The sequence below is a fragment of the Apium graveolens genome, chromosome 1, assembly GCF_009905375.1.
Source record: "Apium graveolens cultivar Ventura chromosome 1, ASM990537v1, whole genome shotgun sequence".
In the NCBI taxonomy this organism is placed as follows: Eukaryota; Viridiplantae; Streptophyta; class Magnoliopsida; order Apiales; family Apiaceae; genus Apium; species Apium graveolens.
The window spans coordinates 60457064-60529152 of record NC_133647.1 but is presented as its reverse complement, the minus strand read 5'-3'; positions in this window follow the sequence as shown (position 1 = coordinate 60529152).

Below are 72089 nucleotides of genomic sequence, written 5' to 3'. Positions count from 1 at the left end.
TATCAAGTTAACTTGAGCACTGTCAGAGGTTACTTGCTTCTTCTGAATATCAGAACTTACAATTTCTTGACTCTGAACAACTTGAGCCATGTCAGAGGTTGTTTTAAGAACTTTTCTTGAAGTCAGAGCAAGATTATCTTTTCCATCAGTAATTTCTTCTTCCTCAGGAGGTACATAAGGCTTGATAGGTTCACCAACCTTTTCTTTACCCTTGGATCTTGGATCTATCTGTGGTTGTGATCTAGCCAAAGTTTCTTCAGTATGTATCCTTTCTTTGATCACAATGCCTTTAGGTTTTGGAAGTAACTTTTTACCAGAAGCTTCAGATTTAGATGTGACTTTCTCTGATTTAAGTCTGGCTTCTTCTTCCTTTAAACTTTCCAAGTCCATCCCTGGATTTTCTTGAAGAAATAACTGTCTTGACATTTCCTCATCAAGATCTAGAAGTTTATCAGAACTTATCCTTTTACCAGCAGCAGAACTTATTCTTTTCCCAGTATCAGAACTTGTTCTGTGACTAGCTTGTCTTGATGTAAACCTTCTACCTTGACTATGACCACCACCCATTCCAGAGTTTCCTTGGTCATCTTTTCCATCATCCTTTCCTTGCAGTGACTTGTTGGTTTTGCATTTGGACTTAATTACCTTCTCCCCCTTTTTGGCATCAGCAGGTAATAAAAGAGAGATAAGTAGTTCCACTGAGGTCTGGATTTCAGTAAGTTGCGATTGGTGAGAAGCTTGATTTGTCAGAATTTGATCAATCTGAGCTTGTTGCTTCTCTTGAGTTTTCTCAATATAAGCAACCCTGTCAATGGTAGGTTGGAAGAACTTTTTCTTATCAAGTTTCCAAACTTGTTCCTGTTTAATAAAGTTCTCCTGAATCTTGTGTAGCTCTGCATGAGTGTTGGAATGAAGACCTTGTAGATGTTTAGTACTCAATGCAGTGACTCTAAGCTGGATTTTAAAATCATCAGAATGTAACATTTCATCAGCTTTAGTCAAGTGCTCAGCAAGATGTAAAGCATTTGGAACACATGAAACTGAGTTCCATTCCTTAGTCCACTCCTGACCTGCAGGAGTTTCACTCCAAGGTACTGGTGCATCCCTGATAACAAACTCCTTTAGCAGTTCGGACTTAGGAGGAGTATGTCCTGAAGGACCTGCTTCATCAGCATCTACAGTTGTAGCAGCTTCACCAGTATCTCCAACATTTGCAGCATCAGAACTTAAAGAATCAGTATCTTCTGATAAGACAACTGTATGAGTAGCAATGGAGGCTTCAACATCCTCTAATTGCTGATCTGATACTAAGTTCTGATCAACAGCCATATCCTGATGCTCACCTAAAATCTGATCATCATCTTGATGCAGAGAAGGTGTTAGTGATAACTCAGGAGTTTGAACAGCATCAGTAACAGGTGTTGTGGAAGGATTATTTGCTGTTGGAGCTTCTAAGAAAAGTATTTCAGGCACAACCAAGTTCTGAATATCAATTTTAGCACTTGTGCCTGGATCAACAAGAGATATAGAAGGTGAATTAGCCTTGTCAGATACAGGTTCCTGAGATGGAGTTGATGGAGAAGAAGTGACTGGAGCAAATTCCTTGTCTTGTGAGATCAGAGATTCCTGATCCCCTTCCTTAGCTGCTTCCTCCTCATCATCTGAAACTGGCCTCTGTGCCCTCTGTTTCTTGTACTTCCTTGTTGATTTGGATTCCTTGGGAGTTGCAGGAACCGTCATACGTCTAAGCCTCTTGAGAAGCCTAGAACCCCCAATTGCAGAATCCTTCTGAGAAGTTGCCTTCTCAGCTTCATCTATCATAGGTTCTGAAGAGGGAATCTGATCCTCAGAATCTGATTCATCTCTCAAAGTAATCCTCCTCTTCTTCTGAGATGTTTGAGGAACAGTCTTTGTTCTCTTTGGCTTAGAGGATGTAGGCTTCACAGTAGGTGCTGAAGAAGAAGGTTGAGCAGTCTGTGAAGTGGAGAGATAGGATTTGAGATAAGTTCTGAGGGTAGGTTGAGTAGAATGAGAGGTAGGGACTGAGGTTGATGGATTTTGGTTATGGTGAGTTGGTTGAACATTTGAGTAAACAGATTTGTAAGTAGCAGGATCAGCATTTACCAGAATCTGTTTCACAGACTGAGGAATCTGTAATTGTCTCACCATTGATTTCTTTGTGTCAGCATTTATCAGGTCGTTAAAGTACCTTTTTGCAACCTTAAAAGGTGGGGTTTGAGTGCTGACTAACTGGGGTTCAGCAGTACAATACGTATAAATAAGTTGACAAAATCTAGCAAAATAAACAACATCTCGATCCTCTGTCATCCTATCCCCAATAAAACCAATTATTCCAGTTGCAAAATCAAAATGAGTTTGATGGATAATAGCATACCCGATGTGCTGACTCAGAATTGGGATGGCATCAAAATTTGAACACTTGTTGCCAAAAGCCTTGGTGATGCAATCGAAGAAGAAACTCCATTCTCTTCTGATATTAGCCCGTTTCAACTGTCCAAGTTTCGTCAGACTCTTTTCATATCCCAAATCAGTCATTAACCCCCGAAGTTCTGATTCCTCTGGTATAGAGAAGGTACAATCTTCTGGAAGATGTAATGCTCTTCGTACTGTACCAGGAGTGACTACATAGGATGAGTTACCCACTTGGAAGATAATACTGGGAGTTCCTCGTTTACCACCATCATCATAAACTCCAGTCCTCCAGAACCGCAGAACTTGTTGACTTGAAAATAATTCAGGCTGAGTTAAGGCGTACCCAACCTTACTATGTGCAAGAAGATCTTGCACAAAATGCAATTCAGATGGAGCTTCAGCATGATCAAGAATTGCAGCATAGTTGTTTGGAACAAACTTTGCTCCATCAATGATTAAATCCTTTGGTGCCATGTGAAAAAATATTGAAATTCAAGTATGCCTGTTAGGTGTGTGAGATAATGTCTGTATGAAAAACCAACGTGAGAAAGAATGAGAAAGAGAGTAAAAGTAAGAAGAGAGATAAAGTATAAAGAAAGTAAAAGATTAAAGAAATCTTCTCTCTGTTGTTCTTATACTCGAAGAAAAATGTTACCGTTGGACACCTGTCAGACATGCAGTAATAACGAATAGTTACTGGGCTCGAGAAAACAGGAATGATTACTTATCCAGTTGCCTTGATTCAAGGAAAAACCATTTCAGTTATCAAGAGACACAGGTTTAATTCAAAATTGAAACCGTTAGCACTGATTGAATTGTTTTTCACTGCAACATTAATATTCTGAAGATGAATCATGTTAAAAATGACCGAGATAATTTCGATGAATAAGTGCTGACAAAGAATCAGAACTTAAATAAAGACAAAATTTAAATGGTCATCAGAATATCAAGCAGGATTTAACACTACAGATAAAATAACTTAGAGACAAAATCTTGAAGTAAAAACAGTTTTCATTAATATATCAAGTCAATACATATATGAAATAGAAATTACATCAATACAAGATTTTCCCTAAGCTTCTAATCCTAACGTCAACAGCTTTAGTCTTAGCTAAGAAGCCTGACAAAGCTGAGGATGAGGAAGAACAGGAAGAAGACGAGATTAAGTCATCCACCTCTTCCTATCTTCGACAAACAAGATAGCGAGTCGAATGATTCGCTCTTGCTGACGGATACGACGAAGGTGAAGGTCTCTTCGAACGGCCACCAGATCACGTTTGATAACCTCTGGAAATTGAATCCAGAGATTGTGAGGGATGTTGGTGATAGGGTAGGGAGTTGAAATTCCATTCAAAAAGACATGCACAGTCTCATCACCGTAATTGTAGAACCAGCCAAATTCAGCCATTTGTGATAGTAAATGAAAAACAAGACTGAATTTGTGATACAAGTGTGATGAGAAGACTAATGTGAAGTGGTTGCATATATAGGCATGAGAATGCCAAGAGACACAAAGATATTGAATGCAGACAGGTAGAATTAAATCTACCTCGTCTCCCTAGACTTTGAAAAAGAATAACAGTCATTGGAAAGAGAATGTGCACATGTAACAAGAGTGAACTGTTCAAGGACGAGTGCCATTATGTTTTAACCATAGACTATTAATCTTCCACTTCAACATTTCGAAATTGAGCTGAGACTGTTACCAAAATTTACTCACAGATAAGTCAAGTAAAGGGTTAGACTGAAAAATCAGAACTTAGACCTATACCAGAACTTAACAGTCATCAGAACATAATGTCTTAACTCGAACAAGGAATATCTATCTTAGTAAATACTCATACAAGTTCTTAGTTATGAACGTCAGAACTTAATCATCAGAACGTGTAACTAGAACTTGTCCTCAGAATTTGTGCAAAAGTGACACAATGACTGTTGATCTAAAATAACATAGACCACCACAGAAATTTCATCATTCATATGGAGTGATGTGTGTGTGCATTAAGCTAAATAACAGACAAAGAGTAAAGTCTGATCTACTTCAGTACATCTTAGAAATAAGTCATAATTAAAATTTTGCTAAAGAGCTGTCATTATCCTGAAACCTACTGATAAATGAGTTCATTCATGAGTTCACCTCTACTGTTTTTGTGCTAATTTTATGCATCTTTTGAAATTCTATTTTACAGAGGCTTCTCAGTGTAAGTGAGTCACGACTGTTTATCAGAATTTATGCTATTATCAGAGTATTTCTCCAGTAATCATAGAGTGTGAAAAGTCACCAAGAAAATATTTTGCTTTTCTAATGCATATTTACTTAATACCAGCAATGCACTTGGGTCGTCCCTTTCACATTTTTACTCTAGATCTCAAAGGAGTACCTGATATTATTCTTTGATTATTGTTCTTCTTCTTTTGATAAGTGAGGTTTATCAGCACTTAGTACATTCAGCAGTTTTACTAGAATCAGAACTTAAACAGATGAGTAGCATTATTCTAATTTGTGACTTAGTAATAAGATATACAAAGTAAACTTAACTAAGCACAGTTATCAGAATTTGCTTGTGTCATAAGATTTCCACAGAAATAATTACTTCTTTCATGGGATCATTTGTTTATTGAAGACTAGTAGGTCAGTATCTAGCACAGTTATCCTCATAGGATTGAATAGTTACTGAAACAGACATATCACTTATCAGAGTTTAGAAACATATATCAGACAACAGTCAGTACTTAAAGACATTTATCAATTAATGCACAGAATATACAAAGAGATTAATTCTGTAAATACTGATCATAAAGTCTGATAACATAGAACAAGTTTAAGCAGATTTAGAGAAAGAACCTGAAATCATTCCAAGTTCATTTACCAATTTTGAAAAGGTAGCTTCACACAGTGGTTTTGTGAAGATATCTGCTACTTGTTGATCTGTGGGAACAAAATGCAATTCCACTGTACCTTCATCCACATGTTCCCTGATGAAATGGTACCTGATGCTGATGTGCTTTGTCATAGAGTGTTGAACTGGATTACCTGTCATAGCAATAGCACTTTGATTATCACAGTAAATAGGGATTTTGAAATACGTTAACCCATAATCTAGTAACTGATTCTTCATCCAGAGAATCTGTGCACAGCAGCTTCCTGCAGCAATATACTCTGCTTCTGCAGTTGATGTGGAAATTGACTTTTGTTTCTTGCTATACCAAGAAACCAACCTGCCTCCAAGAAATTGGCAGCTACCACTTGTGCTTTTCCTGTCAATTTTGCAACCTGCAAAATCTGCATCTGAGTAACCTATTAATTTAAAATCTGATTCTCTAGGATACCATAATCCTAGATCAGCTGTTCCTTTAAGATACTTAAAGATTCTTTTTACAGCTGTTAAGTGAGGTTCTCTTGGATCTGCTTGAAATCTTGCACAAAGACAGGTAGCAAACATGATATCTGGTCTACTAGCAGTTAGATAGAGAAGTGAGCCAATCATACCTCTGTAATCAGTAATATCTACTGAATTACCAGTATCCTTATCCAGTTTTGTTGCAGTGGCCATGGGAGTGGATGCACTTGAACAGTCTTGCATTCCAAATTTTTTCAGCAAGTTTCTGGTGTACTTAGATTGACAAATAAAAGTTCCTTCTTCACTCTGCTTGACTTGAAGGCCCAGAAAATAACTAAGTTCTCCCATCATACTCATCTGATATCTTGACTGCATTAGGTTGGCAAACTTTTTGCAAAGTTTGTCATTTGGAGACCCAAAAATAATATCATCAACATAAATCTGGATCAAAAGTAAGTCCTTGCCATGGTTGAGATAGAACAATGTTTTGTCAATAGTTCCTCTGTTGAATCCACTTTCCAGAAGAAACTGAGCTAAAGTCTCATACCATGCTCTAGGAGCTTGCTTAAGTCCATAAAGTGCTTTATCAAGCCTGTAGACATAATCTGGATGTTTGGAATCTACAAAGCCTGGAGGTTGTTCAACATATACTTCCTCTTCCAATTCTCCATTGAGAAAAGCACTTTTCACATCCATTTGAAAGACAGTAAACTTTTTGTGAGCAGCATAAGCCATGAATATCCTTATGGCTTCTAACCTAGCAACTGGAGCAAATGTTTCATCATAGTCAATTCCCTCCTGTTGAGAATATCCTTTTGCAACCAGTCTTGCCTTGTTCCTTACAATTATGCCATCACTGTCAGTTTTGTTTCTGAATATCCACTTTGTACCAACAACCGATCTATTCTTGGGTCTTGGCACTAAGGTCCAGACTTTGTTTCTTTCAAATTCATTCAACTCTTCCTGCATTGCTTGCACCCAATCAGCATCTTGAAGAGCTTCTTCCACTTTCTTTGGCTCAGACTGAGAGAGAAAAGAATTGTAAAGACATTCATTCGAAGTACCTGTTCTAGTTCTGACACCTGCCTCAGGATTTCAAATTATTAAGTCAGGTGTATGTGATTTTGTCCACTTCCTTGCAGATGGAAGATTTTCTCTAGAACTGGATGCTCCCCCATGATTCATGCTGTCTTCGGTTTCATTTTCTGATGCTCCCCCTGAAATTATGCTCTCTGAGTTGGATCCTTCAGTATTTAGATTTTCAGCACTGTCAGTACTTGGCTTATCAGAACTTGACGAATCAGAATTTGAAGAGCCATATGTATGTTCTGATGCTTCTTGAGATGTGATAATATCTTGAGTATGCTCCCCCTGCATTGGTGCATCTTCCTTTGACGTAGTCACCACAGTTTCAATAACATCAGAGTTTAATCCATCAGAATTTACAGTATCAGGACTTAGACTGTCAGGACTTGAGATATCAGAATATGAATCTTCATTTTCAAATCTCAGCTTATCATGATCAATGCAATCTTCAAGTCCAGTGATCTTCTTGTCATCAAAAGAGACATTGATAGATTCCATGACCACTTTTGTTCTCAAATTATAGACTCTGAAGGCTTTTGTAGAAAGTGGATATCCTACAAAGATTCCCTCATCAGCTTTTAGATCAAACTTGGATAGCTGTTCAGGATGAGTCTTGAGAACAAAACACTTACATCCAAATACATGAAAGTATTTGAGATTTGGCTTTTTGTTCTTCACCATCTCATATGGTGTTTTTCCATGCTTGTTAATGAGTGTTGCATTTTGAGTAAAACAAGCAGTCTGCACAGCTTCAGCCCAGAAATAGGTTGGAAGCTTTGCTTCTTCAAGCATTGTTCGTGCAGCTTCAATTAGAGTTCTATTCTTCCTTTCAACAACTCCATTTTGCTGTGGAGTTCCAGGAGCAGAAAATTCCTGCTTTATTCCATGATTTTTGCAGAACTCTTCCATTATCAAATTCTTGAATTCAGTGCCATTATCACTCCTCAAAATTTTCACAGAATCTTTGATCAATTTATCCAGATGTTTGACATGATCAATCAGGATAGATGCAGTTTCACTTTTTGTGTGCAAGAAATACACCCATGTGTATCTGGTGAACTCATCTACTATGACCAACGCATATTTCTTCTTTGCAATAGACATGACATTCACTGGACCAAATAGATCAACATGAAGTAGATAATAAGGCTCAAGAATTGATGATTCAGTCTTGCTCTTGAACGAAGATTTTCTTTGTTTAGCCTTCTGACATGAGTCACAAAGACCATCAGGAACAAACACTGATTTTGGCAGTCCTCTCACAAGATCTTTCTTGATCAGTTCATTTATCTTGTTGAAGTTTAAATGAGAGAGTTTCTTGTGCCAATTCCAGCTTTCTTCAGTTGAGGCTCTACTCACTAAACAGATTGCAGAACCATCAGAACTTGTTGAAAGCTTAGCTTCATAAATGTTACCACGCCTGAATCCCTTCAGAACAATTTTTCTTTTAGATTTACTAACTATTTCACAATGTTCTGCAAAGAAATCAACATGATAACCTCTGTCACAGATTTGACTTATACTCAGTAAGTTGTGTTTAAGTCCTGAGACCAGAGCTACATCTTTAATAATGACATTCCCAAGATTGATATTGCCATATCCCAAAGTTTTTCCAATGTTGCCATCTCCATAAGAAACACTTGGGCCAGCTTTCTCCACAAAGTCTGATAGCAGGGCCTTATTTCCAGTCATATGTCCTGAACATCCACTGTCCAGAACTAAAATATTTTTCCTGTTGCCCTGCAATCAAAAAGACCACTAATTATTAGTTTTAAGGACCCAAACTTGCTTGGATCCTTTGGCCTTTTTAGGTTTGTTAACATTTGCAGCGGATTTAACATCAGATTTTATGTTAACAGTTTTCTTATCAGAACTTATACTAGAAGGAACAACAGAAACTTTCTTTAAAGAAGGTTTTATTTGATAATAATCATAGTACAAACTATGATATTCCTTACAAGTATAAATGGAATGCCATAAACTACCACAATGAAAACAAGGATTTTGTGGTTTGTATCTAACAGACTGACTCTTAACTCCTGACTTTGTAGATAAGGAGTTAATATTCTTATTCTTCCTGCAAAAAGAAGCCAGATGGTTAGAACTTCCACAGTTATGACATGCTTTCCTAGGAGCATCAGGAACAGATTTATAGTTATTGCTTTTATTCACACCTTCCTTTCCATTCCTGTTTTTCCTAGGTGATTTTACCTTGTTTGCATTCTTAACATCTTTCAGCTTATGCTTAAGCTGCTTCTTTGTCATTAAGCCTATGTTAACTTCAGCTGTCTTTTCCTGTTTTAGTTTGTCAGAAGCTAATTCCTTTTTAACTTCTGATTTCTCATTTTCGGATTTTTCAGTTACAAACTTAACAGGTTTTAACTTCGGCTTTTGCTTATCAACAGGCTTAATTTCTACAGTTCCTTTTTTATTTTCTCCATAGCCTAAGCCCTCTTTCCAGTTTCCACTGCTTAGCAAATTTTGAGTTGTTTTGCCAGAGTTAGTCCAAGTTCTGATAATCTCTCTCTCCTTTTCTAACTCAGTTTTTAGAGATTCATTCATTTTTAGCACTTCATCCCTAACATAAAAAGCATCATCTCTATCCTGCTGAGTTTGATGAAACATGACTAACTCTTTTTCTAAGAAATCATTTCTTTTCCTAAAAGCATGATTTTCAGAAGTTAATCTTTCACATGTTAAAGTTTGATCTCTATAACTAACAAACATGGTTTTAAGATATCTTCTCAACTCATTAATATCATCAGTATGAAAAGCATAAGTAGTCTGAGGTACCTTTGTTTCAGCAGCTTCAGAACTGCTCTCAGAACTTGATTTATCAGTATTTGCCATCAATGCATAGTTCTCCTCACTTTCAGAGTCTGAGGTGTCTGTCCAGCTTTTCTGCTTTGTGACAAGAGCTTTGCCTTTGTCATTCTTGGTCTTCTTGCAATCAGGAGATATGTGGCCTTTCTCACCACAATTATAACATTTAACATTAGCGTAATCTCCTCTGTCAGACTTTCCTCCTCTTCCTTCAGATCTTCTGAAATTCTTCTTATCAGAACTTATGCCTTTCCTGGAAAACTTATTTCCCTTCCTGAACTTCCTGTATGCAATCTTTGTGATTCCTTTCACCATAAGAGCACACAGCTTCATCATCTCCTCATCAGCATCAGTTTCAGGCAAGCTTTCAGAATCTGAGTCATCATCACTCTCAGAACTTGATGACTCAGTATCAGATTTTATGATAAGAGCTTTACCCTTATCTTTCTTTGAGAAAGGTGGTTTGGGGGATTCCTCTTCAACCTTGAGAGCAACTGTCCTTGACTTTCCTCCTTTCCTCTTGCTTCTTTGTTCCATCTCAAGTTCATGAGTCTTGAGCATTCCATAGATTTCATCAAGAGTTGTTTCATCAAGATTGTAGTTGTCTCTTATTGTTGTTGCCTTCAAATCCCAACATTCAGGAAGAGCTAACAGGAATTTGAGGTTTGTATCTTCAAGATCATACTCCTTATTTACTAATGACAAGTCATTCAAGAGTTTGACAAATCTATCATATACATCAGTCAATGACTCATTAGTCCTAGAGTCAAAGTGTTCATACTCTTGAGTGAGTATTGTCTTTCTGTTCTTCTTAACTGTTTCAGTTCCTTGACACCTTGTCTCCAGTGCATCCCATATCTCCTTAGCAGTCTTGCAGTTGATTACCCTGTTTGACATTACATTATCAATGGCACTATGCAATAAGTGACGTACCTTGGCATCCTTAGCAATAGATGCTATATCTTCAGCAGTGTAATCATTCTTTTCCTTTGGTACGGTCATTGCTGCTTCACCTGCAACTACAACAGCGAGCTTGGTAGGTTTGTGAGGCCCTTCCTTGATTCTATCAAGGTATTCTGGATCTGTTGCTTCCAGAAATATGGTCATCCTTACCTTCCATATGGGATATTCAGATGGTCTCAATATGGGAACTCTGATAGTCTCATATCGACTCTGAGTTGATGTCTTTGATGATTCCTCAGTTTTGGTAGGCTTAGTTGGAGTTTCTGTGTCAGACATGATTGTGTTTGGATCTTTAACTGTATGTGTGTTAACAGATAGCTCTGATACCACTTGTTAGGTCACACTTTCACTGTAGAGGGGGTGAATACAGTGTTTATTACAATCAAATCAAACTTCAAGAACTTATGTAACAGAAAACAAACTTTATTTAAACAAAAAACTCTGTTACAATCTGGAACTGTTATCTCTCAGTGATGAACAAAATATCACGAGAGCTGCTAGGGTTATTATAAATAATATTCTCGATAATGATAACACTTATAGTGTAAACCCTATGTCTGTGTTTATATACTACACAGTTACAAGATAATCGCTAATTGATATCGAATATAATTCTGCTTCCTAAAATATATCAATCAGATATCTTCTATTCCAAGTATTCCATTCTTCACGGAATTCCTTCTTCATGCATATCTCTTCTTATGTTTATCTTGATCTTCTTAACTTTAATCAGCTACTGTCCTTATCTGATCGTCCTTCAGCACTTAAGTTCTGATATCTATCTCCTGATAACATAAGTACTGATATCCCTTAAGTTCTGACTTCCAGTATAAGTACTGATCAGTTAAGTACTGATTTGTTCTGTTCAAATAAGATCTGAAATCTAAACATAAAACATATTAGCCATGACATTATCAAATATATCTAACAGACCATCTTAGCAAACTTAGGATCGACAAAACCCTCAGGTTATATCATGTATACATCCTCTTCAAGGCTCCCATTTAAGAAAGCGGTTTTGACATCCATTTGCCAAATCTCATAGTCGTGATGGTTCGTCTCAAGAAAACCGCGCGTAAGACTTCTGGGGACTCGGGGTATGCCTACCGTAAGATGTTGGAGCAGGTATGGAACTAGTAGTTCCCTAAGGGTTGTAAACCTTGGGTTTAAAACTTGTGTAGTAATTTGTCTTTAGATATTTTTGGTCTGTAATAATTAAGATGTTAGATGTTGTTAAAACTCATTCCTGTAGATTCGGGGATTGTGGTTAAGGGTTGTAGCTCTAATATTCTATCTTTTGTAGTTCTTACTGTTTAATCTATATTATGCATATTTCTGCTAGTTAGTATTGTGGGTCCGTCACACTTGATGATTATTTCAACAAATCACCTTAGTAGATTCAACTTAGTGTAATTTATAGCACTCAACGGATGATCAAATATAGTCCCGACGGATGAACCTTATAGGCCCGACGGATGACCAATTGACATCCATGAGTGAGTAGCTTATGTAATAAATAAGTATTGTAGAACATTTCTGCAAACAACTTTGTGTTAATTCTGTAGGAGTATATGAGTCATGTTGACTACTAGTGGATATACAGAATAGGTGGATTAATTGTAAATATGTGATGTCATGTAATTATGTATAAGTGAAATGGAGTCAAGTGATAAATAGCTACCCGATGGATGATCAACAAAGGTACCCGACGGATGATCAACAAAGCTCCCAACGGATAATCTACAAGACTCCCAACGGATGATCAAATTCAAATATCTATTGACAGTGACAACACAGTCACATGCGTCGGGTGTTTGCGAAAAGAATATGGCAGCCTGTTAAGCAGGAATTTGAAAACAAAGAAGCATTACCATTTCCATGTAATTGTGAAGATATTCAAAGATGCTGGAACAGAGTAGTGAAACAACATGGAGTTAGACTAGATATGTTTTGTTTTTATTATCTTGTCTTATTGTCATGTGAACTTGGTGATATATAAACCAAGTGTAGCTAGTAGAACAATTAATAAAGCAAACACATTTTAAAGAGAGATCGAAAAAGCTGTGCTTGTCAAGAATCTCTCTGTAGTTTGATTGTTCAACTTGTAAAGCAGCTGTGAGCCATTTGAGCTTCACAGAGTTCTCATTGATATATATATATATATATATCTGGTGGATACTTTCATATTCACCAGAAAGTTTTAAGAGCATTTGTTTTTATTACTTTCATATTTATCAAGCAAGAACAATTTTAGTTTTGAAAAAGTTGGCAGAATTACATTCAACCCCCCTTCTGTAATTCTTGTTGTATTGTTAGGGACTAACAAAGAGGATGCTACAATTGAATGAACTCGATGAGTTTCGACTTCAAGCGTATGAGAACAATAAAATGTATAAGGAGAAAGTCAAGAGGTGGCACGATAGAGGTTTAGTGCTCAAATCATTTATGCCGGGGCAACAAGTTCTTTTGTTTAACTCTCGTCTCCGTCTTTTTCCTGGAAAATTGAAGTCGAGGTGGTCAGGGCCGTTTGTTTTCATAACTGTGTTTCCACATGGAGCGGTGGAAATTTTTGAGAATGATCTGGCCCAAGCATTCAAGGTAAATGGTCAGAGATTGAAGAATTACTATGGTGACACGGCAAACCACGTGGTGGTTAGTGCCATTTTGTTGGCCATTTGATCTCACGATTCTACGTCAAGCTACGACGTAAAGCAAGTGCTTCTTGGGAGACAACCCAAGTTTATTGTACATTAGTAGATAGAGGAAGAAGAAAGAAAGGAGAAAAACATAAAAAAATTAAAAATATCAGAAAAATTCAGTGCCAACTTCAGTAGCACGGCGCGTCCGCGCTGAGAAGTGGGGCATTCGCGCTAAAAAGTCAGTAGCACGGCACGCCCGCGCTAGTATGCGGGGTGGCTGTGCTGGTTTTACAGAAGCACGGCGCGCCTGCGCTGCCAGGCGGGGCGGCCATGCTGAGTCACTGTTTTTGAAAAAAAGACAGCAAAAATTAAAGAGAAAATCAGGGACTTCAATGAAAAATCAATTTGTACCCGAATTTCCCTCCCCCACTGCCATATTTCCCTCTGTAAATCAATATTAATCAACCCCATTATTCCCATAATCAAATCCCACTTCTTTTCCATAACTAATTCTCTCCCAAATTCCTCTATATACATACACTTATACATAAACTTCTCCATCACTTCTCAAATTCTCAAACACAAATCTCTCTCAAACACTTATCTCTAATTCTCTCTTATTCAATCTCAATGGCACCCAAAAGACAAAGAACTCAAGTTAGTAGCAGCACCGCCGATTCTTCGAGTGCTAGGGGCTTGAGGCCTAGGTTTGCAACTCCCGAGGCGGAGGCTGAGTATACGAGGCTGCTTTCGAAGCCCATAGCTAAGGATTGAGGTTTTCTGCCATCGGGGAAAGATTGTAAGTTATTGGAGATGATCTTGGAGATGGGTTGGGTTGCTTTTAGCGAGGCACCCGCTGTTGTGCCCATGAGTGTGGTTCGCGAGTTCTACGCGAATGCTAAGGCATAAAAGAATGGTTTTTCTATGGTGAGGGGGTTGACTGTGGAGTACAGTGCTGAGGCAATTAGGAGGGTGATTGATCAGCCCGAGAGGAGGCCCGATTAGGATAATTGGAACGAGAAGACTCCGGAGGAGTTTAATTTGGATTTGATTGTTGCGACGTTGTGTGTGCCCGAGACTCATTGGAAGTTCAAGAGGGGCGCGAATGAGTATGCCACTTTCCCTGCCTCATGCATGAACAGGTTTGCACGTGCATGGAATTACTTTATTTGTGTGAACATCATGCCATCTTCTCATGTGCATGATGTTACTATGGAAAATGCACGATTGTTGTGGGGCATTCTTCGGGGAGACTATGTGGACATTGGTATGGTTATCCATTGGGGGGGATTTTAAGGTTTTTGCGTGGGAGTACAAAACCTGTTCTATACCCTATGCGTCCATTGTGATGAAGATGTGTGTGGCGGTTGGAATTTATTGGCTCGCACACGAGCAGCTGCAGATACCGAGTGCTCCGATTGATAGTTCGACGTTGTGGAAGATGCATGAGTGGTATGGTGGTAAGCCCAATCCTAAGGGGCTTGGTTATTCTTATGACCATCTTCCAGGTGGAAGGCCAGCTCCACAGTCATATACTGGTGGCATGGTTCAGGAAAATAGAGCGTCTTGAAGAGCTGAGTTGGGTGAAGAGGCCGATCTATCAGAGCAGCAACAGCAGGATGAAACAGATACATGTGTTGGTATGAGTACACCACAGTATAGGCGTTTAGCTAGGAGGATGGATGCGATGCATGACATCCATAGTCGGTTTGCACATGATCTCACCCAGGCATTGGGGTCTGCATTCAGAGCTACCAGAGTTGATATCCAGTGGCCAGTATTCGGTGAGGACTCTGTGTATCCGCCTCCGGACATTCCTGACACTCCACTCGTTGAGGGTGAGGATCTTGATTCCGAGTAGGTATGCCCGATTCTTTACTATTACCTTCACTGAGGACAATGAAAATTTTATGTTTGGGGGGTGATAGTTTAAGGAATATGTTTGTGTGAGTCTATATATACTGCATATTTATGATAGTTTAGTTCATATAGTTGCATATATTTATCATGTAGTTTTTTTTAGTATGTTACATATAGCTCATGCATTTGCATAATAACATGATCCCTTAGTTAATTTTATGATTGATTTGTGATATTGATGCAAGTGTGGTGATGTCGTATTTAGGAATGTTAAGTCTTATCGAGTTGATTTGCATGCTAGAAGCAAGATAATTTCACTGAGTCTTAAAGGTTGCTTGCGTGCTAGATCATGATCATGGTTTGTTTGTTTGTCGAGGTTCAATCACATGTTTATAGTTAGAATGTATGATATTCTCTTAGTGATAAAATAACATGGATGTTTGAAAATATTGGAGAAAAACATAGGATTTCAATGCTAGTTGTGGCTAGGTATCAAGTGGCTAGTAGCCGGCTCATATTTATATGAGTAGTCTAGGGTTGAATGAGATGGAGCGAAACACACTCGTTCAGAAATTGAAAAAAATAAGAGAAAAGAAAAGAAAAGAGAAAAAAAGAAAAAAAAATATATTATGTATAATTGATCACGAGTGGGCTCTATGGTACTCGAGTTATTAAGTTCTTAGGAGACTTTGTGCCTAGTGACATAAGGCTGTTATAGTCTGGGATACACTAACGCAACACTCTCTATATGGGTACTATTGTATAAGTCTTTTGTGAACCTCACTCATTGCACGATCAAATAAGCATATTTGTGTTATTATGTGTTAGCAATAAAAGCATGGATCCTTGTATAACTCCGATAAATAAAAATTGAAGTGTTATAAGTCATTTTGAGTTTAGCGTTTATTCTATTTATAACCATGTGATTACCTTGATGAGTAGTAAGTCATGATTATTGATCTAGTTGCGTTCGTATATCTGTTAAGCAATTGCGCACACACGCGCTTCTGGTTTGCGAGTTGATTTATGAGATTCGATTGAACTTATGCGAATAACTACATTTGTTGAGATGTTGCTTGTCGATTGTTTAAGTTATTCTATGGGGATCATCGCATTCATATAGTTTGCATTCATGCATTTTTATTTTTTATTCTTTGAGTTTGTTTATGCTTGAGGACAAACATCGATCACTACTAGAAATATGGGATCAGACATCGGTTCAGAACCGATGTTAAAAAAAATCTGAACCAATGTCTTCGCGTGTGATGTTAAATGTCATCAGCCTTTGACATCGGTTAACAGCAGATGTCTATTACAGTGCTATACATCGGTTTTAAGATTAAATGTGATGTCTTTGCGATAAATTTTAGCTTATATTACAGTATTTTTAGGTGAATATGAGTATATTATGAGGTATTTATCCATTAAAACATGAAATCGGCAAGCTCTAAAAGCCATTCATTAAATTTTTTTCGAACAAACTGATATGAAATGCTAGATCAGACATCGGTTAGATTAGTTGCCCGATGTGAAATATTTGATCAGACATCGGTTAAATTAGCCCTCGATGTGAAATGATGGATAAGACATGGGTGTTCTCCACGAAATCGATGTTAAATCGTTTTGTTTAACATAAGCCAATTTCTCTAACCGATGTTATTTGACTTAAAATACATTGAGTTTCTTTTCAGAACCGATGTCAAATGTCTATTTCACATCGGGTTTTTTAGTTCTTTTTTATTTAATATTATATTACATGATGTCTTTTGTACATTTTTTATATCGGTTTACATTTATCAATGTGATGTTAATGTGGTGTAAATTACATGCCACCTGGTCCTGTTTTACAGCCACATGAACCAATTGCATTTACAAAACCAAAAAAATACCAAACAATGCAACATCCAACCAAAAATATCCAACAGAAACATAAAGCTACATTGATACCGAATTTCTTAACATACAATATTCCAACAATCAATTCTGACATACATTTCAAGTCTAAAATAAATATCCCAACCAATAACAATAAAATAACTTAGTTATACACACTCTTTTAACTAAGGACTTGTCAAGAGTTTATACACGACCGAAAAAAATTAAAGTAAAACGCATACTTGAATACACAAGTTCAGGAATGGGCTAATCTTTTTCCTCAAGATATCATGGATTAGTCCATTTATTTTTTTAATACAAGCCGTTAAGTACTTCTTAAACAACATAGCCGTATACTTGGCTTCCATTTTCAATTGTGTGTTTGGCTTTCCCTCCATTCCACTGTACCCACTGGAAATTCCCCTTCCCATTAAAGATGCACGAAAACCCTGTACATACAAGTAGACTTTTAAAAATAGAGTCAACACATTTATATGGTAATTTCCTACTATAAAAATTTAAGCTCTATTTTGAAAAGCTAATTTGTGCCATTCTGCCAAACAGGGTTGTAAGAGAAGTTCGATGACGCTGACGAAGAACCTAGTTCTCAGATTCGAGGTTGGACACATTCAGTTCTAGCCTGAGTACGCGCATAGACCACATAATTAGATAATTAGAAAACAGGCACTGCAGGTATTTTATTTCCTCTGAATTATAATTGTGCAACTACCTTTCAAGGGTAGTCTGTAGTTGTGCCAGTTTCAACTGGGATTCCTCTATTTCTTTAAGTCTGTCTTTGCTCTCATTTTGAACTTCATTAAACATGCACAGAAACTCATCAGCTCTCTTTCTCAACTCTGTTAACTCTTCCTGCATGTATAGAATATGTATTATAATAAAACAAATAATCACATATTTTGGCAGGACTAACAAATATGTTCTTAAGTGGACTTTATAGAAAATGGAATAACTATATAAGATATAATGCATTGTACGAGGGTCTTTAATTAAACAAAAAATTTTCCAAAGCTCATGAAAGTAGTAAAATTTCAAACTACTACGATGATGATGGCATTTCCAGGCCTGATACTCTGCTGAAATGTTTCATTTTTATCGGCATGATTACAACTGGAATAGGCTTCTATTGTTGTACGTTTAACCAAGTTATTTCTCTGAATCAAATTGTGTAGCAGTTAGCCAGTACCCTATTCCCCTTTAAAATTGCAATATATACCTATTTACCTTGCACTGTTACTTATAAGCATATATGTTAAAAATGATACGATAGCATAAGAATTGCTTATATAATATTTATAATACAACATGCAATATTGTTTCCAATGAATTAAACAAAGTTGTGGTTAGAGTCTACTGGTTCCTAAGTTGTACTAAATTTTTTTTCCACTACAAATTATTTGTACATAATTTGTATTACATGCAGAAAATTCAAATATATTCTTATCACCTGCTCAAATTGAGAACATTGAACAATATATCACATGTTTTTGTAAGACTAACAAGGTTTAGCAAATGTTGTTGCCCGGATTCAAATAAAAACTAAAATAGACATTTATGTTTGATGGAATGATCATTTATACCAAGTGTTAAATGGATTTTATAGTATAGCCTTAAATATGACATTATCTTGTAGCCCATATAGCCAAATTATCAGATGCTACCATTCAAATAACAAAAGAACTGATTAAAAATTTATTTAAGATACATTTAGTAAAAACATCCTGCATATATTACAAGGACCATGCCTAAAATGCAAAAGAGAGAGAAATTAACTCCATAAACATACTTGACTTATTTAGTCGCCTGAGAGATCATGTAGCTGACCGAGTTAGCCTGTTCTTTGGCAGCTTCAACTAAAGCATCCTGCAAAGTATTCCAAACGATATTGAAATTTATGACTTGTAGTTGTATCACTTTAGTTCTTAATAGACAAAGAATTACGTGGGCATCAATTAGACATTCAACTATCTTTTTGCTGGATTCTTGGAGCTCACCAGCCATCAAAATCTCATCCAATATATAATATGCCTGCCAACTCTTGCGTTAATTTATATTTCAGAAACATTAAAATGTTTAATAAGCCCATAATACGATCTGAGATGTGGCTCAAAAAAGGGCTTGATTAAGACTTCATCTTATTTTCGAGCTCAAATCGATGCATGGAAATTTAAATATGTCACAAGTGAAGAGATGTTGATATAAATATTAAAAGCTTATAACTTAAGTGAATAAAAAGGTAAAATTAGAAAGAAGTAAAAGAGAAAATTAAGTGGTATATATAAGTAGCCCAAAGCTGAAGCTGAAGCTGAATCTAAAGCTTCATTTGCTTCTTCAAAAGAAAGATACAGAGCAAATACAGTAAACTCTGCCCTGTGTTCTTAAAATTATTTTCATTTACTACTTTTTAGTTTTTAGTTGTTATGGTCTGCTAAAATCTTAAAATGAGTTACATGATAGGATTAATAAGACTACTAGTACTAGTATAGCTTTCTGGTTGAAATATTATTACTTTTTGTATTAACTGTTGATTGTATAATCTTCTTTTGAATGAATAGTTGAGCTGTGAAATATAAAAGTTGATAAGTTGGATCTTTATATGAACTGATTAGTGTGTGATCAACATACCTTCTGCTTCATCCTCTTTGTCGCTTTTCTATTTATGTAGGCATTAGTCAATAAGAGATGTAATCATAAATATACCGACTCGTTTTACCGAACCAAAGTTGTAGCCAGAGTCTTTACTTACTAAAGCATGTTGCAGTCATGCATTCTCTTCTTTTAAACCCTGTAGTTCTGCTTCCAGATCACATGTATGAGCCTAGCCCATCAGAAATTGTGAAAACTAACATTAGAAATAGACTTGGCTTAGCCCTTTTAAATACAGTGGTTTTAATCTAAATTATTTACAGTCATACTTTATTTTTTATGAATATTTTTTCTCACATAGAAATTAAAACATAAGTTAATTTTTCTGCAACCACTTAACGAAGTATTAAGTGTCACTTTGCATCTTCAACATTTTTCATTAATGATATAATCATTTCACTTGAAAGAGACCGTACCTGCCTCCTTGCCCTTGACCTAGATGCAGATTCTCTGATTTTATCATACAGCACTGCTTCCTTTCCGCCACCTTCTCCAACTGACCCCTGAGCATGTCTGCTGCATTACCATTCTTGTTAAATTTAGAGGAAACTGGACTAGCAGGTGATCTCTTCCTACATCCACCTCCACCAGTAATATTCTGCACCTTCCCACCATACAAAATTTCTCGTGTTTGACCCCTTATCTGCCTCCACCTGTGCCATCTTAGCAGACTGAGACCACACTGCCTTCTTTTTTGCCAACTCCGCATTCACTTGCTCCATCTTTGCATCCCTCTGATTCTTATATATCTGCATTTTAGTCTTCACCCTTATCTCCTCCTTATTTCCTTCTCCTTGCCTCCTTGTTGATATAATCTTCAATTCTGCATCAATATTTATTGTATTCTGTAGCGTCAGTCCCTCTCGTTCTTTGGCTCCAATTGCACCCTTCATCTTGGCGTCCGACACATCAATTTTAGCCTGATTAGCCGCCTCCATCTGAGTCTTCTGGCCTAGATAAGAAAAGTACTCATATCCAGGAACATCAACAAGCTGCTTCACATTGGCATTATAAATATGAAGACCAAACTGATGAAATTCAAGCTTAACCTTATCAAAAACCTCTTGTTTAAACTGCTTAGTCCTTTTAAAAATCTCCTCCATTGTCAAAGATAGTTAAGGGTGACTGTAATAACCCCAAATTTTGGAATATTTGAAACCCTTATGAATAGTGTTTTGCTGATTATGCTGAATAAGAAAACTTTTCATGCCACACTATGAAGGGATTCTTTTATTGATCTTCTGGGATATTATTAGTACTCTATGTGGTATATAAGTGTATGTAAAGATCGTCAGAATCCAAATCCGAACACTTTGATTTTTCCCAAAAATCCACCAGATATCGAAAGAATTGAGTATAAGGTAACAGGATAAAAAGGATTTAAATTCAAGGATTGTAAGAGAGGATCATAAAAGGAATATAATGTATTGAGAAAGGTTAAGGGAACCCAAGTAATAAGATCCCAGGTATGATCCCTCAAACGATAAACGAAAACGAAAGTTAAGCGAACCGTATAACAGATCAGCGGTCATTAGCCAAGTAATCAGAAGCTAATCAAAGAGATTAGTGGGGATAATGTCATCAAACCAATGAGAAGATGACAAAGGAGGGAGGGTGACATCACATGGTGACATAAGCATCACAAAGCAAAGTGTGTTGTTGGTTGAATTAGAACCACACAAAAAAATTACCATGGTAAAAAGGTAACAAAACAAATCAAAAGCAATCAACCAAGCCAAAAACAATTCATTTCATCAAAATTAGAAGTTGACTTCTCTTCTTCAAGAACAAAAGCTCTCGGCTTTTTCTTCTTAAACCAAGGAAGAAATTTCAAAACCCTAGCTACACACCTTCAAAAATCAAGAGGTTTGTTTCTTTAGCTTCCATAATTCATAACTTAGATGAGCCATAAGTTAAAGCTCAAGATTCCATGATTTACATAGCTAATCAATTCATCAAAGTTCTTGGTGAATAGTGTTTTCAAGAACTAACTTTGTGTTTTCTTATGTTTTCTTCAAGATTCAAGCTTAGTAAAGATAACTAGTGGTTAATTAAAGCTTCCTTATTGATTCTCCACTCTCCAAGGAAGGTATAACCCCTCCAAACCATAACTTTATTTGAGTAATTAGGTTTAGTTTTGTTGTTATAATTCATGAGAGGCTTGCTTGTTGTGAATGTAGAGATTAGTTGGTTTTGTAAAGTTTTTGGAGTGGTAGTTCTTGGATTGTTGATTAATGAACTTAAGTGTAGTTTAAATTCATGTTTAAGAATAGTATAAATTGATAATGTGAAGTTGTTGGGGCTGTTATTATGTAGTATGAATGGAGTTTTGGTTGGGATGTTGATTGTGAGATGATTGTGAGATGATTTGGAGTTGTTTAAATTTGGGTAATCGCGTAAACATAGCCGTCGTAATGTCCGATTTACTTTAGGCTGTTTTTGTTCTTAACATTAGGACCCGTGAACTCACTTCTAGGTTTTGACCATTGCCATGATTAGATAGTTCATGTTATGAGCTTCATTTTGATATGTATTTCGTTTGAATCCGATGAACGGTTTAGGAGAAACGACCGTTTTAAGTAACAGCGTTTCGCGAACGAATCATTACCCCTCGCCTTACTTTGAAACATAGGTTAAAGACCTAAAAGGACTAATTGGAGTATGAAACATTTATGTAAAGTGTGTTAGGCAGTTGTTAAAGCACTCGCGAAAGAATCGCCTTAAAACTCGTAATGGTTAATTTATTAAAAATGGTGGAGCCGAGGGTACTCGAGCGACTTAAGAAAATCAGTAAGCGCAAAGCGAGCGTTAGAGTCTAAATTGGTTAAAGTATAGGTTTATAAGTGACTTTGGTTTAATTCCAACTTATATGTTTTTTATAGGTTACCAGACTCGTCCCAAGCCATTTGTAACCCCTAGTCGCTCAGGCAAGTTTTCTACCCGTTATACTGTTGTGGTGATGTATACTTTTGTATATGCATTATCTTGTGATAGATGCATGATTTTTGTTAGCAAATTCTTGCGATATATTGTAGCATGTGATATGGTATATATGCATGCCTGTTTCGTATTCTTGATACATATATATGTTGATTCAGTTGATAATACCTATGCTAGGGATAAGGGGTAATTTGCATATACCCTAAGTATAGGGGACCCAAAGGTGAATATTTTTCTAAAACCGGGAGTCGATGCTTCCGAGTATAATATATATATATATATATATATGAATAGTTTTAAAAACTATGAATCAAATAAGGTTTATTCGATCACCTTATTTTATTAATGAATATTATTTTGAATATTCATTCGAGGGCTTATGACCCCGTTTATTTTATTAATGAATATTATTATTTGAATATTCATTCGAGGACTTATGACTTCGCTTAATTTATTAATGAATATTATTATTTGAATATTCATTCGAGGACTTATGACTCCGATTATTTACTAATTATTATTCTTAATTTTATTAAAGAATAATGTGTCGATAATCAAACTTACTTTTGATTATTCAAATAAAGATAGTACTTTCGTATAAGTATATCTTTGGTTATTTAATATTCATTTAAAGTATAAATTTTAAAACTTCTACTTCAATTATTTTTATAAAGATTATTGTAACACCCCCAGATCCGGGGTCGGGGATCCGGGTTGTCACGGTCTTTCTTTCCACAATATCACTTCACTTAATTAATAATAAATAACCTCATACTGTGACCCCACACTAACACACACCACAACCCGTTATAGTCTCAGAGACGAAATTGAAATAAGTACAAGTCTTTGAATCCACAATTTAAAATTATTACAACCCAAAATGATTACTTGATAATTTACAGTTAATTGCCATTATCTGCCACAAGTTATAATTATACATAATTTGATTCTCAAAAGTAGATGGTCTAAACTACAATGGATCTACCTCTGCAGCTATAGCAGCTACAACATCAGCGGGAAGACGCGGGACGCTTCCCACGCGCTTGCGCTGGGTCTGCTGGAGTCTGGCCATCTCTCCTAACTGTTGTTGTGTGATGAAGAAATAAAGCAAGAGTGAGCCTTACAGCTCGCAAGATAATATGTATAGTGATAACAATAATATAAGTATCTAAATGGATACTTAATAGCATCTCTATCATATGCAAGATAATTACTTGCTAGATATAAGTAAAAACAAGGAATGAAGTTACCAATTCTTCACCACACTTATATCATATAAAGTTACTTGAACTGCCACCGTTCAAAGTATTATAAGTTTTAAGAAAAACATCCCATAGATGAGACCACAAGTTAAGACTTGAATAGATTCAATCTTTGAAATATTATTGAATGAAAAAGTTATGAGATACTTTATTTAGTCCCGATATATATATATATCCACATATATATATATCCCGAAAACATTTCCTGGAACCTCTGTTATGTGAAGTATGAACAGAGTTCGAAACATCCAATGAATTTTGGAAAGGAAAAGAATTTTGGCATAAACCCGATATCTTGCTGATCAGGCAAAGATACCAATAAGTAACCTTTTCTACTGTAGATGGATGAATTCCTCACCGGTCATCACCCTGGCCGCATTAGGACCTCGCGCTCGACCGTACCCCGGTCCCTCACGCGTTGATGGACTGCCACCCAGCCACTTACACAATAATAGACCGTACCCCGGCCTGTCGCTTATGCCGACTCAATGAGATGGGCTTACTTCCCGAACGTTGGGCAAGTAATCAATTCATTTACCAAATCTGCAACCTCGTTGCGAATATAAAATACACCACAGAGCCGGATTCCCCAGGTTTTGAGCGAGTATTTAAATCCCCTTTAAAAGGGAGATCTTAAATATAAAAATGAGTTTTGGGATCCGCTCTGACTTTTAAAAATCATTTTGAAGACTCGAAAACACTTTAAAGAGTGTTTGGAGTAAGGCTGATTTAATGAAGTAAATCAGTCCCCAGAATGTTAGAAAATATCTGAATATTATTAATTAAATAATATTCCCATAAAGAATAGTCTTTATAAAAATAATTGAAGTAGAAGTATTAAAATTTATACTTGAAACGAGTATTAAATAACCAAAGATATACTTATATGAAAGTATTATCTTTATTTGAATAATCGAAAATAAGTTTGATTATTGACATCTTATTCTTTAATAAAATAAAGAATATATCTCAGCAAATAATCGGAGTCATAGATCCTCAAATGAATATTCAAATAATATTCAATAAATAATATAAAAGGAGTCATAAGTCCTCGAATGAATATTCAAATAATATTCAATAAATAATATAAAAGGAGTCATAAGTCCTCGAATGAATATTCAAATAATATTCAATAAATAATATAAAAGGAGTCATAAGTCCTCGAATGAATATTCAAATAATATTCAATAATAAAATAAAGTTTAAAGTTATCGAATAAACCTTATTCGATTAATAGTTTGGAAAACTATAACCATATATATATATAAATATATATATAAATAAATATCCATATCCATATATATAAAATCTACTCGGGATCCTCGACTCCCGGTTTTTGAAAACATTTTCACCTTTGAGTCCCTATACTAAGGGTATATGCAAGATACAACTATCCTCTAGCATAGGTATTATCAAATAAACCAACAGATATATATCTCAAGAATATAAAACAGGCATGCATATATACCATATCACATGCTACAATATATCGCAACATTTGCTAAATAACAATCATGCAATATCACAAGATAATGCATAAACATACATTTACATCACAACAACAGTGTATCGGATAGAATACTTGCCTGAGCGACTTGGGGGTGAGAAAGGCTCGGGACGAGTCTGGTAACCTATAAACAACAAGTAAGTTGGAATTAAACCAAAATCACTTGTAAATCTATACTTTAACTAACTTAGACTCTAACGCTTGTTTTGCGCTCACCGATTTGCTTAAGTCACTCGGGTACCCTCGGCTCCATCATTTTTAATAATTTAATCTTTACGAGTTTTAAAGCGATTCCTTCGCGAATGACTTACCAACTGCCTAACACACTTACCATAAATGTTTCACACATTAATTAACCCTTTTTGGTCTTTAACCTATGTTTCAAAGTAAGGCGAGGGAAAAAGTTTCGTTCGCGAAACGCCGTTACTTGAAACGGTCGTTTCTCTTAAACCGTAAATCGGAATCGAACGAACTACATATCAAAACGAAGCTCGTAACATGAGCTATCTAAACATGGCAGTGGTCACAATTTAGCAGGGGGTTCTCGGGTCCTAATGCTATGCACAAAAACAGTCCAAAGAAAATCGGATGTTACGACGGCTATGTTTACGTGATTTCCAAATTTTAACCCATTCACAAACAACCCAAATCAACCTCAAATCCAACATACAACCATCCTCCATCCTTATCACATCATAACAACCCCAACCAATTCAATTTAATCTTTCATACTTATGCTTAAACCTAAATTTAATCATACTTAAGTTTCTTTAAATCAAAACCACAAAATTACCATTTCATTTCACTACCATTCCAAATCTCAAACTCTAATCATAACAACAACTACAATAACATCCTACTCATCAAAATCACCTTATAATATATATGAACCTAGGGTTTGAAAATGGTATACCTTCCTTGGATTGGTGGGTGGAGCTAGGAAGCCTTAAGAAGCTTGGAGAAGCCTTAGGAAAGCTTGGATCTTCAAGAAAAACAAGAAAAAGTTCAAGTTAAAAACTTGAAAACACTATTCATTGTCTTCTTCATTGATTAAATGAAGAAGCTAGAGAAAGAATTAATGGCTTAAACTCATGATATAGCCATAACTAAGCATAAAGATGGTTAGGGAATTTTCTTACCAATTAAGGATGCTTGGATCTTGATTTTGAAAATTTTAGCCTTGAAAAAGTGTAAAAAGCCGAGAGCTAGGTGATGAACAAATGCCTTGGTTGATTTTTTGATTTTTGATGAAATGATTTGCTAGCTTGGTTGGCTTGGTTTTGTTTTTGATTTAGCAAATTACTACCTTGCCCTTGAATTTGTGTGGTCCTTAATCAACCACACCTCCCTTCTTCCCATGTCATGCTTACCTCATCCCCATGATGTCATCCTTCCTTCCTTGTCTTCTTTCTATTGGTTGGATGACATCACTCCCATTAATCCCTTTGATTAACTTCCTAATCGTTTGCCTAATGACCGCTGATCTGTTATACGGTTCGCTTAACTTTCGTTCTCGTTTATCGTTTGAAGGATCATACCCGGGATCTTATTACTTAGGTTCCCTTAACCTTTCTCAATACATTATATTCCTTTTTATGATCCTCTATCATAATCCTTTAATTTAAATCCTTTTTATCCTGTTACCTTATATTCAATTCTCTCCGTATCTTGTGGATTTCCGGGAAAAACCAAAGTGTTCGGAATTGGGTTCTGACGATATTTACATACACTTATATACTTCATAGAGTACTAATAAAATCCCAGAATATCCATAACAGAACCCCTACATAGTGTGGCGTGAAAAGTTTTCTCATTCAGCTAAAACACTATTCACAAGGGTTACAAAAAGTTGAAAATTTTTGGGGTTATTACAGTCTCCCCTCCTTAAAAGGATTCCGTCCCGGAATCAAACAGAAAACAATTGGGGGTACTTTTCTAGCATTGCGCTCTCTAGTTCCCAAGTCGATTCTTCCACATTATGATTCTGCCATAGTACTCTGACTAGCTTGATCACTTTGTTCCGAAGCACCTGCTCCTTCTTATCCATAATCCTTACTGGCTTCTCCACGTAAGTTAGATCTGGCTGCATATCCACCTGCTCGTACTCCACTATGTGCCTGGCATCCCGATGATACCTCCTTAGCATTGACACATGGAACACATTATGAACTTGTTGCAAATTAGGGGGTAGGGCTAGCTCGTAAGCTAACTTTCCAATCCGTCTTAATATCTCAAAAGGTCCAATATATCTTGGGCTTAGTTTTCCTTTCTTTCCGAACCTCATTAATCCCTTCCAAGGGGATACTTTCAACAGTACTAAGTCCCCTACTTCATATTCCTTGTCCTTTCGGGCTAGGTCTGCATATTTCTTCTGTCTGTCTTGGGCTGCTACAAGTCGCCCTCTGATAAGATCCACTATATCTTTGGTCCTTTGGACCACTTCGGGTCCGAGCATCTTCCGCTCTCCTACTTCATCCCAGTATAAGGGAGATCGACACCTTCTTCCATACAAGGCCTCATAAGGCGGCATCCCGATGCTAGCATGAAAGCTATTGTTATAAGAAAACTCGATCAACGGCAGGTGATCATCCCAACTTCCTTTAAGGTCTATTGCACAGACTCTCAACATATCCTCTAGTGTCTGGATGGTCCTTTCACTCTGTCCATCCGTCTGGGGATGGTACGCGGTACTCATATTTAACTTGGTCCCCGCACATTCCTGAAAGCTCCTCCAAAATCTGGAGTTGAACCTAGGGTCTCGGTCTGAGACAATGGACGCTGGGACTCCATGTCGTGTCACTATTTCCTTAAGGTAAATGTCCACCAGTCTATCGACTGTGTATCTCTCATTGATAGGAATGAAATGAGCTGACTTTGTCAATCGGTCTATAATTACCCAGATGGCGTCGTGATTGGCTTTCGTCCTTGGCAAGCCTACAACAAAATCCATCGCTATCTGTTCCCATTTCCATTCGGGAATCTCCAGGGGTCGCAAAAGTCCACTGGGTCTCTGGTGCTCTGCCTTTACTCTTTGGCAAGTCAAACACTTGTTTACCCATTCTGCTACGTCCCTCTTCATGTTGGGCCACCAGTAATATTCCTTCAAATCCCTATACATCTTGGTACTTCCCGGGTGAATGGAATACCTTGAACTATGGCTTTCATCCAAAATCTCATCTTTAAGTTCTTGAACATTCGGAACCCAAATTCGGTAGGAGTACCTCATTATCCCTTTATCATCTTTCTCAGTATGGATCTCTTCTCCAGTCATTGACTCTCTGTCTTCATTCATTGTTTTCTCCTGGCACAATCTGATCTTTTCCAATAATTCTGGCTGCATTGAGATCTCGAAAAGCTTTTCAGTTCCGGTTCCGGTTACCTTTACCTCTATTTCCATTTTCTCAAAATCCCTTATCAATTCTTCCGAAGTCGTTATCATTCTGAGTCTTTCCTTTCTACTAAGGGCATCAGCCACCACATTGGCTTTCCCTGGATGATAGAGAATCTCACAATCGTAGTCCTTGATTAGTTCTAACCATCTCCTCTGGCGCATGTTGAGCTCTTTCTGCGTAAATATGTACTTGAGGCTCTTATGGTCTGTGAAAATCTCGCACTTCTCTCCATACAAGTAGTGCCTCCAAATTTTTAAAGCAAATACTATTGCCGCGAGCTCAAGGTCATGAGTAGGATATCTAACCTCGTATTCCTTCAGTTGTCTCGACGCATACGCAATGACTTTACCGTGCTGCATAAGCACACATCCTAATCCTTTGTGCGATGCGTCACTATATATCACAAAATCTCCTTTTCCATCCGGCAATGCCAATACCGGAGCCGTTATCAACCTTTTCTTTAATTCCTGAAAACTGTTCTCGCATTTCTCCGTCCATTCAAACTTCTCTGTCTTACGAGTAAGTCGTGTCAAAGGGGCTGCGATCTTCGCAAAGTCCTGCACAAATCTACGATAGTAGCCGGCCAATCCTATGAAACTCCTTACCTCTGTGGGTGTGGTTGGCCTTTCCCAATTTGAGACCGCCTCTATCTTGGAGGGGTCGACCAATACTCCTTCTTTATTGATCACATGTCCTAAAAACTGTACTTCATTCCGCCAGAATTCACACTTCGAGAATTTGGCATATAACTGCTCCTCTCTGAGTATTCCTAGAGCTATCCTCAAATGCTCTGCATGTTCTGCCTCAGTCCTTGAGTAGATCAAAATATCATCGATAAAAACTATCACACACTTGTCCAAGTACTTCTTAAATACTCTATTCATTAAATCCATGAAAGCTGCTGGGGCGTTGGTTAATCCAAAGGACATTACCAAGAACTCATAATGCCCATACCTGGTACGAAACGCTGTCTTGGAAATATCTTCAGGTTTAATCTTTAGTTGGTGATATCCAGTTCTCAGGTCGATCTTGGAAAAATAAACAGCATCCTTTAGCTGGTCGAACAGATCGTCTATTCTAGGTAATGGGTACCTGTTCTTTATGGTTAGCTTGTTCAACTCTCGATAGTCTATGCACAACCTCATGCTCCCATCTTTCTTCTTAACAAATAAAACTGGTGCTCCCCACGGGGACACACTGGGTCTTATCATACCCTTATCCAAGAGTTCCTGCAATTGGATAGCTAATTCCTTCATTTCTAACGGGGCTAACCGGTAAGGTGCTTTTGAAACTGGCGCCGTCCCTGGGGCCAACTCAATAGCAAATTCAATCACTCTATCGGGTGGTAATCCCGGAAGGTCTTGGGGGAATACATCCTCAAATTCGTTGACTACTGGAATATCTTGTAAGTTGGGCACCTCCTTCTGCGTGTCCACCACATAGGCTAGGTAGGCCTCACTTCCTTTTCGTAGCATCCTTTTGGCCTGAGCCATGGTCAAAAATTTCTGCGTCTGCCTTTTTCCTCTAAATATAATTTCTTTCTTCCCGGGGATATTTAACTTAACTTTCTTCCCTTTATAGTCTATCTGAGCATCGTTGCTAGATAGCCAGTCCATTCCCAAAATTACATCAAACTCCCCTAATTTAAAAGGAATCAGATCAACACTGAAAGATTGCTCCCCTATGCCTATCTCGCAGGCGGGGTGAATCTGGTTAACAGGAATAATTTCATGATTGGCTATTTCTACTTGTAAGGGTTCTATCAAAGGTTTAGCCTTAAGTCTTAACCTACGCGCAAAGTCCTTTGATATAAAAGATTTAGTTGCTCCCGAATCAAATAAAACATTTGCACTGACTGAATTTAGAGAAAGGGTACCTGCTATCACATCTGAATCTTTCATAGCATCCTGGACTGTCATGTTGAAAGTCCTCGCAGTAGGTGGCTTATTAGAAGCAGCCCTGCTTGCTCCCGAAGCTGCTGGTTTGTTCATTGGGCATTCCTTCTTCCAATGACCCGAGCGTCCACACTGATGACAATTGGTGGTTGGAACGACGGCAGGGGTTAATGATGGGCACTTATTTGAATAGTGGCCCTCCCGACCGCACTTAAAACAGGTTACTGGCCTTCCTTTACACTCCCCAGTGTGATTCCTTCCACATATGTTACAGGCTGGCAATGGGGGTCGAGACTGGTTGGAATAGGATATTCTTGACTTCTGGCCGCCCTGGCTCACACTCACACTCATTGGTCGCTTAAACCCAGTGTTCCTTCCTGGCAGGGACACTGCTCCTCGATTAAACCTAGTTGGGAAGCTCCTTCCTGCGGAACCTCCACCCATGCTCATACTTTTCCTCTTTATTCCTTTCTTCTCTCTTTCCTTCTGCATCTGCTCACTTCCAACTTCTACAATCGTTGCTTTTTGCACCAGAGTGGCATAGTCCGTAAGCTCAAGGATTGCCACCCTATTCTGAATCCATGGTTTCAGTCCCTGCTGAAACCTCCTAGCTTTCTTTTCCTCAGTGCTCACAAACTCTGGCACAAACCTTGATAATTCAGTAAATTTCGCTTCGTACTCTGCTACAGACAAGTCATTCTGCTTTAGCTCCAAGAACTTGAGCTCCATCTGGTTTTCCATAAACCTCGGGAAATACTTTCCCAGAAACAACTGACTAAATCTCTCCCAGGTTATAATAGCATCTGTCTCCATGTTTTTCTTGGCCTCCCACCAGTAGTTAGCTTCTCCTTTCAGAAGGTAGGTAGCAAATACAGTTTTCTGTGCCTCATCGATACTCAAAATCTCAAAAGATTTCTCCATTTCCTTTAACCATGCCCTTGCCTCAACTGGGTCGGCTGATCCGTGGAACTCAGGGGGCTTAAGGGACTTAAAAGCCCTGAAAGAGTTTGCCACTGCATTGTTACTTTCTTGAGGGGGTGGGTTGGGTTGACGTTCCAAATTCTGTCTTAGGAGTTGCATAAACTGGCCCATGGGATCCATGCCTGGGTTTGGTACTGGTTGCTCAACCTCGGTTTCTCCTTCTTCAGCCTCTATCTCGAATCCCTCAACATCATACGTTTCCTCTTCCTCTTCATACAGGGAGTCATCCTGTTCCACATAATCCTCATCTTCCTCTTCACTGTGTTCTTGGTTTCTATTGTCCTGATTATGGCTTCCCTGGTCCTCAGACCCAGGGTTCGCCCTAGTTCCAATCTTTCTTGGCGGCATGATTCTGATAAATAATAAAAAAAAAACAATTTTTGGGAAAATTCAACGTTAGGTCACAATCATATACAACATTGTGCCTTGCACAGCTCTTATAATGGGGAGAACGTATATCGCAATTCTATTATTTTAAGAAAGTTCTAATACGAAGTGCAGTAATAATAATAAAACAGTGATCCCGTCACTATGGAACTGAACTGAAAGGAAACAAATATATACATAATGCGAGAATACATAGTTTGATCTGGTCAAAAGTACAACAGTGCTACAGTCATCTGTCCCAAAAGTGATACACAAGAGTCTATCTGTCTAGTCAGAAAAAGGGATGCTATATACAAGTCAACTATCCCGGAAAATTGGCTCTTACTAAGGCCTCGGCTAACTAGACAACTAGACTATTCCATCATCAATCCTGAATCACACACCGGAATGGGTCAGCTCCCAAACCCTTTCCATCGCGCGACGGAAGATATAGTCGGCCTGCCGCCTGGAGATCCTACCATGCCTGTCCCCCTGGAGAGATCTGAGTCTCGCTCGGGACGTGAGCTCTATCCCCGTAAGCTCCCTCCTCAAGGATCGGGGTATAGAAGCCCTGGTCTCATAAGCTCGGGTACGCCTACCCGCCCTCTCTGCATCCAACTCCCTCCTGGCCTCATCCAGTCGGGCCTCGGCAACAGCCACTCGGGTCCTCAAAACATCCTGAACATATCCATGAGCTAACGAAGACTGTCTCTGGGCAGGGTCAAGAGGTGGTGAATCCGGAGCCGCTGAGGGTGCCTCCTCGGTCTGCCTAGGCTCGGAAGTATGGGTCTCGGAGCTGTCATCATCAGGAATCCAAGATAGTGGTAGAGGGGTAGGGGCTCTGACCACCGGAAGTGTGGGTAAAGGGATACCATCATACACTACCATAGGTCCAACACACTCCTCAGCTACTGGGACCTCATCCGGGTCCTCCTCATCTGAAATAGCAATGACCTCCGTCTCTGACTCCTCTGAGGGGTCCTCCTCATCCTCCTCCATCTCAGGCTCCTCCTGATCCTCAACATCTAGCAGTGCCTCATCATGCTCACGCTCGTACATCTCAGGGTCCTCCATCTCAGGCGCCTACACATTAAACGAGCTAAGTTACTATCATGATACTTATAAGGGTTCCCGTAAGGGTTTTAGCTGTCAGTACTACTTTAAGTAGTCCGACCATGAACTTGGCAAGAGTTCTTATTATCTTTGTGAGTTTATTATTTTATCGTCGCATCATCTCTGAGGTTTATAACGCTTAGCTCTGATACCATTTCTGTAACACCCCCAGATCCGAGGTCGGGGATCCGGGTTGTCACGGTCTTTCTTTCCACAATATCACTTCACTTAATTAATAATAAATAACCTCATACTGTGACCCCACACTAACACACACCACAACCCGTTATAGTCTCAGAGATGAAATTGAAATAAGTACAAGTCTTTGAATCCACAATTTAAAATTATTACAACCCAAAATGATTACTTGATAATTTACAGTTAATTGCCATTATCTGCCACAAGTTATAATTATACATAATTTGATTCTCAAAAGTAGATGGTCTAAACTACAATGGATCTACCTCTGCAGCTATAGCAGCTACAACATCAGCGGGAAGACGCGGGACGCTTCCCACGCGCTTGCGCTGGGTCTGCTGGAGTCTGGCCATCTCTCCTAACTGTTGTTGTGTGATGAAGAAATAAAGCAAGAGTGAGCCTTACAGCTCGCAAGATAATATGTATAGTGATAACAATAATATAAGTATCTAAATGGATACTTAATAGCATCTCTATCATATGCAAGATAATTACTTGCTAGATATAAGTAAAAACAAGGAATGAAGTTACCAATTCTTCACCACACTTATATCATATAAAGTTACTTGAACTGCCACCGTTCAAAGTATTATAAGTTTTAAGAAAAACATCCCATAGATGAGACCACAAGTTAAGACTTGAATAGATTCAATCTTTGAAATATTATTGAATGAAAAAGTTATGAGATACTTTATTTAGTCCCGATATATATATATATCCACATATATATATATCCCGAAAACATTTCCTGGAACCTCTGTTATGTGAAGTATGAACAGAGTTCGAAACATCCAATGAATTTTGGAAAGGAAAAGAATTTTGGCATAAACCCGATATCTTGCTGATCAGGCAAAGTTACCAATAAGTAACCTTTTCTACTGTAGATGGATGAATTCCTCACCGGTCATCACCCTGGCCGCATTAGGACCTCGCGCTCGACCGTACCCCGGTCCCTCACGCGTTGATGGACTGCCACCCAGCCACTTACACAATAATAGACCGTACCCCGGCCTGTCGCTTATGCCGACTCAATGAGATGGGCTTACTTCCCGAACGTTGGGCAAGTAATCAATTCATTTACCAAATCTGCAACCTCGTTGCGAATATAAAATACACCACAGAGCCGGATTCCCCAGGTTTTGAGCGAGTATTTAAATCCCCTTTAAAAGGGAGATCTTAAATATAAAAATGAGTTTTGGGATCCGCTCTGACTTTTAAAAATCATTTTGAAGACTCGAAAACACTTTAAAGAGTGTTTGGAGTAAGGCTGATTTAATGAAGTAAATCAGTCCCCAGAATGTTAGAAAATATCTGAATATTATTAATTAAATAATATTCCCATAAAGAATAGTCTTTATAAAAATAATTGAAGTAGAAGTATTAAAATTTATACTTGAAACGAGTATTAAATAACCAAAGATATACTTATATGAAAGTATTATCTTTATTTGAATAATCGAAAATAAGTTTGATTATTGACATCTTATTCTTTAATAAAATAAAGAATATATCTCAGCAAATAATCGGAGTCATAGATCCTCAAATGAATATTCAAATAATATTCAATAAATAATATAAAAGGAGTCATAAGTCCTCGAATGAATATTCAAATAATATTCAATAAATAATATAAAAGGAGTCATAAGTCCTCGAATGAATATTCAAATAATATTCAATAAATAATATAAAAGGAGTCATAAGTCCTCGAATGAATATTCAAATAATATTCAATAATAAAATAAAGTTTAAAGTTATCGAATAAACCTTATTCGATTAATAGTTTGGAAAACTATAACCATATATATATATAAATATATATATAAATAAATATCCATATCCATATATATAAAATCTACTCGGGATCCTCGACTCCCGGTTTTTGAAAACATTTTCACCTTTGAGTCCCTATACTAAGGGTATATGCAAGATACAACTATCCTCTAGCATAGGTATTATCAAATAAACCAACATATATATATCTCAAGAATATAAAACAGGCATGCATATATACCATATCACATGCTACAATATATCGCAACATTTGCTAAATAACAATCATGCAATATCACAAGATAATGCATAAACATACATTTACATCACAACAACAGTGTATCGGATAGAATACTTGCCTGAGCGACTTGGGGGTGAGAAAGGCTCGGGACAAGTCTGGTAACCTATAAACAACAAGTAAGTTGGAATTAAACCAAAATCACTTGTAAATCTATACTTTAACTAACTTAGACTCTAACGCTTGTTTTGCGCTCACCGATTTGCTTAAGTCACTCGGGTACCCTCGGCTCCATCATTTTTAATAATTTAATCTTTACGAGTTTTAAAGCGATTCCTTCGCGAATGACTTACCAACTGCCTAACACACTTACCATAAATGTTTCACACATTAATTAACCCTTTTTGGTCTTTAACCTATGTTTCAAAGTAAGGCGAGGGAAAAAGTTTCGTTCGCGAAACGCCGTTACTTGAAACGGTCGTTTCTCTTAAACCGTAAATCGGAATCGAACGAACTACATATCAAAACGAAGCTCGTAACATGAGCTATCTAAACATGGCAGTGGTCACAATTTAGCAGGGGGTTCTCGGGTCCTAATGCTATGCACAAAAACAGTCCAAAGAAAATCGGACGTTACGACGGCTATGTTTACGTGATTTCCAAATTTTAACCCATTCACAAACAACCCAAATCAACCTCAAATCCAACATACAACCATCCTCCATCCTTATCACATCATAACAACCCCAACCAATTCAATTTAATCTTTCATACTTATGCTTAAACCTAACTTTAATCATACTTAAGTTTCTTTAAATCAAAACCACAAAATTACCATTTCATTTCACTACCATTCCAAATATCAAACTCTAATCATAACAACAACTACAATAACATCCTACTCATCAAAATCACCTTATAATATATATGAACCTAGGGTTTGAAAATGGTATACCTTCCTTGGATTGGTGGGTGGAGCTAGGAAGCCTTAAGAAGCTTGGAGAAGCCTTAGGAAAGCTTGGATCTTCAAGAAAAACAAGAAAAAGTTCAAGTTAAAAACTTGAAAACACTATTCATTGTCTTCTTCATTGATTAAATGAAGAAGCTAGAGAAATAATTAATGGCTTAAACTCATGATATAGCCATAACTAAGCATAAAGATGGTTAGGGAATTTTCTTACCAATTAAGGATGCTTGGATCTTGATTTTGAAAATTTTAGCCTTGAAAAAGTGTAAAAAGCCGAGAGCTAGGTGATGAACAAATTCCTTGGTTGATTTTTTGATTTTTGATGAAATGATTTGCTAGCTTGGTTGGCTTGGTTTTGTTTTTGATTTAGCAAATTACTACCTTGCCCTTGAATTTGTGTGGTCCTTAATCAACCACACCTCCCTTCTTCCCATGTCATGCTTACCTCATCCCCATGATGTCATCCTTCCTTCCTTGTCTTCTTTCTATTGGTTGGATGACATCACTCCCATTAATCCCTTTGATTAACTTCCTAATCGTTTGCCTAATGACCGCTGATCTGTTATACGGTTCGCTTAACTTTCGTTCTCGTTTATCGTTTGAAGGATCATACCCGGGATCTTATTACTTAGGTTCCCTTAACCTTTCTCAATACATTATATTCCTTTTTATGATCCTCTATCATAATCCTTTAATTTAAATCCTTTTTATCCTGTTACCTTATACTCAATTCTCTCCGTATCTTGTGGATTTCCGGGAAAAACCAAAGTGTTCGGAATTGGGTTCTGACGATATTTACATACACTTATATACTTCATAGAGTACTAATAAAATCCCAGAATATCCATAACAGAACCCCTACATAGTGTGGCGTGAAAAGTTTTCTCATTCAGCTAAAACACTATTCACAAGGGTTACAAAAAGTTGAAAATTTTTGGGGTTATTACAATTATTCTTTATGGGAATATTATTTAAATAATAATATTCAGATATTTTCTAATATATTGGGACTGATTTATTTTATTAAATCAGCATCACTCCAAACATTCTTAAAAATATTTTCGAGTCTTCAAAATGATTTGTAAAGGTTAGGGCGGATCCCAAAACTCATTCTTATATTTAAGATCCTCCTTTCGAAGGGGATTTAAATACTCGCTCAAAACCTGAGGGATCCGGCTCTATGGTGTATTTTATATTCGCAACAAGGTTGCTATTCTGATAAAAGAGTTTTTGATTACTTACCCAACACTCGGGAAGTAAAATTCTTGGAACAAGTTAATCCATTAACATGCATCGCCTGGGAAATATCGGTGAGTTTTCCTTTCCATCTAGATACGACTTCTTAGTGGAGCCGTATCAACAAGTTTCTACTTGGGGAAAGGGAGAACGAGCTTTACGTTTCAGGGTCATGGATTTCATCTGAACTAGGAGTGGCGTAAGTGGTCGAGTAGCGCCGGCCCAGCCTTATTATATTGTCCCAAATGGGCCGGAAGTTCCGCTAAGACGGTCCATTCCTTAGGAGTCCAATGTTCGGTTGACAAGTAAATCCGACAGGTTCTCCTCTACAAGTAGAAAATGGTGTGGTTGTACTACTACGACTGATCATCGTAAGTGGTCTTCCTGGCGCGGCAAACTCCCGTAATGAGTTCATAATCCAATTGGATATTTCTGCAACACTACCCAGAGCACTTTGATAGAAAGGCTACGGTTGGGCGATTGTTGAGTGTTGGCAGGGTCGAGTTTTTAAAATGATGTTTGCATCAAATGAAGTATCTCGTAACTTCATTTTATTTTGATGATATTTTAAAGATTGATTCTATACAAGTTTTGTCTTGTAGCTTAATCTATGGGATGAACTATTTATACATTGAACGGTGGTAGTTCAAGTAGTATTCGGAAAAGATATAAGCATATTGGAGTATCTTGTAACTTCATCTTTTAAACTTATATCTAGTTAATGATTGTCTTATGAATGACAAAGGTTTCAGGAAAACGTTGAGATAAGGTCAGATATATTAGATCACCTTGCAACGATATTTATATACAGTTATAAACTGGAACTCTGTGTATATTATACATGTCAGAGGATTTCAAAGATTGTGAAAAGTATATATGTATATATATATATATACTGAATATTTTGTGACTTGGTCGCGTTAAGATATCAGCTTGGTTCATTTCTTCTTGACCAAGACTTTCATGAGTACTATGAGAATGCTCATATATTGTTAATCATTATACATATTATTTTGGTGGGCTTGTTGCTCACCCTTGCTTTCTTCTTTCATCACACAACAATAGATAGAAAAGATGAACAAGACCAAGCTCCCGATCCGCAAGCGGTTAGGAAATGTTCCGCAGTTTCTGTAGGCGTTGATGCCGTTATAGCCGAGGTAGGATCTACCAATAGGCTAGGCTTTCAACTTCTGATGTACCAGATTTATGTATATTTATGAATTGTAATAATGGCAAAGAAATGTAAATTTATTCAGAAACCCTTTTGAGGTGTAATGGCTTATAATTGTGGAATAAAACGACTTGTGTTATTTTTCGTACTCATCTCTGAGACTATAACTTGTGGTGTGTGTGTGTATATTGTGGGGTCACATTACGTAGTAGTTCGTTGTTTATTAAGATTAAGTGTTATTAAGGGAAATAGAACTCGTGACAACCCGGATCCCCGACCCCAGATTTGGGGGTGTTATAGAAATAGTATCAGAGCCAAGCGTTATAAACCTCAGAGATGATGTGACGTTAAGATAATAAGTTCACTCAAATAATAAGAACTCTTGCCAAGTTCATAGTCGGGCTACCTAACGTAGTACTGATAGTTAAAACCCTTACGAGAACCCTTATAAATATTATGATAGTTACATAGTTCATTCTCGTATAGGGCAGCGGGGCACCGAACCCTGAGGTTCAGGAGCATCAACATGAGGATGTTTTATTACATGTTGGAGATCAAATTGTGAATCCGATAGAGTACCCTAACGAGGGACCGGATGAGATTTATATTGAGAATCTTACGGTTGAGGATGTTATCCCAGAAGGGATTGTTGCTGAGGAGGATCTCGTGGAGGATCCTGGCGAGAATGAAGAGAGGACCGCTGAGGAATTGATGACCGTAGTCAGGGCGACTACCAGAGCAAGAATGGCCGCGAGGGTAGCACTAGAGGATGAAGAGTTACCAAGGGCACAAAGGTTAATGAGGGCAGAAGGAGTGGGGCCTTCCACGGCACCAATTATACCAGTATCAAACCCTCTTCCAGAGGTTCCTGAAGATATCAATGAGGTTCCACCAATTCCTGTTCCCTCCCCTGTACAGAGCCCATCACCTACTGAGGAAATGCCACCTTTATCTCCTGCACCATTGTCACCTGATACCGTGCTTGGTTATCCATTTGGATCCCCTGGGCCTGCACCACTTGCACCCCATGGACTGCTAGATGCAACCACTCAGGCTTCTCTTATCGCCGATTATTACATGGCTTAAGGTGGCCTGTCTGAGGCCCGTAATGTTAGGAGTGATCTGTTGGATCGACTTACTGCACCAAGGATTGAGGGCGGGGTACTTCCGGCAGGATTAGCTCATAGCATGGAAAGGATTGAGGCTACCACCCGTGTTACAGCTAGAGGCCATCTTGAGGGTTAGATTGATCCAGCTCTACTTGCAACTATCTTAGACCTCATCACATCTGTGATGGAGCAGGTTAGGGATGTCGTGCGTGCTCGCATTTCTTGATCCATGGTAGTGTGCAGAGCCAGAGCGATCAGACAAGGGTTTCATGAAGCACCGCTTTTGGAGGATTAGCCTAAGTTATGAATGATTAGTTTTAATGACTAGATGATTATCTATGGTAGTACTTTTGAGATAGAAGTGATCAGATCAAATGATGTAATTCTCTTTCATGTGTTCAGTTGTTGTACCTCGAACAAATGGTTATGTATGTATTTGTTCCTTTCAGTTCAGATCAGTTTGTTTGTGATAAGTTCATATTGTTAGTTGCACTATCAGCACTTAATAGTGTCATGAAGTTTATAGAACTTGAGAATTCATAATTTGCAATCATGCAAGGACTGTACGAGGGAAAGATTTAAGCAAAGTAAGTAAGACAAATATCCAGAGATTCTCAAAAAAATTCCAAGCATTATGCCCCCATGAGGAATAAGATTAGGGGCAAACCTTGAATGTGATAATCAGGGAGGTCGTAATTAAGATAAGGAACCCAGAATATAATGAAGTGGAAAATGAGGATTTTAAATTAAAAGATGACCCCAATTATGGGGAATAGGAAGAAATATTTAGACTGAGAAAACAGAAGTCGAGCAAGATAGGAAGAACCAGGATGGTACTCCTATTGGGCAATCCATGGACCTGCCTAAAACAAAACTTATACTTTTACCCCTAACCACCACCTTGAGGAACAATGTGGTGTGAAATTCTTTCAGGACCTTTAAGTCGCTAAGCTCTCAGAGTTCCTAGGAACAAGCTGACCCAGTCGAGGCAAGAGCCTGGATAAAGGAAACTTAGGAATCATTTGAGATTCCAAATGATTGACGAATCACAAAAGACTGTTTTTATCACTTACCCTCCTAAGAGAGAGGCCACCCACTGGTGAAAGACCAAGAAAGGCACGGAGCAAGAGGTTATGATAAACTGATTAAAGTTCAGTCAATTGTTTTCGAGAAAGTAAATCCCAAGGTTAGGGAGATAGTGTAAAGGCTTTAAGAGACAGAACAAAGGCGGACGAATATGATGAATTATGAATCTAAGATTGTAAAAGTTGTAAAGATTCATTCGGAGGACAAGAATCCCAGAACGACATGAAGTTTGTAGTAAATAATTAGTGGGTTAATGAAATGATTGTAAGAGAAAGGAAAATAAAAAGAAACTGAAGTGGAAAGGAATATAAAGGCAATAGAGTTTGAGGAATGATAAGGGAGTTGGGTATGAGGAAACCCTAAAGAATCATAGTAATAGAAATGGAAAAGTATGTAATTGTCAGGATGAGGGTGATTCACCATGAGTTAAAAATTGATGGTTGAAGGCATAAGAGACATATATATATATTTTATTCCCTGTAAGTTGGGAGGATTCGAGGAAACCTTGAGATAGTTCGAAGGATAAATAATGAGACGCGGATAGACTAAGGAGACAAGAAAGTAAGAAATTAGGAAAATTGGATAAAGGAAGTGACCTTCAAGAATGTGAAGTGTAAGACTGGTGGCTTGATACCCAGAAAGGGAGACGCCGAGTATGAAAGATATCCCAACATTGAGATGATTGTTGAGATAAACAACAAAAGTAAATAAGGAATTATTAAGAAGAAGTTCACGTTGAACACGACCAATATCTTCCAGAACATCCTTGTTATCGTTACCAAATTAGGCAAGAAAAGCGGATAACCGTTGTTATCTTTTGGAGGCCATATTGATTGACCTCATTTTGAATACATATGTTATTTTGAAATTAGGCATATACTATCGAGGTGGGAATGATTGAATAAGACACCCTTATCAGGGATATATGACTTGATTATCCATGGAAGGATGCATGTACCTTTTTAAAGGTGGAATTAAGGATAGAACATCGGTAACTTAAAATGAATCCTAGGGGAATGTATAAAGGTTGGCATTTTACCCTTAATAGGGATAGTATGAGTTTTGACAGTATGAATTGGAAAGGATTAAGGTAATAACAACTTTTAAAGATCAGTAGAGAAATTTTTTCAGAAGTACATAGACAATGGTGCTAGTATTAGTATATGGTATTTTGATATGCCCTGTATCTAGGGAATACATGAGGAACGATTCAAGGATAACCTTAGAGGTTTTACAAGGAGAAAGGTAATATTCAAAATTCTCAAGAATAGAAATGTTGATAAAGGAAATATGATGTAATTATAATGATGCCAAGTGGGGCACGTGTTAAACCACGAGAAAGTATGGATCGAACCAGTAAAGGTCGAAATTGTTCAGGGCAATTAGGACCTAAGATAAAAGATGTTCTAAGTATGATTGAGAGTCCGTCGTGACAGTGATTAACCTCTAAAGACTGAGGCAATAACTTCTGGAAAAATGGTGATTTTTTTTTACTCATCAGATTTTAAGGAAAACATCTTCACACAAGCAGTGATTGAAATTAGTTAGAAAATTTATTTGGAAGTGGTTAAAATGACATTGACTGTAAGGAAATTTTACTATCAGGAAAGGCCGAAGAGGTGGCCGACACTTTAAAGGTAAGAGGATAATCATAGGCGCTTGTGCCAAAGGAATACAGTGATGATGGTAAAAGCTGTGAAGGTTGTATTATGGTTTGGAAGATTGACATTCCTTCTGATTACTGTGCAATACCCAACCATAATAGTAGTTGGTAAAGGTTTAATTCGTGTAATCGCCATGAGCGGGCTATCTGTCTCAGAAGGTACTATCTTGAGATAAGCCAGGACCATGTTTCAAAAAGGACTAAACGAACCTTTGAGTTAAGTCTTCTATTTAAGGCATATGATTAAGAACGGTATTAACCTGCTATCGTTATTTTAATTGAAACTCTTCTGCAATTTTATCTTCTTCATGCCATGAAAGTACGTCAGAATTTGGAGTGTTCTTCATGAATTATGAATGGTGATTATGTTAACTTCTTAGAAGAATTCTATACGACATGTATGGACTCCGTATGGTTAGATATTAAGATTTCATGGAAAGTGAATGACGACAGTAGGTCAGTGGTGGACCATAGTAATGCAACAATGATTCTGCGAGTAATGAGTCAATTACAACCGTGAGAGTTGTATTGGAATGGATGTTGAGATTGAGTACCACTAATCGGGTCGTGTTGACGTATAAGTTATCTTTGATTGAAAAACTAGGTCGATTATTTACCTATTGAATATTTATTCCTTCTATCAATAGAGAGTCGTATTACTATACGAGGAAGGTTGCAGTGCAAGCATAAAATTCTAGTAACAATGATGTCTAGAATGAGGTCCCAGATTCGAGTTTCGATATCGAGGGAGTTTCAAAGGTGATTGTGTATAAGGTCGAGGAAGAGCATGGGTCCATAGAATGATGGACGGAATAGCGAATACCTGATGTTGAAATATATACGTATATGTTTTGTTCTCCTATGACAAACCTCTATAGTTCAGAGGTAAATTCCAAGCCAGATATTTTGTGGCAGCATAATTTATATATATCCAATTCTCTTCAATTCATTCTTTTCTCTCCTTTTCATTTTGTATAAGCTGAGAAGAACAACCCATCCAGAAGGGGAGGTATTGCCGAATGACTATCTATCTGTGTGATAGAAGCCTAGTAGGATACCACAGGTTGTTTAATTGCTTGTCAAGTACTAAAGGCTGGCCACCTTCTGTAATAACTATGCAATGTAACAAGTGTTCATGATCATAGTGATCTCTCAATAAATTCTTTTACTTCTATATGAAGGACCAAGCTTTCGAAGATGGAGGCAGCTAGAGAGGAAGTGGTACCAAGTATGGTGGTATTCCGATTCTAACGCGTTCGTGATACTAAGGTTGACGCGATTATTAAAAGGTTATAGAATGCTAACGAGCAAAGGGGTAACCAGTATAATATTAGGAACGGAAGGTAGTAGTGATTATGAACTGGAAATGAATGGGTATTGAGAAGCAAAAGCTCTAATGCTAAAAGCTATAATAAGAGTCTGTGCAACAGACTTGGAAGAATTTGGAATGATCACTTAACGCGGATGAGTTTTCTCACGATAATAGATCGTATGTCAGGTATTGAGATGTCGTCTTATGAGATCTTTGAGGGAAGACAATGTCGATCTCCCTTATGTTAGGATGAAGTAGTAGAGCGCAAGATGCTCGGACCAGCAGTGATTCAAAGGACCAAGGATATAATAGATTTAATCAGAGGATGGCTGGTAGTAGCCCAAGATGGACATAAAAAGTATGTTGATTCGACACAAAAGGACAAAGAATAGGAAATTGGGGACCTAGTAATGTTAAAGGTATCCCTTGGAAAGGATTGATGAAGTTCAAAAAGAAAGGAAAGTTAAGCCTACGAATTGTTGGACCCTTTGTGGTATTAAGACGTATTGGGAAGTTAGCATATGAGCTAGCCCTACCCCCGAACATGTAGCAAGTTCATAACGTGTTCCACGTATCAATGTTAAGGAAGTGTAATTCGGATGCCAGATAAATAGGGGCATATGGGCGCATAGACATGCAGCCAGACGTAACCTACATGGACCAACCAGGAAGGGTTATAGATGAAAAGTGGACAAATGCTTAGGAGAAGAGTTATCAAACTAGTCAGAGTTTGATGGTAGAACCACAATGTGGGAAAATTATGTAAGAGTTAGAAAGTGCAATGCTAAGAAAGTATCCCTATTCATTTTCTATCTGATTCCGGGACGGAATCCTTTTAAGGAGGGGAGACTGTAATAATCCCAAATTTTGGAATTTTTGAAACCCTTATGAATAGTGTTCTGCTGATTATGCTGAATAAGAAAACTTTTCATGCCACACTATGAAGGGGTTCTTTTATTGATCTTCTGAGATATTATTAGTACTCTATGTGGTATATAAGTGTATGTAAAGATCGTCAGAATCCAAATCCGAACACTTTGATTTTTCCCGAAAATCCACCAGATATCGAAAGAATTGAGTATAAAGTAACAGGATAAAAAGGATTTAAATTCAAGGATTGTAAGAGAAGATCATAAAAGGAATATAATGTATTGAGAAAGGTTAAGGGAACCCAAGTAATAAGATCCCGGGTATGATCCCTCAAACGATAAACGAAAATGAAAGTTAAGCGAACCGTATAACATATCAGCGGTCATTAGCCAAGTAATTAGAAGCTAATCAAAGAGATTAGTGGGGATGATGTCATCAAACCAATGAGAAGAGGACAAAGGAGGGAGGGTGACATCACATGGTGACATAAGCATGACCAAGCAAAGTGTGTTGTTGGTTGAATTAGAACCACACAAAAAAATTACCATGGTAAAAAGGTAACAAAACAAATCAAAAGTAATCAACCAAGCCAAAACAATTAATTTCATCAAAATTAGAAGTTGACTTCTCTTCTTCAAGAAAAAAAGCTCTCGGCTTTTTCTTCTTAAACCAAGGAAGAAATTTCAAAACCCTAGCTACACAACTTCAAAAATCAAGAGGTTTGTTTCTTTAGCTTCCATAATTCATAACTTAGATGAGCCATAAGTTAAAGCTCAAGATTCCATGATTTACATAGCTAATCAATTCATCAAAGTTCTTGGTGAATAGTGTTTTCAAGAACTAACTTTGTGTTTTCTTTGTTTTCTTCAAGATTCAAGCTTAGTAAAGATAACTAGTGGTTAATTAAAGCTTCCTTATTGATTCTCCACTCTCCAAGGAAGGTATAACCCCTCCAAACCCTAACTTTATTTGAGTAATTAGGTTTAGTTTTGTTGTTATAATTCATGAGAGGCTTGCTTGTTGTGAATGTAGACATTAGTTGGTTTTGTAAAGTTTTTGGAGTGGTAGTTCTTGGATTGTTGATTAATGAACTTAAGTGTAGTTTAAATTCATGTTTAAGAATAGTATAAATTGATAATGTGAAGTTTTTGGGGCTGTTATGATGTAGTATGAATGGAGTTTTGGTTGGGATGTTGATTGTGAGATGACTTGGAGTGGTTTAAATTTGGGTAATCGCGTAAACATAACCGTCGTAATGTCTGATTTACTTTAGGCTGTTTTTGTTCTTAACATTAGGACCCGTGAACTCACTGCTAGGTTTTGACCATTGCCATTATTAGATAGTTCATGTTACGAGCTTCGTTTTGATATGTAGTTCGTTTGAATCCGATGAACGGTTTAGGAGAAACGACCGTTTTAAGTAACGGCGTTTCGCGAACGAATCATTACCCCTCGCCTTACTTTGAAACATAGGTTAAAGACCTAAAAGGACTAATTGGAGTATGAAACATTTATTTAAAGTGTGTTAGGCAGTTGGTAAGGCACTCGCGAAAGAATCGGCTTAAAACTCGTAATGGTTAATTTATTAAAAATGATGGAGCCGAGGGTACTCGAGCGACTTAAGTAAATCAGTAAGCGCAAAGCGAGCGTTAGAGTCTAAATTGGTTAAAGTATAGGTTTATAAGTGACTTTGGTTTAATTCCAACTTATATATTGTTTATAGGTTACCAGACTCGTCCCAAGCCATTTGTAACCCCCAGTCGCTCAGGCAAGTTTTCTACCCGTTATACTGTTGTGGTGATGTATACTTTTATATATGCATTATCTTGTGATAGATGCATGATTGTTGTTAGAAAATTCTTGCGATATATTGTAGCATGTGATATGGTATATATGCATGCCTGTTTCGTATTCTTGATACAAATATCTGTTGATTCAGTTGATAATACCTATGCTAGAGATAAGGGGTAATTTGCATATACCCTTAGTATAGGGGACCCAAAGGTGAACATTTTTCTAAAACCGGGAGTCGATGCTTCCGAGTATAATATATATATATATATTTATATATATATATATATGAATAGTTTTTAAAAACTATGAATCAAATAAGGTTTATTCGATCACCTTATTTTATTAATGAATATTATTTTGAATATTCATTCGAGGGCTTATGACCCCGTTTATTTTATTAATGAATATTATTATTTGAATATTCATTCGAGGACTTATGACTCCGCTTAATTTATTAATGAATATTATTATTTGAATATTCATTCGAGGACTTATGACTCCGATTATTTACTAATTATTATTCTTAATTTTATTAAAGAATAATGTGTCGATAATCAAACTTACTTTTGATTATTCAAATAAAGATAGTACTTTCGTATATGTATATCTTTGGTTATTTAATATTCATTTAAAGTATAAGTTTTAAAACTTCTACTTCAATTATTTTTATAAAGATTATTCTTTATGGGAATATTATTTAAATAATAATATTCAGATATTTTCTAATATATTGGGACTGATTTATTTTATTAAATCAGCATCACTCCAAACATTCTTAAAAATGTTTTCGAGTCTTCAAAATGATTTGTAAAGGTTAGGGCGGATCCCGAAACTCATTCTTATATTTAAGATCCTCCTTTCGAATGGGATTTAAATACTCGCTCAAAACCTGAGGGATCCGGCTCTGTGGTGTATTTTATATTCGCAACAAGGTTGTTATTCTGATAAAAGAGTTTTTGATTACTTACCCAACACTCGAGAAGTAAATTTTTTGGAACAAGTTAATCCATTAACATGCATCTCCTGGGATATATCGGTGAGTTTTCCTTTCCATCTAGATACGACTTCTTAGTGGAGCCGTATCAACAAGTTTCTCCTTGGGGAAAGGGAGAACGAGCTTTACGTTTCAGGGTCATGGATTTCATCTGAACTAGGAGTGGCGTAAGTGGTCGAGTAGCGCCGGCCCAACCTTATTATATTGGCCCAAATGGCCCAGAAATTCCGCTAAGACGGTCCATTCCTTAGGAGTCCAAAGTTCGGTTGACAAGTAAATCCGACAGGTTCTCCACTACATGTAGAAAATGGTGGGGTTGTACTACTACGACTGATCATCGTAAGTGGTCTTCCTGGCGCGGCAAACTCCCGTAATGAGTTCATTATTCAATTGGATATTTCTGCAACACTACCCAGAGCACTTCGATAGAAAGGCTACGGTTGGGCGATTGTTGAGTGTTGGCAGGGTCAAGTTTTCAAAATGATGTTTGCATCAAATGAAGTATCTCGTAACTTCATTTTATTTTGATGATATTTTAAATATTGATTCTATACAAGTTTTGTCTTGTAGCTTAATCTATGGGATGAACTATTTATACATTGAACGGTGATAGTTCAAGTAGTATTCGGAAAAGATATAAGCATATTGGAGTATCTTGTAACTTCATCTTTTAAACTTATATCTAGTTAATGATTGTCTTATGAATGACAAAGGTTTCAGGAAAATGTTGAGACAAGGTCAGATATATTAGATCACCTTGCAACAATATTTTTATACAGTTATAAACTGGAACTCTGTGTATATTATACATGTCAGAGGATTTCAAAGATTGTGAAAAGTATATATGTATATATATACTGAATATTTTGTGACTTGGTCGCGTTAAGATATCAGCTTGGTTCATTTCTTCTTGACCAAGACTTTCATGAGTACTATGAGAATGCTCATATATTGTTAATCATTATACATATTATTTTGGTGGGCTTGTTGCTCACCCTTGCTTTCTTCTTTCATCACACAATAACAGATAGAAAAGATGAACAGGACCAAGCTCCCTATTCGCAAGCAGTTAGGAAACGTTCCGCAGTTTCCTGTAGGTGTTGATGCCGTTATAGCCGAGGTAGGATCTAACAATAGGCTAGGCTTTCAACTTCTGATGTACCAGATTTATGTATATTTATGAATTGTAATAATGGCAAAGAAATGTAAATTTATTCAGAAACCCTTTTGAGGTGTAATGGCTTATAATTGTGGAATAAAATGACTTGTGTTATTTTTGGTATTCATCTCTGAGACTATAACTTGTGGTGTGTGTGTGTATATTGTGGGGTCACAGTACGTAGTAGTTCGTTGTTTATTAAGATTAAGTGTTATTAAGGGAAATAGAACTCGTGACAACCCGGATGCCCGACCCCAGACTTGGGGGTGCTACAGTGACTTCAACTTCTTTAAGAAATAACATAAATGTGTGTGTGTGTTTGCTAAGAATAGTCCCTCGCATCACTAATGGTGCGTAATCCAGTATTTAATCTACGATTTACACCTAGTTATCCAAAATTGAAACATACCATTTGAAAGAACCTGAATGGAGGCACCAGAACTGTCTTGTATCGACTTAATCATCGATACCTGCTTTCCAATCAGATTAGTAGCATGTGGTGAAGGCACCAATAACTTAATTGAACAATATGCAACTGAAGTAGCTCTGGGTAATTTCGCATCTTCATCACTCTCAGGTAGTCCATTGACACGTTTAGCAATTCTTAGTACTGCATCATTGCAGGCGACACCGCCGCTTCAGGTTCCTCTTAACCCGATATCAAAACTTAAATATCAGCAAAACAAAGCATTATACCATCAACTTCATGTAATTATTTCCAATAACCATATCACACCCCTATCCCTATTAGCCTAAATAAACAACAATTAAGCCCAAACAAATATAAATATACAAAAATAAAAAAACATAACACCTCATTTAGTACTCAATAAACTTACTAATCATTACAAGTTGTCTATGAGAAGACACGAAGATTTTTAATTTCGATAAAATGAGCACCTCACAGTCAACAAATTAGAGTAGAAAATATAAGCAGTAGGTAAGCCCTAAATATATAAAATAGAACTATACTAGCTAAGGATGTACTTTAACATAAATGAATAAACTAAAACCCTAACAATAAAAGATATCGGGAGAGAGACGGGGGAGGAAGAGGGGGGGGGGAGGGAGAGGGAGAGAGAGCACGAGGGAGAGAGAGAGATATAGATGTACACAAGAACTCGATGATATTTTTGGAACGAAACCCATGGCCCTTTCCAAGCTCTAAAGCCACTATTTAGGTCTAACCTTACCAATTTGAAGCTCGATTTGGTTCCTAATCAGGTCCAATTTCAGTGTCGATTATGTACTTTTTTCTAATTAGGGTTTACGAAAGGGAGTGGCAAGAAAAGAAAGAAAGAAAAGAGAGATGAGGAAGAGTCGTGGTGTTTGAGATGAAGTTCAGGTTCGAAAGAGAGAGAGAGTTGCCATCGATGTTTGAGAGAGAGAGAGAGAGTCGGGCTTGCGAGCAAAGAGGGAAAGAGGGGAGATAATTTTGGAAAGAGGGAAATGAAATGTGTAAAGGGGGAACAATTATTTTGTTAAAATTAAACAAGGAAAAAGTGTACTGGAAAGGGGGAAAAGACAAGTAAATTTTTATTTTTTTTTTAAAAAAAGCATAGGCAACGGTTAACAAAATTAACCAATGTCAAAGTTAAAAGCATATATTTGGTCTCTTTAATTTCTGAACATAGACAATGCCTACTATGTGAAACCGATGTCATTATTCGTGTTCAACATCGTTTTTTCTAAAACGATGTTAAACATGATTTTAACATCGGGTGCATTACATGTCGATGTCTAAGCACCGATATCGTATCTACTATTTCTAGTAGTGGATTCAAGTTTGTGGGTATGTTAAGTGGCATTTATGTCAACTTATAACGCTCCATAAAGCTTAGAATTGATGTTTTGAACTCAAGTTATTGGTGTTTTTAACGTGTTTTTGTAGTGCTTTGCATTTCAGGCATTTATCAGGAATCCAGGTGATTTGGAATTGTTTTGATGTAATGGACTTCTAATCTGCATGGGCTGCAATATATACATAACTTATGATCATTTTTCATAACAAAACGTACCAGAGCTTAAGGAGAAGGCGTAAGAAGACCGTATAGCACAATTCAACCAAGACGAAGAGGATCTAGTTTATTCATGTGATTCTTTGTTTTAAGTTGTAATCTTGGATGCTAGTTTTCTTATTTGTTGAACCTATACTCTTGTTTCACGTACTTGGTTTATTTATTCTGTATAAAGACTATGTTTATTATTCCATGCATTCATTGAAACCTACGTTGATGATGAGTTCGTTTATGGGCTAATCATGATCGTGGGGTTCTAGCGAATTTATTTATGGATTTCAATAGTTAATCTTGTTTTGATATCTTAGTGTGAGGTGATTGTATGATAAACTAGTATTGGTTGTGCTTATTCGTCTTATGTGTGTCACGAACATATAAGATAGCGTGTTAATCTCTAACGAAGTGACAGTGAATTTAGAGGTTTAGAACTTACCATGCCAGCATAGGTTCATGTATTTGTTATGCATGATTCGTAGGTAATTTTAACCATCTTACTTGCCCTATGTAATCACGATAGATAACTTGCGCATTAAACTTTGTGTTGTCAAATTCTATAGACATATAGGGTATTAACATATTTGGTGTCTATTCAGCTTCTATCTCTTTTGTGGATATCTGGTAGTAAGTTCTTCGTGCAAGGAAAGTTGGCGCTTAGCAGTTTCGTGTTATCTGATTAGTGTCATCACCATTGCATGCTAAGGTTAAGAACAAGAAGACTTTGAATGAAGTATTTAATGAAGTTAGAATCCCATGTTTGTCTCATATAGTAAATCTAACCCTTTATTCTTTTTAATTATTGCATGTTAATTAGTATATTATTTATAAACAAAACCAACTTGTTACTCATCTTAGCATTGAATAATAACCATATCATTGTTGCATAAGCACATAAATCATAAAGTTAACCTAAACCAGTCTCTGTGGGAATGAACTAGAATTAATTCTATATTACTTGCGAATGCGTATACTTGCGTGAATTATTAGCGCGTGTTCTAGCCCTAACACTTCCATACTTCATTCCTTTCAAATTGGTTTAGCTCTTCTTGCATAGCTAAAACCCAATCAGGATCCAGCAAAGCTCTCTTCCTTTGACAAGAAGATGCTATATAGACATTCATCTTGAGTTGATTTCCTTGTTTGTACTCTTGAAGATGCATCACCAAAAATTAGTTCAAATGGGTGATCTCTAGTCCATTTCTTTCGTTGTGGTAGATTATCTCTAGATGAAGAGGCCTCAAAGTTTTCTAGATGTGTGACTGAGTTCTGATTAGAAAAACTCCCCCTGAGTTTATGGATCTTTGACTTGAGGTCGGGGTCCTTTCTGTGTGCGATCTAAAATGACTTTTAACTCCTATTGATGGCTCAACAGATGTTGAATTTTGCCTTTCAACAGATGATGGAGTTTGTTTGTCAACAGATGATGTACTTTGTATTTCGAAGGATGTAGAAATTCGTGAAAGGAATATGTCCTAAGTCCAATCATGTATTAGGATTTAGGAATAACTTTTATGTAATCTGTTTTGATTTCATTGATATTAATAAAGATTTGTTTTGCTTTTATTACGGGCTTTATCTATTTAAGTGTTTAAATAAGATATACCATAGTTTAGAGTAAAGCTTTTTATGGATTATGATGAGATCATAATAGTGAGACCTAAAAAGATGATAACTCTAAACTTAAATAGTTCCTGGTCGTAGGATTACTAACTGGTAATTAATAATCCGCAAAGATCGGTACATACTATGCTTGCTTCATTATGAAGGATGTCTGTTCTCATAGACATTTGTGTGGTGACACTATAGCTAGTATGTAGGTGCTTATTATAGAATAAGTTCACTGAACATGACTCGCCCAGCTGAACAACTGATGGAGTTCACTCACGTGTCAGTAGTTGTTCGCTTAGTGATAGTTGTACAAGTATCCTTAGACTTGAGGTCATCATAGTCATCTTGTGTACACTGAACTATGCTTTGATTTAGTTCTTAGTCTCCAGGGACAATTATTAGGGCTCTTCTGGGTATAGGAATTTGTACACGAAGATAGTGTATGATCAATAAAGGATCTACCCCTTCCAGTGAAGGAAGCGAATGTTCAAGGCTGATCCACTTATGCTAGTTCAGGAATCTCTGGCCAGAGTGAATGAAATTAGAAAAGGAGTTTCTAATTTGCATAGAACTACACATAGTAAATGGTAAGTAAGTGATTGAATTAGATAGGCTTGACACGAGATCATTGCCTCGTATTTAATCGGGACATTGTAGAGTAGAAGGAGTTTATTGTACGGTAACTATTCACTGAATAGGTTCTTGGTATTCTAAGCAGTGAATTCATATTATCCGGATAGTCGCGATATGCTGAGAAGTATCCCTCACGATGTAGAATAAAAGTGATTAATTAATTAATCATATTTAATAAATTAGAGAATTTATATAAATAATGATAAAATAGTTTTATTATTATTTATTTCTACTACCGGCTTAATATTGTACCTACAGGGTCACACCATAAAAAGAGAATGATTTAATGGTGGAGGAATTAATTAATAATGAATAATAATTATTTATTTGTGAAATAAATAATTAATTGGCAAATTTAATAATTGATTAAATGAGATTTAATTGATTATAAATTAATTAAGAAAAGTTCTAAATATTATTAATTAAAAGATTTAATTTTTGGAAATTAAATCAAGAGAGAGAATTATTTCTAAAGTGTTTAGAAAAAAGGAGTAATAATTAAAAGGTGTTTTAATTATTAATGAGAATAATAAATGGGATAATAATAATATTATTTATGGGAAAATTTTAGCTGAAAATTTTGCCTATAAATACACTATTATAGACCCTATTTTATTCCAACCCACATCGAACCCGAAAACCCAAAAAGTTTGGAAAACCCAATTCTCTCCACCTCCTTCCTCCTCCTTAACATCGTTTTCTTGGTGGATACCGGTGGAGTACTTCACACTTGAGGAGCAACTGCTAAGGATCTCTGATCGTTGTCTCCGAATTATTTTAAAAGGTTACATTCGATCCCTCAAATTTTTATTCACGATTTATATTCTTTTATTTGGATTTTGTATGTGTAAAAGTGTTTTACCATGACCCCGCTGCGTTTAAAATCCAACAATTCGTGCTTCATTTATTGCTGATTTTTCAGCATTCTCCTTAGAAATTATTTCTTGATCACTTTCATCATCATTTTCATCACAGTTCATCACAATATTGTCAAAATTGAGGCTTTCATGGAAACCTTCATCTTGCAATCCTTCAATCTTCTTATCATCAAACACAATATGTACAGATTCCATAACAATATTGGTACTAAGATTGTAGACCATATATGCTTTTCCCACATCATATCCAACAAATATATCTTCATCAGCTTTGGCATCAAACTTTCCATGTTGATCAGTTTGATTCCTTAGAATGTAACATTTGCATTCAAAGACACGCAGAAAGTTAAGTGGTGGTTTCTTGTTCTTGAATAATTGATAAGGAGTCATGCAATTTTCTTGATTGACCAATGAAATATTCTGAGTGTAGCATGCAGTATTTACAGCTTCTTCCCAAAAATAAGTTGGTAACTTCGATCCTTCTATCATTGTCCTTTCAGCCTCAATAAGAGATCTACTCTTTCTCTCCACCACTCCATTTTATTGTGGAGTCCTTGCTGCTGAAAACTCATGCATGATCCAATTTTCTTCACAAAACAACCTCATTGCAGAATTTTTGAACTCAGTTACATTGTCACTCCCGATTCTTCTAACTTTGAGATCAGGATGATTATTACATGCCTTATATGATTGATAATGATTTCACTAGCTTCATCTTTAGATTTGAGGAAATATGTCCCAGTGAACTTTGAGAAATCATCCACAATCACTAGGCAATATCTTTTCTTTGGGATTGACAACACATTGACTGGTCCAAATAAGTCCATGTACAATAGTTGTAGTGATTCTTCATTTATAAATTTTGAGCTTCCTTTTGAATGCTTCCTTGATTTGTTTTCCTTTCTGACAAGCATCACACAGACCATCCTTTGAGAACTCAACTTGGGGAATACCTCTTACTAGGTCTTTCCTGATTAATTCATTCATCGTATTGCAGTTCAGATGGGATAGCTTCATGTGCCACATCCAGCTTTCATCTTGCCTTGCTTTGCTGAAAAAACAATTAACAGAATCTACATTGGATGAGTTGAAGTCAGCTTGATACACATTTCCTTTTCTCACTCTTTTGAGAACCACTTTGTTGTTCTTATTATTTATAACAACACATGCTTCTGAATTGAAGGTTACATAGTTTCCTTTGTTACATAGCTGGCTAATACTCAAAAGATTCTGTTTGAGTCCATCCACCAAAGCAACTTCTTCTACGATGGCACTCTCCTTGGAAATAAATCCAAATCCCATAACATACCCTTTGTTGTCATCTTCAAAAGTAATACTTGGGCCGACTCCCTCCTTGAACTCAGTGAGCAGGGTAGAATCTCCAGTAATGTGCCTTAAGCAACCACTATCCAGATACCAAAGATTCTTTATGTTCCCCTACACACATCAAAATTAAATCAAGTTAATTCTGGTACCCAAGTTTCCTTGGGTCTTGCCTTGTTAGTCTTCTTTTTAGGTTTCTTGGGCTTTTCCTCACTTGGATTAGGTGATTAAGATTCAACCTTGGTCATTAGAGTAAGGACTTGAAAACCATTCATAATTGCAGAATTATCATGCACAGGTTGGTTAACATGAAATAACATATTATGTGCAAACATGTTATTCCAGTATGACATGTTAAATGACATTTGAGGCATACTGAATGCAGCATAGTAAGGATTTTGTGCAAATGGCATACTAGCAAATTGTGCATTCAAATTTTGTGCATGCATAACATTCATAGGCATTGTGGACATGCTTGGAAAAGAGGGAGGTGCAAACATGGGTGCAGGCATAGCAGATTTGAAATTAACAGAAAAATGATTAACACTATCACACTTAACACAGAGTTTTCTAGGTGCATATTTATCAGGCGTGTAGTTGTTATGTTTATTAATTTCTATTTTCCCAATCCTGTTGTTCTTCCTTTTGGAGTCTGTCTTGACCTCAATTTTCTCCAATCTATCATTCACTTGCTTCAGTGATAGATGCCCCACATTAACTCTTTTGTTCTCCTCGACTTGACTTAATTCCCCTATAACAAAGTTCTTGGAAACTGATCCAGATTTCTCATTGAGTTTAGCTAGATTGACTTTTCTAATTGGCTTCAGTTCTTTGAACGGATGAGCATCCTTGTTTTTAACGGATAATTCCTTTTATCTTTCGACGGATAAACTTCATCATCCTTTGATTCCACATTCGTCGATAATCCTTCTACCAACTCAGGATCCAGTTTCTCCTTGCTCTTTTTCCAGGTTTCTTCACTGAATGATTCTATTTCTTAAACTTTAGAAATTTGGGCATGTACATTTCTTGATGACTTCCAAGCCTTGATTACCTCTTGCTCTCGTTCAAGCTGCTTTATCAAAATTTCCTCTTTCTTGAAAGATTCAGTCAATTTATCTTTGGAAATCTTATACTCTATCTTCAGTTTCTCAAACTCAACAAATTGAGTTTCTAACACAGTATTCCTCTCACTTAAAAACAAATTATTATATTTGTTGTGTTTTCTTTAGTGAGTGATTTAAGTGTAACACGCAAGTGATATAATTCTGTTGACATGTCATTTATAGCATCATTACACTCATCTTTAGAAAGGTGTGCTAGATTAGTAGTGATTACCTGATTATTTAAAGAACTGACCTCTGCTTCATCTGATTTGGCCATTAGAGCTAGATTGATATAGCTTGTTTCTCCATCTTCATCTACCACATCAACTGCCCAGTCATTTTCTTGAGTAAGGAAAGCCCTTTCCTTTTATTTGAGAAAATCAAAGTTTTTCTTTTTGTAATCCACAGGCTCAAACTTTCTTTTCTCAAAATCAGGCTTTCTACATCATTTGCAAAATGACCACTCAAGCCACATTTGAAACACTTGAATTTAGATTTATCCACCATTTTTCTATTTGGCTTGGTTGTTCCAAAAAAATTTGATCTTGGCAAATCTTCTTGATAGGAAAGCTATATATTCATCTATACCTCCCATTTCATCCTAATTAAGATGATCTCATGCTCAGCCATTAGCCCTTTTCCTTTGCCTTCACAAACCCTTGAGTTTGGAGCAGATTCCACAGCTTCAACCTTCAACTCTTTCACTCTCTCTTATTCAGCTACCTATGCAATAGATCCTCCCTTCTTCCTTCCTTTCTCTAACTGCTCATCTTGTTCCAACTCAAGCTCATAATTTTTTAGAATGCCATGTAGTCTCTCCAAAGTGAATTCTTATAATCTTGAGAGTTTCTAAGAGAGACAGTCATAGGCTTCCAATCTTTTGGTAGAGATCTAAGGAATTTCGGGTTTGAATCTTTTGACTGGTAGATTCTTCTATGCAGCTTCGGTGTATTTAGTAGTTTTTGAAACCTATTGAAAATGTCACTTAAAGATTCACTATCTTCACAATGAAAAAGCTCATGCTGCTGGATTAGAAGTTGCATCTTGTTTTCCCTCACTTGTTCAGTTCCATCACATATAATTTGAATTGTATCCCAAATGTCCTTAGCAGTTTTACAGTTGATGACATTGTCAAACATATCTCCATCAAGACCATTGAACAGAATGTTCATAGCCTTTTTAACTTTGTGCACTTGCTTAATATCTTCATCTATCCATTCTGATTATGGCTTTGGAATGCTTTGCTCATTGCCTACAGCTCCTTCAACATCTGTAGCAGCTCTTCGAGGAACATGAGGGTCTTTCTAAATGCAATCGATATACCTTTCATCTTGAGAAAGAAGATGCAGGTGCATTTTCACCTTCCAATGGTGATAGTTGTCTTTATCCAGAAAAGGGATCTTCACTTCAACATCCTTCATACTCATGTTGTTAGTTGTTTTGATCTTTAAACTCTTAGTGTGTCAAGAGCTTGCTCTGATACCAATTACTATTCCCAAACAATCTAACAATAGAATTACAGAAGGGGGGTTGAATGCAATTCTTAATTTCTTTTGGAAATTAAGAAAACTCTTTACCAAAATATATCTGTGTTTGAATATGCAAGTGTGCAGAAATGAAATATATATGTATTCAAGACACAAGGTAATAAAACACAAAGATCTAAAAATATTCTGGTGGATTGATATTTTCAACCAGAGATATATTGATTGAGAACTCTGTGATGCAAGAATGCACATATCCACTTATAAGTAAAGTTACAAAGAAGGAACAGACAAGTTCCTAACAGATGTAGCTTTTTCTATTTAACACTTCAATCGATAATTAATCTACTTTCTACTCTAAGTTTAATCACATGTTTCTTCATCTCTCTATCCAGCATCTTTGTATTTCTTCAAGTAATCATAGAAATAGAAATGCTCCGTTGTTCTAATAAACCTGCAAATAGGCTTCCCCATTCCTTCTGTATACAATCAACCCATGTGATTGTCAAGTCACTCTCAACTGCTATTTGAATTTGTTATTCATCGAGACTTTATAGATTATCTTTTGAGTCTCTATAGGATCATCCGTTGAGAGTAGCTTGAGTCATCCGTCGAAGCCTTGTAGAATCATCCGTTGATAGTATTTCCACAGTAGTTGACACAATTTCATTTATGCAAAAATACAAGGCATATAATATTTACAATTAGCCAACCTATTTTGAATATCATTCTAGTAGTCAACATGACTTAGAATATCCTGCAACCTCAAATTCCCTAATATATTACATTATACAAGAATGTGCTTCATAAACTTATTTAAAAATAAACTACTCTTTCAACGTATGACAAAGTTGAAAGAGATATATCGTAAGTCCAATCATGTATGAGGATTTAGGAATAACTTTTATGTAATCTGTTTTGATTTCATTGATATTAATAAAAGGCTTGTTTTATTTTTATTGCGGGCTCTATCTATTTAAATATTTAAATAAGATATACCACAGTTTAGAGTAAAGCTTTTTATGGATTGTGATGAGATCATAATAACGAGACCTAAAAGATGAAAACTCTAAACTTAAATAGTTCTTGGTCGTAGAATTACTAACTGGTGATTAATAATCCGCAAAGATCGGTACATACTATGTTTGCTTCATTATGAAGGAAGTCTATTCTCATAGACATTTGTGTGGTGACACTATAGCTAGTATGTAGGTGCTTATTATAGAATAAGTTCACTGAACATGACTCACATAGCTGAACAACTGATGGAGTTCACTCACGTGTCAGCAGTTGTTCACATAGTGATAGTTGTACAAGTATCCTTAGACTTGAGGTCATCATAGTCATCTTGTGTACACTAAACTATGCTTTGGTTTAGTTCTTAGTCTCAAGGGACAATTATAAGGGCTCTTCTGGGTATAGGAATTTGTACACGAAGATAGTGTATGATCAATAAAGGATCTACCCCTTCCAGTGTAGGAAGAGAATATTCAATGCTGATCCACTTATGTGAGTTCAGGAATCTCTGGCCAGAGTGAATGAAATTAGAAAGGAGTTTCTAATTTACATTAAATAGAACTAAGCATAGTGAATGGGAAAGCAAGTGATTAAATAAGATAGGCTTGACACAAGTTCCATGCCTTGTATTTAATCGTGACATTGCAGGGTAGAAGGAATTAATTGTACGGTAACTACTCACTGAATAGGTTCTTGGTATTCTAAGCAGTGAATTCGTATTATCCGGATAGTCGCGATATGCTGAGAAGTATCCCTCACGATGTAGAATAAATATGATTAATTAATTAATCATATTTAATGAATTAGAGAATTTATATAAATAATGATAAAATAGGAGCAGCTGCTAAGAATCTCCGTTCATCGTTCTTGGATCGCTATTAAAGACCTCCATCTTTCCATTAACGTAAAACTTCTTAAGGTAAACATACAGAACTACGAATTAAATATTATTTTTTCGCATGGATCCTGCGGAGGGTTTCGGTTTTTTTTTTAAGATTAAATTTACGTTTTCGCTGCGTTTATGTGCTAAAAACCCTTCAATGGCATCAGAGCTACTTGCGAAAAGTTTTTAATTCGTTTATGTGTTTAACTGTTTTCGATATATGAGCATGTACGTGATTCTCCATGATTTGATGTTGATATAATATGCTTATATATGTATGATTTTGAATATATGATATTCATGTGAGTTGTATAATCATAAGATGATTATGTAATATGTATATATACTGATATATACATGATTTATGTTTGTTCTAATTATGAAAATTATATTAGATACGGATTCTGAATTGGCTGCTGCAGATTTGCTGAAATCTAGGTCTAATGTCCAATTTACGCAAATGAATACCCTATTCCATAGGTAAACGAGCGTCTGAACAAAACTGATAGCTATAGCTATCAACGACTCGTCTGTAAGGAGTTTGACATCGTTTACTGCCCGTAAACAGTGATTCTTGTTTTTCTAATTTGATTCTGATTTTTCTGATTTTTGTCATATTTTCTTTTTATGATTAGATCATGGATAATATGATATGTTAATATCAGATTATGTGTTTTAACATGCTTTTATGTGTTGTATGAGCATGGTGGATGGTTATGGCCTTTCGACCTTAGTGTAATGGTTTTGGTTTTGGTTTTAAATACGACTTGCATGTCGTCAATCTTTGTAATCATAAATCTCGAATGTAACTCGAGTTATTCTTGTAAGTTCATTAGATTAGTTTTACTTTCAATCATGTAATGTAATTGAAGACTCAAGAAGGCTATCCAATGGAGGTGATACAAAGAAGAAGACGAGGCATACAAGAAGTCTAAACAAAGAAGAAGACTTATGTAATAAGTAGTTGTATTTATTTCCATCACCATATTAGATTGACCTTGAGCTTTATCATGAGCTTGATAAAGATCACATAGGATGGGGCCATAACCAAACACATTTACTTTATTGCACTTTACATTTACTTGTTTATTTAATTTTATATATGAGATATATGCCTATGTTTATCATGCGATAATAGATTTAGGTGAACTTAAATCAATATAAGGTGTGCTCTAGAAAATCTAGAATAGGAATCATTTCTTGCCTTAATAATAAATATTATGAATACGATCATGAGATTCTTGTGTTTATGAAACACGTAATTGAATATAAATTTTCAATAATGAGAGAAAGGATGATTTTGTCAATAACAGATTTCTATCTGTAAGAAAGGGTTATTAAGTGACGCCTCTTGACAATGGTCAACCCGATCTGGGAATCATCTGATTATCGATTATTGATTTGAAATATTTAATTTAAAAGGTAGAATCTCTTTATAATATGATTATGATTGTAACGTAATATAATCCCTCTAAAATTAAATAATATCAAGTAGTAATTGGCCAATGACACAACCGGCTTGTGTCGGTCATAGCCTTCCACCGTGGTAGGTAGTGGTTCTTATTTTTAAATCATTGTCATTTCGTGCTACAGCCGAGGGCTTTGATTTTGAAATAAGAAATACTTGTCTATTACATAGAGATGTGTACATTGAATTAGAATCTAAAGGTCGGTACGTGTTACAGCCGTGGGCCGTTGGAGACTGATTCAATTGTACGAAATGTTGGGTTAGACTTGACTTAGAATATTAAGTTTGTCGTGCCACAGCCGTGACTCAATTATTCAAGAGGCTAAACTTATATTAGGGAATAACATAAGATGTAATTGACAAGAGTTGTCTGCCTATTGAACATCACATGACGTTTCGTGCCACAGCCGAGGTTGTGTGATGAAATGTAGGATCCATATTCCCACTAGCATTATGAATGCTTAATTTTCACTTAGGGGGTTGAAAAAATTAGATAAACTAGTGAGAGACACTTATGAATAAAGACCCGATTCATATAGTATTTTGAAATAAAATTGAATATTTGCTAAGTGTTGTTATGTGTTTATCATTTACAGATTTACTATATTCGTCATGTCTTCTGCACTATCACTCTGGAGCATACTAGATGCTCACAAGTTGACTGGTCCTAATTTAGCTGTTTGTTTTCACTGTAACAAGTAGGGGCACTGGAAGAGGAACTACAAGGTTTATCTTGCAGAATTGAAGAAGAAGGGTAGTAAGACTACCGCTTCTGATTCAGGCATGTTCATGATCGAAGTTAATATGTCACTAGGTCAAATTTCTACTTGGGTATTAGATACCGCCTGTGGTTCTCATATTTGCAATTCGTTGCAAGGACTAAAGGGAAGTAGGACTATTGAAAAAGATGAGGTGATTCTACGCATGGGCAATGGAGCAAGGGTTGCGGCCATATCTGTAGGATCATTTAGTTTACATATGCCTACGGGCAAGACTATTATTTTGAATAATTGTTATTACGTTCCCTCTATTGTGAGGAATATTGTTTCTATTCCTATGTTGGATGTGGATGATTTTTCATTTATTATTAAGAATAATGAATGTTCTATCGTTAGAGATAATGTTCTTTTTGGATGTGGTATTTTAAATAATGGTCTGTATGTATGTGACGTGGAGCATGATTTACTTCAGATTGAACAAACTAATAAAAGAAAATGAGATGATAAAAATCTGACCTATTTATGGCACTATAGGCTAGGTCATATTAGTGAAAATAGACTGCGGACATTGCATAAGGAAGGGTTACTTGACCCCTTTGATTTTGAATCATATCCTACATGCGAGTCTTGTCTATTAGGTAAAATGACCAAATCTCCATTTAGTGGACATGGAGAGAGGGCTGCAGATTTGCTAGGATTGGTACACACAGATGTATGTGGACCAATGTCTACGCAAGCCATGGGTGGATTTTCGTACTTCATTACTTTCATAGATGATAGATCTAGATTCGGATATGTGTATTTGATGAAACACAAGTTTGAAGCCTTTGAAAAGTTCAAAGAATATAAACATGAAGTGGAGAAACAAACCAAACACAGTATTATAACTCTTCCATCAGATCGAGGTCGTGAATACTTGAATAGAGAGTTTCTAGATTATCTCAAAGAAAATGGTATAGTCTCCCAGTGGACTCCTCCATATACTCCACAGTTAAATGGGGTATCTGAAAGGAGAAATCGAACTTTGTTAGACATGGTTTGGTCCATGATGAGATATGCGAATCTTCCAGTATTCCTATGGGGTTATGCATTAGAAACCTCAGCATATTTACTGAATAAGGTGCCTTCCAAATCTGTTCCTCAAACACCATATGAGATATTGAAAGAAAGGAAACTGAGTCTTAAACACGTTAATATTTGGGGATGTCCCGCTTATGTCAAGAAAGTTGACCCAGATAAGCTGGAATCTCGATCCGTAAAATGTAATTTTGTGGGATATCCTAACGAGACTTTGGGGTATTACTTTTACACCGATCATCGGGTGTTTGTCTCCTGACATGCTACCTTCTTGGAAAAGGAGTTTATCCTTGAAGGAAACAGTGGGAGCAAAATTGAATTTGATGAAGTTCAAGAAGCACAAACTACTATGGATCAAGTGGAAACACTTGTTCAGACTGAACAACTTTCTGTGGAACAGCCCATTCGTAGGACAGGGAGAGTGTCTCACCAACCTAAGAGGTATTATGGCCTTGTCATTGAGAATGACAATGAGTTGTCAATCATTGATGATGACAACCCTGTGACCTATAATGAGGCTATGAGTAGTGTTGACTCAGAGAAATGGCATAGTGCCATGAAATCTGAAATGGAATCTATGTATACCAACCAAGTATGGACTCTGGTTGAAGCGCTTAAAGGTGTTAAGCCTATTGGGTGCAAGTGGGTATACAAAAGAAAGATTGGAGCAGATGGCCAGGTGGAGTCCTATAAGACCAGGCTCATGGCAAAAGGATTCAAACAAAGGCAAGGGATTGACTTTGATGAAACTTTTTCGCCTGTAGCCTTGGTAATATCAATTCGGATTTTGCTTGCGATTGCTGCTTACTACGACTATGAGATCTGGCAAATGGACGTGAAAACGGCCTTCCTCAATGGGGAACTTGAGGAGGAAGTGTATATGACACAGCAGAGGGTTTTCTTTCCAAGGGAAATGAACACCTAGTGTGTAAGCTGCTGTGAACCATATATGGTTTAAGGCAAGCATCTCGTAGATGGAACATCCGTTTTGATGAGACAATCAAAGAGTTTGGTTTTATCAAAAACATAGATGAACCATGTGTCTACAAGAAGGTTAGTGGGAGCGCGTTAACATTTCTTGTATTGTATGTGGATGACACACTTCTTATAGGAAATGATATACCGATGCTACAATCAGTCAAAGTATGGCTATCAAAGAACTTTACCATGAAGGACTTGCGAGAAGCATCCTACATTCTCGGTATGAAGATCTATAGAGATAGATCTAGAAGAATGATAGGTCTTACCCAGGGTACATATGTGACGGCCTCAACCCCGGGGTCAGGAGTTGACGTCACTAAACACAATTACCAAAAATATAAATAACAAAATTATTATTAAAATATACTAACTTGACCCTGAACCAAGATCTGATCCAGGTTCAAGTATAATTCAGGTTCTCACTATTATAAACTCTTTATTCAATATCTAAGACACACTAACTTTATTCAGCAACTCCTCAGACCTCATGGTCTGATACAAACTACCTCAGAGGAGCCAGGTCTAGTAGGGGCGGGAATACGGGTCGGTCGAACTAATCTTCTAGGCATCTGCGAAATATACATAACAGTTTGCAAGGGTGAGCATAATCGCTCAGCAGTACCAAATATGAATAACAGATTAAAATAGTAATGTAACAATAATGGGAACAGAGCTGTAATCATGATATCAACCTTTCATAATGATAATCAAAGTAACTCGATATCACTAATTAGCATGCTTTGTAAAAACAACATTGTAGTGTGCTGTGTAATACCAGAGTCCAATTTTAGCATGCTAACCATTTTATAAAACCGCTGTATCAATCAATCATGCTTTCATATAATTCACAAATCCCAGTCAGATACATAGCGGATATGTGAAGACAGCTGATTAGGCTATCAACACCAGATGGCTCTAACTACCATCCCATTTACCTGTTCCGGAACTCAGAGACTAGCTAGGTCTCTGACCTACTGGAATAATCGGTTTTATAATGCGCGCAACCGAATTAGCCTCTTACGCCACCTCAATAGGCCTACTCTGGCCCCAATGTATCCCATATCTGACCGTTTTATCCAGTTTTCAAAACACTTGTACCTATATCATTTTCAAAATCATTTAATTAACCAGCACACATATAAAATCCGTTTCGCAAATCATTTCATTTGAGACAGGTACCTTTCGAAGTTACTTTTCCCCAAAACAATTCGAAAACAGTGATTTTATAACTACAGGGGATACGTAACTTAAAACGTTTCTGTTCCATTACGAGATTAAACATTTAGCTATTCATATGCACTGAACCATAAAAGAATGGTCAGGGGTACTTGCCTTGCAACACTTTACAAACCCTAAATAGCTTTCACGCTGACTTTGATCCTGGAACAACTCGACTGGGATCTACAATTACAGAATACCCTAATTAGTTATACCGACATGCTTGATATCCTCAAATCCTAATAACCCAAATCCGACAACCCGACTCGTATTATTATTATACACATAATCATGTAATCACATTTCTCGAGCATAAATAGGGATAACACGTAAAACATAATTATGTACGATTACAAATATATTTTAGAAAATTTTGGCAGCAACTTCTTTATTTATAAGACTACCCGTCGATTATAATCGACGTCAACAATTCTCAACAATCCACAACATTATTCCGCACAACCCAATACCAATCAAACTTAGTTATTTAAATCCAAACATAATTTACATAATTATTTTATTTTATTTATTTATAGAATTTAGGACTCAGAACATCGTCATCACCATCCACCGTTGACTCACCGAAGTTCATCGTCAACGGCGGCACAATTTATTGGCGCCTGATATATTACGGGTTCCCAAATAAATTATAACGATTATTTTAAAACTAATTCCAACACAAAAAATTAATATCACGAATATTAATCAATAATTCCCTGCAATAAAAGGAATTAAATTAAAAATCTGCACAGTCCAAACCAACAACACCCAAACAGCCCAACAAGGCCCAACAAAAAAACCCAACTGCAAAAACAGGCCCAATCAGTAAGGCCCGAAATGTCCGACCCAACTGCAAGCCCAGTCCACAGAGAAACACCGCACACGGCCACAGCACACGGCTGCAACCACGCCAACATGCACGCGCCACCGCGCAGAGCACACACACACACAAACATATACACATAACACAACACAACACACAACAACACAACACAACACACAACAACACAACACACACATAAACATGTACACATTTACATGCATATATATATGAATCGAACCAGCCAAGCCAAAATAAGCGGCGGCTCACCAGAGTAACAAGCCGGAAAACAGAAACGGCGACAGAACAGGGCAGCCGAAACACAGAGAAAACAGGAAACGGGGAGGGAAATAATCAAGAGAAGGAGAGAAGAGAAGAGGGAGAACGAGAGAGATGGAGTGCGAGACAGAGACAGAGATGAGAGAGAGCGAGAGATTGAGACCGAAAGAGAGAGAGACTGAAATGGCACAAAAGAAAACAACTGCAACCAACACGTGTCCTGTGAAAATGGGATACATGTTGGTTTATTATTAATCCGGACTTCTGAATCCCCGGAACCCCGTTTATTAAAACATAACTTTCGAAATTTTAAACTAATTTTTAAAACACAATTTATACCCGTTTTTAACAAATAAACGAATTAACGCGCGGTTAAAACGATTTCCGAAAATTTCCAAAAATAATTTTAAAATTCTCAAAATAATTCGAACTTAATAAAATATAAGTTTCATAATTTTTAAAGATTCCCATAATTAAATATGGATTTTAGCATTTAACACACTCAGAAAATCATTTAAAAATGAATAATTAACGAAATATTGATTTTTCAATTTTATAAAGTCCTAAAAATAATTATTAAAATTATAAAATTAGAAAACCAATTTTAAAGATAACCCAAATATTTATGGAATTAAAATTACAATAAAATCACTCTTACAAGCAAAATAAAATCACATAACTCACCAATAAATCACATAATTCCAATACCACATTTCAACAAATCATAATTAAATCAATAATCGCTACCAAAATCAATACACACCTTTTATTTATTTACTTAAACTTTTATTACACTTCCAAGTATAAAATAAAAATAAAAATATACGAGTCGTTATATCCTTTCCCCTTAAAAAGATTCCGTCCCCAGAATCTAACTCAACTAAACAAATGAGGATATTTATCAAGCATGTCTGACTCTAATTCCCAAGTAGACTCTTCTACTCGAGGATTTCTCCACAGAACTTTTACAATAGGAATTGACTTATTCCTAAGGACTCGTTCCTTACGGTCTAGGATTTGAACCGGTTGTTCTACATAGGACAAATCTGGTTAAAGCTCAATCGGTTCATATTCTATAATTTGATTCGAATTAGGGACATAGGGCTTCAATATAGACATGTGGAACACATTATGAATGTGCTGCCACTGCGGTGGTAACGCTATCTCATAAGCGACCTTTCCCACTCTCTTCAAAACTTCAAAGGGTCCTATGAATCTAGGGCTAAGTTTACCCTTCTGACCAAATCGTACTAACCCTTTCCAAGGTGATACCTTTAGCAACACCAGAGCTCCTATCTCGAAGTCCATGTCTTTTCTATGTAAATCTGCATATTTTCTTTGTCTATCTTGAGCTGCTTCTAACCTTTTCCGAATCAACACTATGGCATCCTTAGTCTGCTGAACCAATTCAGGACCTAGCACTTTCTTTTCTCCTACCTCATCCCAGTACAACGATGATCTACACTTTCGTCCATACAGAGCTTCGTACGGTGGCATCCCTATACTGGCATGGTAGCTGTTATTGTATGAGAATTCAATCAAAGGTAGGTGCTCATCCCAATTACCTTTAAAATCTAAAACACAGACTCTCAACATATCCTCTATGGTCTGAATCGTCCTCTCACTTTGGCCATCCGTCTGAGGATGATAGGCAGTGCTCATATTCAATTTCGTTCCTAAGCACTCTTGGAATTTAGTCCAAAACCTGGAATTAAATTTAGGGTCTCGATCCGACACTATAGAAACAGGAACTCCATGTTTGGTAACTATATCATCCAAGTATAACTTCACTAGCCTTTCCAACGAATACCTCTCATTCATCAAAAGGAAATGTGTCGACTTAGTCAATCTATCAATGATTACCCAAATAGCATCATAATTCGCTCTCGTCTTTGGCAATCCCACTACAAAATCCATAGCAATGTCTTCCCATTTCCATTGGGGAATCTCCAAAGGTTGTAATAATCCACTCGGTCGTTGATGCTCTGCTTTCACCGTCTGACATACGTGACATTTACTTACCCAATTGGCAATATCTTTCTTCATTCCTGGCCACCAAAAATTTCTCTTCAAATCCTGGTACATCTTGGTACTACCAGGGTGGATAGAAAACCTAGAGTTATGTGCTTCCTGCAATACTTCATTCTTCAACTCTGTTACATCAGGAATCCAAACTCTGGACGAAAACCTATATAAACCTTGACTATCTTTTTGAGTACACAACTCTTCTCCTGTCAAAGTATCCAACTTTTGTTCCATAACTCCTTCTTGACATCTTCTAATCTTTTCCATCAAGGCCGGCTGGAAAGTAATTTCATATAGTTGCTCTTGACTTCCGTTAGATCCTCGAACTTCAATTTCCATTCTTTCCAAGTCTCGTGCCAATTCCTCAGCAATCTTAACCATATTCAGCCTTTCCTTCCTACTTAAGGCATCAGCCACTACATTGGCTTTACCTGGGTGATAATTAATTGAACAATCATAGTCCTTAATCAACTCCAACCACCTTATCTGCCTCATGTTCAGATGTTTCTGCGTGAATATGTACTTCAGGCTCTTATGATCTGTATAAATGTCGCATTTCTCGCCATACAAGTAGTGACGCCATAACTTTAAAGCAAATACTATAGCCGCCAATTCAAGGTCATGAACCGAATATTTCTTCTCGTGAGGCTTTAGTTGTCTGGAGGCATACACAATCACTTTGTCATGCTGCATTAACACACATCCCAATCCTTTCAAAGAAGCATCACTATAAATTACAAAGTTTCACGTCTCATCTGGCAATGCTAATACTGGAGCCGTCACTAGTCTTCATTTTAACTCCTGGAAACTCTCTTCACACTTTTCCGTCCAAACAAACTTCTCATTCTTCCTAGTCAGCTTGGTTAGTGGGGATGCAATCTTCGAGAAATCTTTCACAAACCTTCGATAATATCCTGCTAATCCAAGAAAACTTCTTATTTCCGTTGGTGTCTTCGGTTGCTCCCATTTTGATACGGCTTCAATCTTTACCGGGTCTACTTTGATACCTTCTTTACTTATTACATGACCAAGGAACTGTACTTCCATCAGCCAAAACTCACACTTAGAAAACTTAGCATACAATTGCTTTTCTCTAACTTTTGAAGGGCAATCTGCAGATGTACTGTGTGATCTTCTGGATTCTTCGAATATATGAGGATGTCATCAATAAATACAATAACAAATTTATCCAAATATTCTTTATATACCCTATTCATCAAATCCATGAAAGCTGCTGGCACATTCGTCAATCCAAACGACATCACTAGAAACTCATAATGGCCATACCTTGTTCGAAATGCGGTTTTGGGGATATCTTCCGGCTTTATCTTCAGTTGGTGGTAGCCAGATCTTAAATCAATCTTTGAGAAGTAACATGCGCCCTTAAGCTGATCAAACAAATCGTCGATTCGTGGCAATGGATACTTATTCTTTATTGTCAAATTATTTAACTCTCTATAATCAATGCACAATCTCATGCTTCCATCCTTTTTCTTCACAAATAACACTGGAGCACCCCACGGGGAAACACTGAGTCGTATAACTCCTTTATCCAATAATTCCTGAAGTTGCTTAGCCAATTCTTTCATTTCCATCGGGGCCATTCTGTATGGAGTCTTAGAAACTGGTTCAGCTCCAGGTATCAAATCAATGGAAAACTCTATCTCACGATCCAGTGGCAATCCTGGTAATTCTTCTGGAAAAAACGTCAGGAAATTCTCTTATTACATGGATTTTATCGAAAATAGGGGTTTCTTTCTTCGTATCCACTACATGAGCCAAGTATGCTTCACATCCTTGTCTCAGCAATCTTCTTGCTTGCATCACTGAGAGAAACTTCCTATCTTGCCTCTGCCCTTGATAACTGATCCTTCTATTATCTGAGGTGTACATAACAACTCTCTTTTTCTTACAATCAATATTTGCCCTATATCGAGACAACAAATCCATACCTAAAATAACATCAAAGTCTCCCAACTCGAAGGGTATTAAGTCAACAGGGAATATATACCCCGAAATCTCTAGGGAACAACTAGGACAAAATTGTTTTACAAGTATTTTATCTTTACTAGCCACTTCTATGGTTAGAGGTTCGTCTAAGTCTTCTAACATCAATTGCATTTTATTCACACAATTTACAGATATAAAAGATTTGGACGCTCCCGAATCAAATAAAGCGTTAACAGGTACGGAATTTAAAGTAAGCGTACCTGCAACCACATCAGAATCATGAACTGGAGACTTCTGGGTCATCTTAAAAGTCCTAGCTCTCACAGTACTGGTTGCCGGTCCTTGGGACACACTCTTTCCAATATTACCTTGAGTCACTGACTTGCAATTCCTAGCTATGTGTCCCACTTTGCCGCAACTAAAACAAGTAACTCCTTGAATCTCAGACTTACACTCCGTTGAATAGTGACCTTTCTGTCCACACTTAAAACAATTAAAATTCTCTCGGCACTGTCCACTGTGCTTTTTCCCACACGTCTTACAATCAACCACTGGCTTACTCATCCTTGTCGGGGTAGAGTTAACTGATGTTGTACCGGGCTTAACTTGGGGAAAGTTCTGCCCTTTAAACTTTTTATTCTTATTCCTTCCAAACCAATGCTCAAACTTCTGACTCGTTATTCCTGATTCTGATCTAGCGGGTCCACTTTCAAATTTTCTTTTCTTCTCACCCTGCTCTTTTGCAGCTAATTTCTTATCACTTTCTATCACCAGGGCAGCCTAAACTACCGAAGTATATGTCTTGAGTTGTAAAGCTACAACTCCACTCCTTCTTTCTGGCTTCAACCCTTGTTGAAACCGCTTCGCTCGTTGGGCTTCTGAACTCACATATTTCGGTGCTATACGGGCCAACTCCGTAAACTTCGCTTCATATTCCGTGACACTCCTATTTCCTTGTTTCAGCTCCAAAAATTCCATCTCCATTTGACTTTGGAGATAGGCTGGAAAGTATTTTTCCAAAAACAATTCTGTAAATCTGGCCCAGGGAACTGGACCTTCTCCTTCTAGGGCTCGCGTAGATTCCCACCAATAATTCGAATCATTCCTCAGAAAATAACTGGCATAATCAGTTTTTAAATCCTTACTCACCTTGGTGAGCGCAAACGCCTTTTCCATTTCCTTTAACCATATCCTGACAGCGACAGGATCTACTTCTCCTTTAAACTCTGGGGGCTTCACTGCTTGAAAAGACTTAAAACTAACACCTTGATTTGCCCCACTTATCTCATGCTGTTGTTGGATTTGTAGTTGTTGCTGTTGGATTTGCTGTTGTTGTTGCTGTATGAGCTGCTGTTGCTGTTGTTGTTGCTGTTGCAATTGTTCCTGCTGTTGCTAGAATTGTTGTTACTGTTGGGCCAGCTGTACAGTCTGCTGACGCAACAAGTTCATCAAATCACTCATGGAAGGATCCCCAGCAGATCCGTTATTGGGCTGAGAATTTCTCTTTGGTGGCATCTCCTAAAATATAATAGTCATATATAAGAAAATGGATTGCTCCAGCAGTTTATATTTATGCATCAGGAGAGCGTTGCCACTAAGACAATATTCTCATCCCCCATTATAATTGGATCCGTCCTGAGTGAATGATTATAGTCTAAAAATGCCAGCAATAGAAACAACAATAATAATAACAACAATAATAGCAACGCACAATATATAAAAACTGAATAATAATATAAAGCAGCTGAACTACAGTAACCAACAGAATCTAACTAGTACAACTGAAAATCCAAATACAAAGAACCATCCGAATACACACCAAAATTGGCTGTCATAACAGCCTCGCCTACTACAACCTATCACAACATAATGTACATATACAAGGAACACAACCACAG